This window comes from Somniosus microcephalus, chromosome 7 (genome assembly GCF_052327205.1).
Source record: "Somniosus microcephalus isolate GS21.2 chromosome 7, FLI_Smic_1.0, whole genome shotgun sequence".
Lineage (NCBI taxonomy): Eukaryota > Metazoa > Chordata > Chondrichthyes > Squaliformes > Somniosidae > Somniosus > Somniosus microcephalus.
The window spans coordinates 164,756,870-164,828,958 of NC_140993.1; the positions used below are offsets into that span (position 1 = coordinate 164,756,870).

Here is a 72,089-nt window from a genome sequence, read left to right on the forward strand (position 1 = left end):
TCAAGGACCCTACAGGGCCCTGAGATCCGACACTCGTCGGTCGAGAAGGAGGCCCAGGCGATTGTGGAGGCGGTACGACGCTGGAGGCACTACCTGGCAGGCAAACGATTTACCCTCCTTACCGACCAACGTTCGGTCGCTTTTATGTTTAATAACAAGCTGAGGGGCAAAATCAAGAATGACAAGATCTTGAGGTGGAGAATCGAGCTCTCCACCTACGATTATGATATCTTGTACCGGCCAGGTAAGCTGAACGAACCCCCCGATGCTCTGTCATGAATTACATGCGCCAGCGCGCAAAGTGATAGACTTCAGACCCTCCACAACGACCTCTGCCACCCCGGGGTCACCAGACTTTACCACTTCATTAAGGCCCGCAACCTGCCCTACTCCATCGAGGAGGTCAGGACCATAACCAGGAACTGCCAGACCTGTGCCGAGTGCAAACCGCACTTCTTTAGGCCGGACAGAGCAAGCCTGATCAAGGCCACCCGCCCCTTCGAGCGCCTGAGCATCGACTTTAAGGGGCCCCTCCCGTCCTCTGACCGTAACGTGTACTTCCTCAACATTGTTGATGAGTACTCCCGTTTCCCCTTTGCCTTCCCCTGCCCAGACATGACCAGTACCACGGTCATTAAATGCCTGAACGACCTCTTCGCCTTGTTCGGGTTCCCAAACTATATACATAGTGACCGGGGCTCCTCTTTCATGAGCGAGGAACTCCGTCAGTTCCTACTAGCGAGAGGTATTGCAGCAAGTAGGACCACCAGCTACAACCCCCGAGGGAACGGCCAGGTGGAAAGAGAGAACGCGACGGTATGGAAGGCCGTCCTCTTAGCCTTAAAGTCTAAGGGCCTCCCAACCTCCCGCTGGCAGGAAGTCCTCCCGACAGCGCTGCACTCCATCCGGTCACTACTTTGCACTGCCGTTAACGCCACCCCCCATGAACGAATGTTTGTTTTCCCCAGGAAGTCGACTACGGGAACCACTCTACCAACCTGGCTGACCTCTCCGGGGCCCGTCTTGCTGCGAAAGCACGTGAGGGCCCATAAAACAGACCCCCTGGTCGAGAGGGTGAACCTCCTGCACGCCAACCCCCAGTACGCCTACGTGGCTTACCCAGACGGGCGGGAGGACACTGTCTCCTTACGAGACCTCGCACCCTCGGGCACTCCGGAGACACCACCTTTACCCCCCCCACCACCCCCCCAATTCCAGCCCAGGTAGACGGCATGCCGGAACCCCACGAGCCTTCGCCGACCACGCAGACACCAGCACTAACACCGGATAATGCAGCACCGCTGCTGCGACGATCGGAGAGGCTTACGAGGCCTCCGGACAGACTGACATACCAGAACTGGTAGTACACTTCACCCCGCCGGACTCAAATCTAAACAAGGGGTGAATGTGGTAAACCACTTTTATCGTTACACTATAGTTATCACTGTTGTATTGTTATCACCGTTATCACTGTTGTATCACGATACGAGGTCGCCTCTTGTCGCGCTGTTATACCTGGCCTGACCACCTCCGACTCCGCCCATGGCTCCACCTACCTGCCCAGGTATAAAGGTAGTCGACTGGCTGGTATTCCTCCTTGTTGGACCCGATCACCCACGAGGGTGGGCTCTGTTATTTAGTCAATAAAAACCTTTAGTTACGTTCCTAACTCGTCGCTTTTTATTGGACGAATTGATAGGTATATCACTGCTCATTTACATGATTGCAGCACTGATCTCACTGCTAAACGCGCTGCTGATTGGCTTAGTGCTCAACGGGGTGGGGGGCGCAATATCGGGTGCAGTCTACTGGCCAATAAATCTCTCCACTACTTAAAGGGGAAATGCTTTGTTGCAGAAGCACCCCGCTGTCAGGTGAAAGAAAGCCATGGTCCAACAACTGAGAGAAAGGGCGAAACCATTTTCTGATGCGGCACTGGAGGCCTTGGTCCTGGGGGTTCAACGGTGCCGGGACGTCCTTTACCCGCAGGGAGGCAAGAGGCCTTCATAGTTTGACCACAAGGAGGATCTGGGAGGAGATTGCTCAATCCGACACTGCGACGAATGTTGTCCCCAGGACCTGGATCCAGTGCCGCAAAAAGTTTAATGACCTCACACGGCTGGTCAAGGTAAGTGAATGTGCCAGCAAATGCCATATCCCACCATCTGCACCGTAAGCCTCACACACTGCACCACACCCCCATCACTCACCTACCAACAATTTCTAGTTATCCTCACAATCATAGCTTCACTTCACCCTCACACACTTACCACTGCTGCAACACTCACACCTTGCACACACTGCCAGCTATTCAACCATCACCCAAACACATTGCACCACACTCACTGATACACTTCCCTTTCTCTTGCAGGCCAAGGTGGCACACAACCAGAGAGAGCAGCAGCAGACGGGAGGCAGCCAAGCAAGACTTGACAACCTGATGGGCCTGGAGGAAGCAGTGCTGAACATTATTGGACGGACTGCGACAGAGTCCGTGGCGAACGGAGAAGTGGAAAGCATTGCTAATGATGATGGTACGGTCATACCTAATCCTTCTTCTCACATCCCACTTCCCCCAATCTCTTCTTACTTACAATCTGCTGATAGTGTATGCATGGATATCTTGCTTTACCCCCTCCCCTCACCACAACCCAACACCCTTGTGCCTTTCTGCTTTCAGATACACAACTGCAACCTAGCCATCCTGTCCCTGAAGTTGTGGAGGAGAGTGATGGAGGAGAAGACACATCGGTACTGCTTCTGACACTCGCAGACACCAGCTCAGAAAATGGCACTACGTGTACTTTAGAGGGTATTATAGAAGTGGAAATTGCAGATGGTGAGTCATCAAGCATGAGTGGGCTGCAGCCAGGGTAGTTCGAGTGCCAGCTCCACAGAGGGCATGTTGGCGCACATGTTTTGCTCCACACAACTCAGATGATGACCTCAATGGGACGGTCTTCAGAAGAAGGGTGATGGGCATGCACACAGAAACACTAGGTGCAATGGCAAGCCTGCCAGAGAGCCTCTTGTCAGTGTCAAGGAGCATGGAGGAGAACAGCTCCAACATTGCATGGGGTTTTGCACAGAGCTTGGAGCCCATGATTTCCAGGGTAGAAATGATGGGCAACTCCATGAGATATTGTGGACCCAAAGATGATGCTGGGTGTAATGGGCGATCTCGCAGCTTCCATTGCAGCACAGGCGAAAGCGACCCAACGTCTCAGTGCTGCAGTGGAAGCTCAGACTGCTCTCCTGTAGTCTAGCTTGCTGCCACTCAAGCTCAGACTGCTGCCATCATCGCTGGGTTTCCGAGTGTCGAAAGGGGCTTGCAGGTTGTCACAGCATTTCAGCAATCTGTCCTCCAAAAGATGGCTAGGGATGCTGAGACGCCGACCCAGGGGAGTGGCAGTGGCTCCGTGGAGCAAAAACCTGCTGTACTCTCTCAGGATGACAGCATTCCTCCTCCCACCACTGCCCTTGTTGCTGCCTGTCATCCAGCCAGTCCAGACTGCTGCCGCCTATGCCAAGGTGGTACAGTCTACAACCAGGCCTTCTAGGTACAGAGCTGCTCCAGGTCATCTTGCAAGGCCATCTGTAGTCTCCCACATGTAAAGTCAGCAGCCTTCCACCAGACATGTTGCAGCCACTGGGGGAAGCACTCTGTATCAGCACTAGGGTAGAAAAAAGCACACGAAAGACAGACACTAAGGGAATGCACAGCGGTGATTAGTTGACTTTGTTCTTTTGATTTGAATTTGATAAATTTATAAATTATGTTTGGAATGTGTCTATTGTGGTTCAGTTTTATCCCCAGGAGGACATTGTGATATTCCACGACAGAGGGATAGTAAGATGGGGAAGTGCTGAGCAACAGGGATCTGAGGTTTCATTCACTGGAACCGGAGTCTGATGAGGCTCTCACAGACAGCCCATCTGGAACAGGGATGTGCTGCCTCCTCCCTTCCTCTTCTGGTGGTCCCGGAACCTGTGGTGGCAAGGGCTGTGCGTTCATGATGGCCAGGCTGCAGCAGACCACCACGGAATGGGACACCCACTCTGGCGAGTACTGGTGGACTCCTCCCAAGCGGTCAAGGCAGCGGAACCGTTGCTTGAGCACCCCGATGGTCTGCTTGATGACATTCCATGGCTCTCATTGTATGATTGCTGGCCATGAGTGGTGGGATTGCGGAGGGGAGTCATCAGCCAAGTGCAGAACGGATAGCCCTCGTCTCCGAGCAGCCACTCTTAGGTTTGACATGGTGGCTGGAAGATTGCTGGCACACCAGACTGGCACAGGATGAAGGCATCATGACTGCTGCCAGGATAGTGAGCACTGACCATCAGGATGCGCTGGTGAAAAAATTGAGGGCAACAGTGACCTTGAGGACCACTGGGAGAGCCATGGTTTCCCTGCTCTGGGGCTGCAGGTCTGGTTGCAGGAGGTCGCAGAGTTCTGTGACCACCTTGTGAAGCGGAGCCTCCAAATACACTTAAGTGGATATAAGAGAAGTGCTCTCGGAAGACCCTAGGTGGGAAAAGCCTCCTGCCGAGAGCCCACCTGCCCCTCCTCCAACTCCCTCTGCGAGCATCTTGTCATCTTCTTTGCTGCCTCTGCTCCCTCTCCCTGTCATACTCGAGTGCGAGGGGGACTGCAAGTAGAGCCCGCATGACTGTGAGCAAGTGGCATGAACAGAACCCTTTAAATGAAATCAAGGCATTCTCCACTTGCACCATCACTCTCCTTCACCTCTGCAACTTTAAACTCTAGAAAGCTCTAAAAGGTTGCACAAACTTAGACAGAGCCAGTAGAATTGAAAAAGCAAGTCAGCCGCAAGTTATTAATGATCCATTTAAATAGCGCTGTTGGGGGTGTCCTTCCTGCTGTTGAGCACATGGTCAGCTGGTTGTGATTAGGAGAGGGCATTAAATGGAGCAGCGATGTCCAAAATGGCAGGTCAACAACAACTTATATTTATATAGTTTCTTTAAAGTAGTAAAATGTCCCAAGGCGCATCACAGGAGTATTAAAAGACAAATAATTTGACACCGAGCCACATAAGGAGAAATTAGGGCAGGTGACCAAAAGCTTGGAGTGAGGTAGGTTTTAAGGAGCGTCTTAAAGGAGGAAAGAGAGGTAGCGAAGCAGACAGGTTTAGGCAGGGAATTCCAAAGCTTAGGGCCTAGGCAACAGAAGGCACGGCCACCAAAGGTTGAGCGATTATAATCAGGGATGCTCAAGATGGCAGAATTAGAGGAGCGCAGAGATCTCGGGGGGGGGGGGGTTTGTGGGGTTGAAGGAGATTACAGAGATAGGGAGGGGCGAGGCCATGGAGGGATTTGAAAACAAGGATGAAAATTTTGAAATCGAGGCGTTGCTTTGTGAAGGAATAAGCCAGATAACCTGTTCAGAAAAATACACCATTCTATGAAAGAATTCTGGCCTTATTAAAACATGATGACAAACTGGGTCTGGAAATCTAGAAACCGAACTGTGAAAAAACTGTGAAAGTATTCTGGCTATAGAGATAAAATCGTTGTTGACACTGAATCAATAACCTTATTGAAACAGAAGGTTAAAGGCTCCGGTAGGCTGACCTTTCGGAACAAGACAATAGTTCACCCTGTACAAGGTGTTCTAATTTACACTTCGTAAAGAAGCACAAACATCTGCCTTTGTAAAAATTACATCAAGTAAAACACACCTGCTGTTACACCATTTTTATGATAAACTTAGAACACCTAGAGGAGAGACATGATTCTGTAATGCTACCAGCTGAGGTGTCTGTAAGAATTGCAGGGGTCAGCAGAAAAATGACTAGAGATAATTAGCTTACATCAGCAGAAAACCTTAAAGGAAATACCACTGGAAAAGGGTATAAATATTGAACTCTCAAATGGGATAGTAGACTCGCTTTGAAGGGGCAAAGTGATTCTCAGCTTCAGAGGCATCTCTAAGTCTCCAACTCTTTGTACCTCAAGGATCAAAGGTATTTGATTTTGGTGGATATCCTGTAGAAAACTAAGAGCTGTAAAACTGTCGCGAAGTTAAGTTTGAGAGTAGGTTCTCTGATAATAGAATTGTAAGCTCTCTCTTTTTGGAACTGTTAATGTTGCGATTGACTCACCAACTGTAAACTGCATGTCGGTTCTTTAATAAATCTATATATTTTTAGAATTGTCTCACAAGACTTCTGTATCAAACTCGCGAACTGAATCTCTGTACACGCTTTGGTGAGGAGTTGCAGAATTCTGGGGGAGTTTTCCAGACCCTCATAATATCCGGAACGTTACAGTCTAGCTAAACTTATTAAAAGTGCTATCTGGAGGACGGTAACATTTTCAGGTTGTTCCTTTCCTTTAGGAATAGTCCAGACCTTTAGACCCAATTAAGCATCTTAAGGATTTGGCTACCTCAAACTTTAGTTGAAAGTGAACGTCTGAGGAATACGCCTGATCCAGGGTAGCCCTAAAAGGGGCTAGGACTAGTAATTATCCCTTCAGCTTAACTGGGAGCCAATGTAGGTTAGCGAGCACATGGGTGATGGGTGAACGGGACTTGGTGCGAGTTAGGACATGGGCAACCGAGTTTTGGATGACCTCAAGTTTACGTAGTGTAGAATGTGGGAGGCCAGCCAGGAGTGTGTTGGAATAGTCAAGTCTAGAGGTAACAAAGGCATGGATGAGGGTTTCAGCAGTGGATGAGCTGAAGCAAGGGCAGAGACAGGCGATGTTACAGAAGTGGAAATAGGCGTTCTTAGTTATGCTGTGGAGAAGTGGTCAGTAGCTCATTTGAAGGTCAAATATGACACCAAGATTGCGAACAGTGAGATTCAGCCTCAGACAGATGTTAGAAAAAGGTATGGAGTCAGTGGCTAGGGAACGGAGTTTGTGGCGGGGACCTAAAACAATGGCTTCGGTCTTCCCAATATTTAATTGGAGAAAATTTCTGCTCATCCTGAACTGGATGTCAGAGAAGCAGTCTGACAATTTAGAGACTGTGGAGGGGTTGAGAGAAGTGGTAGTGAGGTAGAGCTGGGTGTCGTCAGTGTACATGTGGAAACTGATGCTGTGTTTTCGGATGATGTCGCCAAGGGGCAACATGTAGATGAGAAATAGGAGGAGGCCAAGGATAGATCCTTGGGGGATCCCAAAGGTAACGATGTGGGAGCGGGAAGAGAAGCCGTTGCAGGTGATTCTCCAGCTACGATTAGATCAATAAGAATGGAACCAGGCGAGGGCAGTCCCACCCAGCTGGATGACAGTAGAGAGGCGCTGGAGAAGGATGGAGTGGTCAACCGTGTCACAGGCTGCAGACAAGTCAAGAAGGACGAGGAGGGATAGTTTACCTTTGTCACAGTCACAAAGGATGTCATTTGTGACTTTGATGAGAGCCATTTCAGTACTGTGGCAAGGGGACAAACCTGATTGGAGGGATTCAAACATGGAATTGCAGGAAAGATGGGCACGGATTTGGGAGGCAACAACACGCTCAAGGACTTGAGAGGAAAGGGAGGTTGGAGATGAGGCGGTAGTTTGCAAGGACAGAGGGGTCGAGGGTTGGTTTTTTATGGGGTGATGACAGCAGATTTGAGGGAGAGGGCACCAGTACCCGAGGAGAGAGAATCAATAACAATGTCAGCTAACATGGGAGCCAGAAAAGGAAGTTGGGTGGTCAGCAGTTTGGTGGGAATAGGATCGAGGGAGCAGGAAATGGGTCTCATGGCCAAGATGAGCACGGAGAGGTCACGAGGGGAGACCGGAAAGAAACTGGAGACAGATGGGAGGTCAGGGCTAGGGCAGGGGGGAACCTTAGAGGGAGTTTAGCCCAGTGGGCTAGGGGAAGGAAGGGAAGTGGCAGAGGCAGCTGAACGGATAGTCTCAATCTTAGAGACGAAGAAGTCCATGAGCCAAATCAGGGTTGTACACTCATTGACGTCACAATCTGCCTCATCTAAATACGCGGAGCGAGCACTGGCAACAGCAGTGTTACTGAACTCCCCAAAATGGCAGCCGCCGCGGGATCCACTGGCAGTGGGTGGAAGCAAAACTGTCCTTAATGGCCGGCGCTAAACTCCCGAATTTCGCGGCCTATATGTGTTGATGGTGCTGAGCAAGTAACCTTTTATCGGCAGGTCCTAGAACTCAGAATCATAGAGTGACCTAGAGCATGTGCTGCAACCTTCTTCAGCTGCAAGTTGCACTTGTGCTGTGTACTTCACTTAGTGCTCCCCACTCGAACTCGAATTCATCCCCTGGAGTGGATGTTCCTCAGCTGATGCTTGCAGCAGGTGGAGTGGTTAATGTACTGTGGTGGGAAGTGGATAACATGGCCTCTGGCCCTCAAACAGCCCGACAAAGACACAATAGGAAAAGTTTCTATTGGAATATAGAAGACTTTCCTTGCAATGCATTTTCAGTAACATCTGAAAAGAGGTAGTGGTGTCAGGTAAGTTTGCAATTGGCAGAACGTATATTTGAGAACCATTCTTTGATGAAATCGAATCTCAAGGCCACCAGCTGCTTGCCTCGCCAATTGCCTCAACCAAGAAGCTCGTCACTATGTCAAGGATCAGCTCCTCTATAGATGAGTATCTGCAGTTTCTTGCTCTTGACAAAATGACAGGATAGCTATGAATGACTGGTAGCTGCCTGAATTGTATCAGAGATGTGCAACTTGCTCCTGTGCTTCCAACAGCATACAAAAAGACAGCGAGGTGGTTTTTATAATCAGCCTGCCCACTAATAGTGAGCTTCATGCAAGGGGTGTGCAAGGATGATAGCATTCCATGCTCGCTGGACCACAACTTGGAAAGGAAATATTGGCCTTAGAAAGAGTGCAGTGCAGATTCACCAGAGCCCCAAGGGTTAGATCAGGAGAGATTACATAAATCAGGCTTGTATTCCCTGGAATATAGGTTAAGGGGTGATTTGATTGATGTTTTATGATTTTGAAAGGAATTGATAGGGTAGATAGAAACTTTTTCTGCTGCTAGAGGAGTCATGGGCAAGGGGGCATAATCTTAAAATCAGAGCCAGGCCATTCAGGAGAAGAAGAAACACTTTTTCACACAAAGGGTGGGAGAAGTGTGGAAAACTCTCCCACAAAAAGCAGTAGATGCTAGCTCAGTTAATTATTTTGAATCAGAGATCAATAGATTTTTGCTAGTCAATGGTATAAAAGAATATAGAGCCAAGGCAGGTGGATGGATTTAAGATACAGATCAACCACAACTTCATTGAATGTTAGAACAGGCCTAAAGGGCTAAATAGCCTACTCCTGTTGCTAGGAGTATGTAACTGATTAAAGTGAACACAAATACGCAGAGAACTCCATTAACAGAGAAAACTTCCCGAGACTGCTGTATTTCTTTCTCATCGGAGGAGCTGTTTTAATCCACAGCAGAGACTGCATTCACTTGCTCCGCCACCCCTTCCCACGTAGCCCTCACATTTTGTTGAAGAGGGTTCCCCTCTTACACAAAGGTTATAGGCTTTCTTGCCAGCATCGCCCTCAACATGACTTTCAAGGCTGTCACTAAAAGCAGCAATCTTATCTGCATCCTGGAAATTGTCTGACTTTGTAACACTTTTTTTTGCAATGACCTTCTCCAACAGAAAGCACAAATACAGCATTAAGTTGCTGTCTCTAAACAAGAAATCCCTCCCGCACTACCACCATCCACCGCTATGCTCTGTTGCTCCAAAGTGTGCTGCGCAAAGTGCCCTACCATTTGAAGAGAATGTGCAACATAATCGAGAACGCTGCATTTCTTCCATTTCAAAGGCACTGATACGTTTATTAGAGTCAGTGTTATACAGCACAGAAAGAGGCCCTTCGGCCCATCGTGTCCACACCGGCCATCAAGCCCGGTCTATTCTAATCCCATTTTCCAGGACTTGGTCCGTAGCCTTGTATGCTATAGCGTTTCAAGTGCTCATCTAAATGCTTCTTGAATGCTGTGATGATTCCTGCCTCTACTGCCCTTTCAGGCAGTGAGATACTGATTCTAACCACCCTCTGGGTGAAAGTTTTTCCTCAAATCCCCTCTAAACCTCCTGCCCCTTACCTTGAAACTACACCCCCTGGTTGACCCCTCTACTAAGGGGAAAATTCCTTTCCATCTACGCCCCTCATAATTTTGTACACCTCAATCAGGTCCCCCATCAGCCTTCGCTGCTTTAGGGAAAACAACCCCAGCCTGTCCAGTCTCTCTTCATAGGTGAAGTGCTCCAGCCCAGGTAACATCCTGGTGAATCTCCTCTTCACCCTCTCCAATGCAATCACATCCTTCCTATAGTGTGGCGACCAGAACTGCACCCAGTATTCCAGCTGCGGCCTAACTAGCGTTTTGTACAGCTCCATCATAACCTCCCTGCTCTTATATTCTATGCCTCGGCTAATGAAGGCAAATATCCCATATGCCTTTTTAACTACCTTATCTACCTGTCCTGCTGCCTTCAGGGATCTATGTACATGCACACCAAGGTCCCGCTGTCCTTCCTAGGGTCCTACCATTTACTGTGTATTCCCTTGTTAGTCCTCCCAAAATGCATCACCTCACACTTTTCAGGGTTAAATTCCATTTGCCATTGTTCTGCCCATCTGACCAACCCGTCTATATTGTCCCGTAGCCTGAGGCTTCCCTCCTCGCTATTTACCACTCCACCAATTTTCGTGTCATCTGCGAACTTACTGATCATACCGCCTACATTCATATCTAAATCATTAACGTACACTACAAACAGCAAAGGACCCAGCACCGATCCCTGCGGTACACTGGACACAGGCTTCCAGTCACAAAAACAACCTCTGCCTCCTGCCACTAAACTAATTTTGGATCCAATGTGACAAATTGCCCTGGATCCCATGGGCTCTTACCTTCTTGACCAGTCTCCCATGCGGGACTTTGTCAAAAGCCTTACTGAAGTCCATGTATACTACATCAACTGCACTACCCTCATCCACGCACCTAGTCACCCCCTCAAAAAATTCAATCAAATTGGTTAGACATGATCTCCCCGACAAAGCTATGCTGACTATCCTTGATTAATCCTTGTCTCTCAAGTGGAGACTAATTCTGTCCCTCAGAATGCGTTCCAATAATTTCCCTACCACTGAGGTTAGGCTCACTGGCCTGTAATTTCCCTGGCTTATCCCTACTACCCTTCTTGAATAATGGTACTACGTTAGCTGTCCTCCAGTCCTCTGGCACCTCCCCTGTGGCCAGAGAGGTTCTGAAAATTTGTGTCAGAGCCCCTGCAATTTCCTCCCTTGCCTCACACAGCAGCCTGGGATACATCTCATCTGGGCCCGGGGATTTATCCACTTAAGCCCACTAAAACCGCTAGTACTTCCTCCCTCTCAATACTAATTTGTTCAAGTATATCACAATCCCCCTGCCTGATTTCTATGCCTACAGATGCAAAATATTCATTTAAAACCTCACCTACATCTTCCGGTTCTACACACAGATTGCCACTTTGGTCCCTAATGGGCCCTTACTCTTTCCCTGGTTGTCCTCTTGCCCTTAATATACTTATAAAACACCATGAGATTTTCCTTTATTTTGCCCACCAGTGTTTTTTCATGCCCCCTCTTCGCTCTCCTAATTTCTTTAAGTACCCCCCCCCCCCCTGCACTTTCTATACTCCTCTAGGCCTTCCACTGTTTTTAGTCCTTTGTATCTGCCAAAAGCCAAAAGCCTCCCTTTTTTCCCTAATCCATTCTTGTATATCCCTTGACATCCAGGATTCCCTGGGCTTGTTGGTCCCACCCTTGACCTTTACAGGAACATGTTGGCGTTGTACTATCTATTTTCTTTCTGAAAGACTCCCACTGCTCTGATGTGGATTTTCCTACAAGTAGCTGATCCCAGTCCACTTTGGCCAGATCCTGCCTTACCATATTAAAATCAGCCTTCCCCCAATTTAGAACCTTTATTTCTGATCCATCTTTGCCCTTTTCCATGACCACCTTAAATCTCACCAAATTATGGTCACTGTCACCAAAATGCTCTCCTACTGACACTTCTTGGCTTGCTATTTAAAAAAAATCTATTACTAGGCATCTGCAACTATAAAAAATCACTAGTGTCATTGGATGGGACCCATCCGAAATGGCCTCTATCTGCACTGTGGGGTTTCTGTGATTCTGTGATCTTACAAAGTCTTTAAATGGATCAAGCCATTCCATTCAATTACAAGCATCCTGTGGGGCTATTTGTTGAAAAGCTGATTGTGCACACAAATGTGGTTTTGAATCCTGTGAACTTTCAGTCACTTAAATGGAGTTAGGAAATGCCCACTTTAATGCCCTTTGTTCTGGAATACCGCTAAAGAAATTTAGAGTTATATCTTGGCTGCGTTGTAATCAGACAACAGTCAGCCTGAGGCCGCAAGCAGCACAAAGCTAATAACGCAGCTCTGTGATACAGATAGCCACGCAAGTAACAACCATGTTTCAAGGGTGAATATTATGTTGAGGGTTAGGGCAGAAAAATCTTTACTATTTTGACACTGAGTAGAATAATAGTTTGTAAATATACTGTTCCTACTGACTACTGTTCATTTACCTGTTTAATGTTGAATAAATGTCTATTGGCTTATAGCCTGAGCATCCAACTACTGAAGTCAAGGAAATCATATGGGAGCATTAGATAAATCCTTGTAAGCCTGAGTACTGAGACACAGCTATTTGATTCCTTGCTCATGCCACATTTGCCTAGATACTGGGCAGGTAAAGGCACTCTAGCTTGTAATGGACACTTCCAGGAGTGGTATGGGACAGTGAACCAAAGGGGAGTATATAGCTTAAAAACACAAAAATGCAACACACATAAAACTTCCTTAATACAGGAGCTAGAATGCATCCATCTCAATATTCCAAGGCCTGACGGATATATTCTATACAAGAGGTGAGGGAGATTAGCACAGTGATTCAGATAATGATTTTCCAACCCTCTCCCTCAAGATGCACCTAGCTTCTGCTCAGTTTGCTCTCAACATAACTGGCATGATTTCTAACTCACCATCTGGGAAATCATTTAAAAGTCAATTAGGATAATTAAAACTCCATATTAAAAGAGATGAGTCAATAAAAAAGGAGCGTGTAGCCATGACCCATTCTAATTGAGAACTGGTTAAGAAGCACAAATTGGAAATTTCACTGAGGCTACAAATGTGAATTAAGTTTAAGCAGTGTAAAAATTAAAATTGGAACAGATGTCACTCTTTTCAAGTTGGGGCAGGAGAATGCTGTTCAGGCAGCGTAGAATGAGCATCTGGCAGTACACCTGACCAGGATTTGCGTGACATCAACACTGGATACCCAAAATGGGAAAGTGTGCTGTTCCCCGGCACGGTGTCCCTCTCATTGACCAAAAAATACTAAGCAGCTTTTTTAAATGGATTATTTGGAATTTTTCTACTGGGAAAGCATCAGTTAGCTCAGCAGCAATCAATGGGAGGGGAAGAGAAGATATGGGGAATGATCTGCTTTGTCCCTTTTAAGCATTATGGATAAAGGGAAAGATCATACAGTTCATGACTTCTGGGAGCAGAACACTTTATTGAAGCACTTCCTGTATGATATTGCTTCCTGGTGAATGGTGGAACTATCCTAAAGATGTATGGATGATAAACAAATAAAGGAAAGTTGGCAAATACTTCCCAAAGGAGTTTCCTACTCTTATATGAATTATTTATGGCAAGGGCTTCACTGAATGTTTCAAATGAAAACAGAAAATGCTGGAAACACTCAGCAGGTCAGGCAGCATCTGTAGAGAGAGAAACAGAGTTAACGTTTCAGGTCGATCACCCTTCGTTCTTTGATCTTTTGCCCATCATGATGTTTTTATACATCCAAGAAATAAATATTGAAAGCTGTTACCAGGTGAAGGTAAATGTTAAACTTTACCATTCTAAACTTCCAAAACAGTATCTATATTTTAAAAAAAAGTGTATTACACAGTTGTTCTTTTTATTCCTTTATTTAAGCACAAGACTATTTGACATAGAAATTGTATTCCCAAGGTAACACAAACAGCCTGTAAAGATCAACACAGTGCTCACCACCTCTAACTAGATTGTGCAGCGTAGACAAACTTACATATTCATGGTATAGTAAGAGGCTAGACACAAAAGAATGACGCGTGACTAGTAGTTCGGTACGTAAAGGTTAGAGAATAGATTTTTGATTAACCTTTGAACCCAAGGGATTCACATCTAGACTGAAGATTATTCAGGTGCATTATAGATTTGTTAACGTGCAGTAACCCAGAAACATTAGAACGCGACAGCATAGTCTACTACCTAGAATGGGTTGGAATATAAAAGTGAACAGATGAGTTTTTTAATTTTTCTAATAAATGGGTTGCATTGTGCACACATTTCTTTAAAATTTCCACATTATGCAAACTTGCTGTCTTTGAAAATAAACTGAAGAGACAGTAAGTTTCTTTATTAATAGAACAAGTTACTGCAACTGTCTTTATTCAGCTATATTTTAGCTTGATAACTGCAATGAGATTGTAGAAACCACAGCTCTTAATCAAATTCTTGGAGAATTACATATTAAGCTCATGGTGAAAAAAATCTATGACAGTCTCTTTTTAAGGAACAAGAAAGCGAAATACCCTATTCCTCCCAGCAGGCTCACTATAAAACTAGCTCCCAAAAATGAGGGAGCGCGTTTTTTAGCAACCCGAAAAGCAGTAGGCAGTACTGCCGATAGTAAAATGTTGTTCACATTCCCCAAGACCTTTCGGAAAGTCCTTTGCTGTAACACACGATCATAATACGATTCTAAATTTGGTCGTTTTCCATTTCCCCAGTATTTTCTGGCAAGTCCAAGAAACTTCAGCCGATGCAATGTTACACTGAGAGATACATCTGCAAGGCTAAAGAACTCACCACAGAGCCATGGCTGATGTCCTTCTTCTGTTCAAGAAAAAGAAGCTCATCAATATTTCCATTAATTACCATATATTGCAAGCTGTATTACTTTAATATTTACTACAAATTATTACAAGACAAAACAAGTTGCTTTATGATTCAACCATTGCAAATCTTCCTGCCAATAAAGGTACTGATCAATAAAACAAAGATTCCAGCTGATTTTCAGAATTCATTTTTTTAATATAGCTTGTAACACCAGAAATACAGGGTTTTTTGGTTTTTTTTTTTAAAAGCCCATTTTAGATTTTATTTAATTGTCCACTTTTTCCTAATTTCTGGCCAAATGTGCTACAGGAAACTTTTTTTTTTTTTTTTTTTAATCCAGCACCGACGGGACTGACATGGTGCCAGTTCATCAAAAATTCCAGATAACCGAGAGCTATAGTAAAAGATACGGAGAGCTGAGAGCTCCGTATAAAGCAACAAACCCTGTTGCTTAGCAACAGGTGCCGAACAATGGCCACAAGTTCCAAGTGTCTCTAGCTTAGCAGCAGCTGCAGCCACACCCAATTGCACAGCAACAGATCGAGGAAGGTAAGTAATATGAAGTAAAACTTACCTGAACCTACTCCTGAATTTTGCCGGTTAACCAAGATTTCCGGTTATTTAGGTGCCGGTAAATTGAAAGTTTCCTGTACCTTCCGAGACCAGACTACCTACTTCAGCTGGGAAGGGTCATGTGGATCATATACTTCACAATCAACATTACCATTCAGTTAATCAGCCAACAGATGGTTTGACATAAGTATTGATGCTAATTTTTCCTCCCCGTCCTCAAAATGGAGCATATACTAATGTTACAGAGCACACACTAGTGAAATTTCACAAGGTAAGAGATGGCAAGTTCCAGGAGTAGTTTGATGAGCCTGCAGGCCCGTGCCCTAGAAGTTCCCAAACACCTAAGAATTAGGGCCAAACAAAAAAAAATACCAAATACTCAGCATGGTTGCTATTGAATTCTGACAATTAAATTAACCCAAATATAAAGATATACGGCAAATGAACAAAAGTGGTTTCCTTCCAGGAGGTCTCAATAACCCCAGCACTAGCCCAAACATTTACAAATACAAGTTGAGGCTGAAATTTGAACTGTCACTCCAATGTTTAGAATCCAATGCTGAACTACTACCACCACTAGCTTAGGATTTAATCAGACATTGTAGAAATTGAACACATGACTTTTAAGATAGCAAAAAAATTATTTAAATGCTATGGGACTCCCAAAAACATTCATCTTACTGATTTGAAGTACAAGCTTCCACCAGGGTATAACTGTAGCATTTAACTCCGATTTGTAGATAATAGAGTTCCGCGATAACTTAGTATGTTTACCATATGAGTCGCTGTGAGATTCAGACCAGGAGGCTCTCAACTTCAACATGTGCGTTAAATTAGCAAATCCCAATTGGGATGCAGTACAGGCACTATAATTGGCCTCAGTAACCCACATCAGTGAAGAGAAAATTCAGCCAGGGTTCCTACTCCTAATCACGACAGGAAACTCTTTTTTTATCCGGGACCGGCGTGGTGCCAGTTGATCAAAAAGTCCGGATTACAGAGAGGTATACTTACTAAGGTACGAGAGCCCCGTACACGGCCACAGATTCAAGTGTCCCTGTTGCATGGCAACAGGTGCAGGAACCCCGGTTACACAGCCACAGATCCAGGCGTCCTCCTTGTTGCATGGCAACAGGTGCAGGAACCCCGGTTACACGGCCACTAATATGAAGTAAAACTTACCTGAACCTACTCCTGAATTTTGCCAGTTAAGAGAGATTTCTGGTTATTTAGGTGCCGGTAAAAAGAGAGTTTCCTGTACCTAGCAACCTCTACTGAAAGTATGCAAATATGGATGCTGGGCAAGGATGAGACTTAGCTGTGATGTCCCTCATGGTCAAATGACCTGCAGACATTCACTCACATGAGAGAGGGACAATGTAACCGGCTTCTGCAGAACCGTACCCCAGTGAACAGTTGAGCAGACAAAATTGGAATTTTTTTTATATAAAAGTGCTTGCATCTTCCAATACAAAATGACTTAATTGAGTTGCTGCAGCATTATGGAACTGCAAGTTTTTCCTGCAACCACCCAACAAAAAATGCATAAGAGGCACTGGAGGAAACAGCTTTAGCTTTTTCAGTCTAATCTCACCAAGCAGAAAAACTTTTAAACTAGGGTCAAATCATAAAATTCATGAACACAACAAAAACTTAAATTTATATAGCACCATATGTATTAAAAAAATCCCAAAGCACTTCATAAGAGATTGGAGGACACCAAGCAGGAACTGTGAGCAAAGTTATGGACAATGACTGAAGGCGAGGAGAGAGGTGGCAAGACAGAAGGATTTAGAAAAAAAGAGTTCCACAGCACAGGAACATGGAGGCTGAAATCTCTAAACATAAAAACATAAGAAATAGGAGGAGGAGTAGGCCATTTGACCCCTCAAGCCTGCTCCACCATTCGATAAGATCATGGGTGATCTGGTCTTAGCCTCAACTCCACTTTCCTGCCCGCTGCCCATAACCCTCGACTCCCTTATCGTTCAAAAATCTGTCCATCTTCACCTTAAATATATTCAATGACCCAGCCTTCACAGCTCTCTGGCATAGAGAATTCCAAAGATTCACAACTCAGAAGAAATTCCTCATCTCCATTTTAAATGGGCGAACCCTTATTCTGAAACTACACACCCTAGTTCTAGATTCCCCCACAAGGGGAAACATCCTCCCTGCATCTACCCTGTCAAGCCCCCTCGGAATCTTATGTTTCATTAAGATCACCTCTCATTCTTCTAAACTCCAATGAATATAGGCCCAACATGTTCAACCTTTCTTCAGAAGACAACCCCTTCATCTCAGGAATTAAATAGGGAACCTTCTCTGAACTGCCTCCAATGCAAGTATATCCCTCCTTAAATAAGGAGACCAAAACTGTACGCCGTACTCTAGGTGTGGTCTCACCAATGCCCTGTACAGTTGTAGCAAAACTTCCCTACTTTTATACTCCAGCCCTCTTGCAATAAAGGCCAACATTCTATTTGCCTTCCTAATTACTTGCTGTACCTGCATGCTAACTTTGTGTTTCATGTACAAGGACCCCCAGATCCCTCTACTGCAGCATTTTGTAGTCTCCCTCCATTTAAATAATAATTTGCTTTTTTATTTTTCCTACCAAAGTGGATAACCTCACATTTTCCCACATTATGCTCCATCTGCCAAATTTTCACCCACTCACTTAACCTATCTATATCCCTTTGCAGATTTATTGTGTCCTCTTCACAACTTGTTTTCCTACCTATCTTTGGATCATCAGCAAATTTGGCTACATTACACTCGGTCCCTTCATCCAAGTCATTAATATAGATTGTAAACAGCTGAGGCCCCAGCACTGATCCCTGCGGCACTCCACTAGTTACAGTTTGCCAACCTGGAAGTGACCCATTTATCCCAGCTCTCTGTTTCCTGTTAGTTAGCCAGTCCTCTATCCATGCTAATATATTACCCCCAACCCCGTGAGCTCCCATCTTGTGCAGTAACCTTTTATGTGGCACCTTATCGAATGCCTTCTGGAAATCCAAATACACGACATCTACTGGTTCCCCTTTATCCATCCTGCTCGTTACATCCTCAAAGAACACTAGCAAATTTGTCAAACATAATTTCCTTTTCATAAAACCATGCTGACTCTCCTTACTGTATTATGATTTTCTAAATGTCCTGCTACTACTTCCTTAATAATGGGCTCCAGCATTTTCCCAATGACAGATGTTAGGCTAACTGGCCTATAGTTTCCTGCTTTCTGGCTCCCTCCTTTCTTGAATAGGGGTGTTACATTTGCAGTTTTCCAATACGCTGGGACCCCTCCAGAATCCAGGGAATTTTGGTAGATTACAACCAATGCATCCACTATCTCTGCAGCCACTTCTTTTAAGATCCTAGGATGCAGGCCATCAAATCCTGGGGACTAGACAAACTTATGGGACTAAAGGTGGACTAGTATTTTTTCTCTAGTGATGGTAATTGTTTTAAGTTTCCCCCCTCCCTATAGCCCCTTGATTATCTATTATTACTGGGATACTTTTAGTGTCTTCTACTGTGAAGACCGATACAAAATATTTGTTCAATGTCTCTGCCAGTTCCCCATTATTAATTCCCCAGTCTCATCTTCTTAAGGGACCAACATTTACTTTAGTTACTCTCTTCCTTTTTATATACCTGCAGAAGATCTTACTGTCTGTTTTTATATTTCTTGCTAGTTTACTCTCAATCTATCTTCTCTATTATTTTTTTTATAGTCGTCCTTTGCTGGTTTCTAAAAATTTCCCAATCCTTTGACCTACCACTAATCTTCGCATCATCGTATGCCTTTGTTTTCAATTTGATACCATCCTTAACTTCCTTAGTTAGCCACGGATGGTTCATTCTTCTCGAGTCTTTCTTTCTCACTGGAATATATCTTTGCTGAGAGTTATGAAATATCTCCTTAAATGTCTGCCACTACTTATCTACCATCTTACCCTTTAATCTATTTTCCCAGTCCACTTTAGCCAACTCTGTCTTCATACCTTTGTAATTGCCTTTATTTAAGTTCAGGTCACTAGTTTGAGACCCAAGTTTCTCACCCTCTGCTGACATATTACAGTATTTCAAATGCATATACTGAACAAGCAGTAGTGTAGTGCACTCATCCTCCAATTCGGAGACGGGCACTTGCACATAACCTACCACGTGATAGATTTCTGATCTCAGCCAGGCCATTATGGAGAGGTGCTTCCCAACAGGAGGTGAAGAAAATCAGAAGACAAGACACCTCAGGCTGAGTATACGCTTGAGGATATCCTGGAGCGCCGCAAAGAAAACCCCGAGACAGCAGGTTGCCTGCTCCTGCCATGGTGAGGTATGATTGCCATAAGACAAGCTAAAAAGGAATAATGGAATGAGGGACAAACTGAAAGCAAAAGCAAAACAGTGTCCACATGTAAAGGTAATTTACTTGATACAGACCTGGAGTTTCCTCAATCCTTCTCTGTAGCTCAGTCTCCACCTGATCCAGAACATTTTCCAGCTCACGAAATATTTTTTTCAGGTAGCTTACATTATCATGGTCCCGTATCTTGGACTGAAGATAGAAAAATCTATTAAAAAGGGAATTTGGTTTATATACAGGAGAACATAGGTTGAATAATAATCTGTAAATGTCTAAAAAGGAGAGTAAGAGTGGTGGATGGGGCAAAGGGATTAAATTAAGTAAAACCAGTGGATCTCCCTGGTATTGTTCACAGTGAGGCAGGGAATAAGGTGGTGTTTTCAGCAAATGGGATATTTGTGCCATATCAGCATGCTTCCTGCACTCTGGACCTTTCCCACACCCTGGAGACAAATTTTGGTCTGTGGATGTACACCAACTGCAAGAGTTATAATTTATAGACAGATCTTATATTCAAAAGATTTTTGGGATGGAATAGGGATGGATACCATTTGTAATTGAACTTTACATTTTTGGGGATTTTCAAGTGGATCGTGTTCCCTGTGACAATACAGCATTAATATGGAAACAGATTTTGGTTCCAAAATACATACTTGTTCAAGAATAAGATTGCTGGAAATGCTACAAACTAGGTTTTTGAAAGGCTGATTTACAAGCTAAACAGTAGTAACAGACAAAAAAAAGGATCATTTGTGGTCTCATTTTGGAAAGCAGTGGTTGTGGAAAGCAAAGTGCTCAAAATTGGGCGATTAACAAATGGTTTTATTCAAGACAGGGATATCTTATATTTAGATTTTTTTTCCTTGGTACATTTGCAGGTTTGCATTTTTTGAAGTGCAAATCAGTTTGGTTGTGTTACTGTTTTTTGTTAGCAAACTTACTTCATTAAAATGGATTTTTAAATTGTAACACCTGTAATGCAAACACTAGAAACAAATCAAGAAAAAACATTTAAGTTAATTATAAAAAGCACTTACCTTGATTTGTTTCTGCTTTGTTAAATATGCTTCACGCAATTCTGGGTGCTCCTGAGCAAGCTTCTTTAATTCAGATTCGGTGTTTCCAATTTGGCCTGATAGTAAATGAAAGTGCACATTAGATTTGAAGAGGTGGGGGGAAGGGACATGGGATTCAAATTCAATAGTTGGGATTTGGAATTTCAAAATCATATCACTAATTTTCTATAATGCAGCTTTTTACATTTCAGCACATTGAATCAAAAAAATCTGAAACTGCACTGACCACAACAATAAAACAGGACAAGTTCAGAACCATCCCAATAAATATCCCACCTGTACAGTGGAAACTTCTACAAGGTGGTTTACTTAGATTTCCAAAAATAATTTGATAAAGTTCCACACAATAGACTAATATTTACACTTAAAAGTAGTGGGCATGGATAACAACAACAACTTGCATTTATATAGCATCTTTAACATAGTAAAATGTGTCAAGGCGCTTAGTAGGAGCGTTATGCAAAAAAAATCAACACCGAGCCACAAAAATATATTAGGACAGGTGAGGTAAGGAAGAAAGAGAGACAGAGGGGTTTAGGGAGGGAATTCCAGAACTTATGGCTTAGGCAGTTGAAGGCACAGCCACCAATGGTGGGGTGGTGGGAAACGGGGCTGCACAAGAGGCCATAATTGGAGCAGCACAGCGATCTTGGAGGGTTGCAGGGCTGGAGGAGGTTACAGAGATAGGGCGGGGCGAGACCATGGAAGAATTTGAACACAAGGATGAGAATTTTAAATTGGAGGCGTTGCTTAACCAGGAGCCAATGTAGTCAGCAAGCACAGGGGTGATGGATGAACAGACTTGGTGAGAGTTAGGATACGGGCAGCAGAGTTTTGGATTAGCTGAAGTTTACGTAGGGTGGAAGGTGGGAGGCCAGCCAGGAGTGCGTTGGAATAGTTAAGTCTGGAGGTAACAAAGGCATGGATGAGGGTTTCAGCAGCTGATGGGCTGAGACAGGGATGGAGATGGGCGACACTACGGAGGTAAGTAGACGATCTTGGTGATGGAAAGGATATATCAGGTCAGAAGCTCTGCTCAGGATCAAATAGCTGAAGCAGCAAATAGTTCTTACGATAGTTAGCAGAACCAAATGGTGTCCCCTAGAGATTGGCACGGTGACTCCAGTTTCTAACGTGCATTAGCAACTTGGATTCAGAGCTTAAGGCAAACTGGTCAAATTCACAAATGATACCAAAATATGAGGGGCAATGAATTTGAGGAGACAGCCAAAATTTACAAAATAAGTTTGCATAAGGCTGCTTCCAGTCCCAGACTGGCCCTTAGTGCTAGGCAGTGAGTAAATAAGAAAGTGCAGGAGGGATGTAAGGAATGGAGCTGGGAACTACAGAGCAAGAGCCAGGGAGAGACAGACACGGGTGTGTGTGACAAAGCTTGAGCTGACACGAGAGACCTATTTAAAGTCCGCAAAGGGGGGAGGGGTTGAGTATACAGAAGCGGCAAGAGGCCGTATTGGAGTGGGACACAGCCAGAGTGTGGTAATGATGATTAAGCATGAAGGAGAGAGTAAAAGAGAGAATATGAACTAGAGATAGTGGGTGCAAAAGTAAAAACCGTTTAACAGTTGGATATTGTGAATTTGGAACTGTAGGTTATTGCTAGATGGATGAGCCTAGGTGGACTGAATGGTCCACCTCATTTATCAACCTTGTGATCTGCAATAGGCCACATTCTGATCAATTCAAATTTCAAAATAACTGCAGATCTAATAGAGGAAAAACAGATATACTTCCCTGAAATCAGAGCTATATTAATAATTGCCCTTCATATTTCAACTGTACCCAAATCTAAAACTACCCTGGAATAATTAGCTATTGTGTCTACCTTAAATAGTTTTCACACACTTAGCGGGTTTACAGTATGTAATTGCATTCTGCAATTATTTGATTTATCAGCCTTTTTGTTCTAATAACTTGCATTTATATAGCCTCTTTAGCATAGAAAATGCCCCAGGGCACTTCACTGAAGAAATTGGATGCCAAGGCGAGTGGTTTAGTGACAGAGTTCCAAAGCAAAGCTAAGACAGCTGAAGGCTCCGTCACCAATGGAAGTCCAGAGGAAGGGGATGGGGAGGCTGCTCAGGATGCCAGAGTTGGAGGATCAAAGGGCATGCCTGGAACAAGTTGTAGAGTTAGAATGAAATAGGTTGTGGAGAGATTTGTAAATGAGGATGATTTTGAATTCATGATAGAAGCAATAAATATATTGATGTTTCTTTGGAAATGTCTTATGATTCTTTGATCTGTTAAACCTCTCCAAAAAAAAATCTCTACACAGCAGTGAAAATTTAAACAGTACCACCCACTGAATAGGTCACACAACAGCATCTTATGTTTCCCTTTGGTAATAGTACTGGGGGTATGTCAATGTTACAGCAAATACACTCTCTACCACAATATTTAGAATGTAGTAATTTAATAAAGGAGATAATCTCAATTTATCAAGAAGCCCATTTCTACCGGGCAATGAAAATTAAGCAAACTTTTTCTGGAAATATTTATTACTGTAAATTTGAGAAATGCAAGGCTTTTACAGCACAAACTACCAAAATCTGAAGAGCTGCAGTCAAGTAATTCTGGTCTTAAGAACAAACTAAGAAACTAATTCATATATATCTATATCATAAAACTGTCCAAAATAATTTCAGTAATTGTTAAATTGTATATTAAAACGTAAATGTAGGTGTGATTAAAAAGAAATAGGCGGTCAGCGTCAAAGGAACAGTGCTCACTGTATAGCTGCCCAGAGTACCTAAACCATGAAGTATAAATTAGAATATTTAATTCAATGTAAAATCATGTACAGAAAGCAAAATAGAGAGGGAAAGAAAGATGGGATTAACGAAATAAGAAACAGAAAGAAAGTTAAAAAAAATTTATAATCTCCAATAATTAAATTTTGAAAAAATGAGATTCCGCACTTGTAAAATTACATTTTCAGTGCCAGAGAAGTTGACAGTAATTAAGACTCATCACGCAGTTAAAAATTTATTTGCGCTTGAATGCACCAGCCCTAACTTTTTCTGGCGTGTTTAATGGGTAACTTGTGGCCAAGAGCAGCAACTTCACGTTATTGCATGTATTTTTTAATGCCGAATCTCTCGGCGAGGTACTGGTGTAGCGAAGCTTGTGGAGGAGCAGGGCAAATCAGACAGCAATTCTGGATTTCCACGTTTAACTGTGCATGTGCCAACACCAGAAGTTGCTGTCCGATTTACTCCATAATAACGGTCAGCGCCGATAGGCTCACTGTTATTTCTAACACAAAATCCGATTCATAGATTAAAATTAACAGAACCCTTCTTTATAATTGAATAAACTGAAAAGTTACTCGTCATTTCTCAATGTAACACATTTTTCAGGTAGCAATTCACAACAATTTAGTAATTCCAGACTGCAATAATTAGTCAAGCTTTTAGATTTTTTTAAAATTAGACATGTTGAACCATTTAAAAACTGGGCATCAGCTTTAATACTGCTGCATTAAATAGTTCTGTCCATAATGGCTGCAATTATATTTAGCATTAAAATTCCACTGAATAATTACAACTGAGGCCAAGGCAGGGAACAGCTTTATGATGCACAGAAATATTAAATAAGCCATTTCTTCCCAGACCTTGCAGCAGTCACCAATTCAAACATGCATGGAAGCAGCATGAATCTTTGGAAACCCTAACATCTTTCTGTACATTTTTAAAATGTATATCCCTTCTCCAATTTTCTTCCCTCTTCTCTTGAAGCCTTTAGATCATGCTGGGGTATGATTTCACAGGTGTCAGTATATCAGCCACATGGCCTAGATAGCAAGTACCAGCAAACTATTTGAGTGGGAGGTGAATTGCAGCAAGACCTGACCCTGTTCTAACCAATCAGAAAAGTAAAAGCCCATGGGATCCAAGGGAAAGTGGCAAGTTGGATCCAAAATTGGCTCAGTGGCAATGGTCGACAGATGTTTTTGTGACTGGAAAGCGGTTTCCAGTGGAGTTTTGCAGGGCTCACTACTAGGTCCCTTGCTTTATGTGATATACATCAATGATTTTGACTTCATTATAGGGGGCATGATTAAGTAGTTTGTAGGTGATACAAAAATTGGCCGTGTGGTTGATAGTGAGGAAGAAAGCTGTAGACTGCAGGAAAATATCAATGGACTGGTCAGGTGGGCAGAAAAGTGGCAAATGGAATTCAATCCAGAGAAGTGTGAGGTAATGCATTTGGGAGGGCTAACAAGCAAGGGAATATACAATAAATGGTAAGATACTGAGAAGTGTAGAGGAACAGAGGGACCTAGGAATGCATGTCCACAGATTCCTGGAGGTAGCAGGACAAGTTGATAAGGTGGTTAAGAAGGTATACTAGCTGAGCCATAGAATACAAGAGCAGGGAGGTTATGCTTGAACTGTATAAAACACTAGTTAGGCCACAGCTAGAGTACGGTGTACAGTTCTGGCCACCACATTACAGGAAAGGTGTGATTGCACTAGAGAGGGTGCAGAGGAGATTTGAGAGGATGTTGCCAGGATGGGAGAATTTTAGCTATGAGGAAAAATTGGATAGGCTGGGGTTATTTTCTTTGGAACAGAAGAGGCTAAGGGGATACTTGATTGAGGTGTATAAAATTATGAGGGGCCTAGATAGAGTGGATAGGAAGGACTATTTTCCCTTAGCAGAGGTCAATAACCAGGAGGCATAGATTTAAAGTAATTGGTAGAAGGATTAGAGGGGAGTTGAGGAGAACATTTTTAACCCAAAGGGTGGTGGGGGTCTGGAACTCACTGCCTGAAAGGGTGGTAGAGGCAGAAACCCTCATCACATTTAAAAAGTACTTGGATATGCACTTGAAGTGCCATAACCTACAAGGCTATAGACCAAGAGCTGGAAAGTGGGATTAGGCTGAATAATTCTTTCGGCTGGCAGACACGATGGGTCGAGTGGCCTCTTTCTGTGCCGTAAGTTTCTATGATTCTATGAATATTCACAACTTGTACACACACACCTGACAACAGATATCAGTGGATTACAAGCAGTATTGGAAACTCCTGGCTGATTTTTTCCTCCTCTAGCCCAGAGAAACTGGAGCCAATTGTAGCACCCTACCACCATCATGCTTTTTTTGTTTTTTTCAAAAATATACTCAGGTACAAATCTGGCTCTGTATCTCTTATAACCTACTCCCAAAAGAGACAATACATGCCACAGGGGCAATGTGACACTAAATTCTAATAACCACAGTGGTGCCTCTGGGTCTACATTAGCATTAGCTTGTCCTATCCATGAAGCAACGCAAACATCAGGTGTCTCTCATGTAGGAGACCAAGATGCATCATTTACACACCTCACAATTTCGTGTGAGATGTAAAACATGTGGCCCCATGTTAAACCAAAAATGGGTCCACATCAATGTTCCCATTAAGCTGCATGGTCGAAATCACGCAGCCGGCTTTTCAATACAAAAACTGCACATACACGGTATTTTGAATGGCTACGCGCAGCCCCGACGCCAAAAATAATTACAGGGAACATTGGTCGACATGTTTTAAAATATGCAGCTTTCCTAAGTCACCTTTCTTATGCTATGTGAGGATAATGTAACATCACTCTTGGTTTAGTGAAAATGTGCAAAATAGGTCTCTTTTGTCATCTGCAGATTAATTTAAGACATTTGTAAACACTAAATTTTAACATAGCTCCATTTGGGTTTAAGGCACAACAAAATAAACCATTGCAAGAAAAGTAGTAGTTCCCATCAAGATTCAAACTACAGAAATATTTAAACTGTTAAGTTTGCTGAAAAGTAGTGACACAGGTTAACAAGGCCATAAAAAATGCAAACCAAGCTCTAGGGTTTATTTCTAGAGGGATTGAATTGAAAAGTAGGGAAGTTATGTTAAACTTGTATTGAACCTTGGTTAGACCACATTTGTAGAGTACTGCGTACAATTCTGGTCGCCATATTATAAAAAGGATAGAGAAGCACTGGAGAGGATGCAAAAAAGATTTACAAGGTGGACACCAGAAATGAAAGGAAAGGATGAACAGGGTGGGTCCCTTTTCTCTTGAAAAGAGAAGGCTGAGGTGTAACCCAATAGAGGTCTGTAAAATTATGAAATGTTTTGATAGAGCAGATACAGAGAGTGTTTCCACTTGTGGGGAAGAGCAAAACTAGAGGCCATCAATATAAGATAGTCACCAAGAAATCAAATAGGGAATTCAGAAGGAACTTCTTTATACAGATTGGTGAGAATGTGTAACTCGCTACCACAGGAAGTAGTTGAGGCGAATAGTATAGATGCATTTAAGGGGGGGGGGGGGGGGGGGGAAACTAGATAAGCATATGAGGGAGAAGGGAATAGAGGGTTGCGCTGATAGTTAGATGAGGAAAGACAGGAGGAGGCTCGAGTGGAGCATAAATGTCAGCATGGGCTGGTTGGGTCGAATGGCCTGTTTCTGTGCTGTATATTCTATGTAATCCTATGAATTGTCAGCCAATTAGGATTGCAACAAAAGGGGAAAAACAAATATCTACCCTAACACAACTGGGATGGTAGATTCTACTTACTACGAATTCTAGTGGTTGCATATGCAGGAATCATGGAGTCCAAAGTTAACTCTGGGTGAAGAATACAGCCATGGGTATAGGCATCCACAGGGAGATAGTCTAGTAGTTCTCGATAATGTTGTACTCGTGGATAATACAGGCTTCCTTCTTCTGGCATCAATTTGGGGATGTTTGCTAAAAGTACAAATACACAAAGGGCACCTCTTATTAAAGCAGGAAAATTGATGAGAAAAGTAAATGGGGCAATTTTACAGGCAAATTTTTTTTTTTTTTTTTTTTTTTTTAAAAACTTGACATTTCTCTTCCAAAGGGAATGTCAGTAAGATTTATGCTACAAGTAAACACAGCGTAACAAGGATACAACCTTTTATGGTTCTTGGATTTTTCTAAATTCCAATACCAAAGAATTGGACATACACACTGTGCTAATGAATTTCATGTTGGTTAATTTTTGTCTACTACTTAACAGAGGCAGTAATCCATTTATTTTAATATCTCAGTATGATTTCAACCCTAAATTGCTTTGAACAAAGAATGCATACTATACCAAATATCTCTAATCTCCATGAAGTAATTGGTTAGACATTGAAACAGAACATTACAAACATATCTCAGAACATGTTACCTCAGAAACTGAAACATTCCAGCTGTGGAGTCTGCTAGCTCTATATATTGTACATTAGTTCAAAATCACTATGATTTGATGTAACAAAAGGAATAACTGTAAAGAAAGAGACAAAAGAAATATGTAAATTTATTCAGGAAATCAAAATCTAATTTATAAACCCTTAACTTAATATGAAAATGTGAAAATAAATGTTCAAATGTGAAATTAAAAGAAATATGTAAAATTCTAATAAGTACATATACTCTGACATATTTTCAATTTATATTCAACTTGAAATAACAAAATCACAAATATATGCAAGTCTTTCTTGTCAAGAAACATGAAAGAGCTAGCAATGGTGCTAAAGCAGCTCAACTGAGACATCTGAGATTTATCTGAAAAATATAGTCTAATTTAAACCCTTCACAAGGATATAATTTCTTCTTGGTTCAAAGTAAGAGATTAGATGGGTTCTCTTAATAGTTCAGTGGTTAAATGCACTGTGTAGTATGGTAGGGAGCCGAGTTTAAATGCACTGAGGAGTACGATAGTAGACCCAGAGGTTAAGTGTATTGTGCAGTAGGGGAGGGATCCCAGAAACAATGCCTAGTCCATGCCGAGTTAGTTGATAGCAGTTAGTGCAGCAGTGGGTGCATTGCAATTGACTAACATCCACAGGCTGTAGAGTGAAAAAAGAGCTAGAGTTCCCACTCCTGGCCTGCTGAATTCTGCACCAAAAGATTATTTTTGTATATACAGTACCAAGGACACCAGAAATTAAAATGCTTTCTTCAGTTCTATGAATCATGCTAGTTCTACATTATGTTACTTCCCTTAGAAAATTTGCACATTTAAAAAAAAAAATGAATACATCGATACTGCTTCATAGGTCCCAAAATACCTCCCACGCCTTCAATATCACATCAGATTATCAAAAATATTGTAATTGGTGATGGATTCCTGAATGCAATGAATAGTTTTAATTTTGCCAAATAAAATGATGCCTGATAAAAATGTAGTTCTAAATTCCCTGATCATTCACTTGCTTAATATTTAGGATTCGAATGTCCCTCCCAATGGGAATGCACGCATTGCACAAAACTGCCTTCAACTCAGCATTGTTGTCAATCTCACCTGGAGAAACCATAGGGGAGACTGCTGTGGGAAATAGAAACACTCACATTGTTACAGCAGGGGGTGTTGTACTCTACATTTATATCAGAAGTGGGATTGTTGATACTCATACCATCAGACTTTAGAAGCTGAGCCAAACCAAGTCAAGCCATCAACAGACAGCCCATCCACATAAGCCTCCATACACCTTACTGTTTTTGCAGTAGCTCCAGGCTCTATTACTTACTTAAATGGAATAGATTCTGTAATTTATATTTGTAACTGCAATTACAAGTTAAATTTGTTTTCCATTAAAGTCTTGATTGAAAATTTCACACTTTGATCAGTGCTTGAAAACCCCAATTTATAGAATTCCTGCAATGCCTCAGCTGGTCAAGTACTTGAACCAATCAGTACTCTGTGTAGTGATTGGCTCAAGTACTGAATGTCTTTAATAGTTCCCTTCTAGGACCTGCCAAGATTGTGGCAGGCTACAAGTGGCCTCATGCCACGTGGTTAGGAAGGGGAAGCCTCTGCCAGAAGTGTGCATGTGTGGACCACAGGATAGGGCTTGGCTCTGACGCTATCACAATTAAACAACCTGCCGATACTCGCTGTCCACCTGCGGAAGATCATTTGTACCCTCAGTGAGGAGCTAGGGGAAGAAAGCAAATCAGCTAATAAGGGTGGTGGGGGGAGCACACACACTATTTCCTTAATGTTACCATCATCAAAGATGTTCTCCAGGTAGTCAATGATGAGAGTGGATTCGCAGATAATGTTGTCTCCATGAATTAATACCGGCACCTCTCCTGCTGGGTTCAAACGCATAAACCAAGGTTCATTGTGCTCACTTAATGGTAGGTTAACGTCATATTCCTCACATTTTAGACCCTTTTCTGCAATAACCAAACGAACCTGAAATGCAGCAACAAAGAGCTATCGTCAATACCACCTCACATTTTTAACCCTGTCGCATTACGGTATTCATCAGAAACACTTCCGTTATTTGTTACTGTATAGATATGCTCAATTTCTGCTTTTATTAATTAACTAGCATTCACACTAAAATAAATGCAATATGTATACTAAGTTACATCTAAAAGCATACATGCAAGAAACAGAGTACAGGAAACTTTGGTTTATCCGGAGGTTGTATGTTCGGAAACCTCGATCTAACGGCAGAAATCAGCAGCCGTTTTGGTTAGGTTTTTTTTCTTCTCCTAGCATTTTTTTTTATAAAAACAGTCAGGCTCTGGAAAGCGTCTCTGTAGCTTAGCAACAGCTTCAGAGACGCTTCCAAGGTACGGGCCGAGTGTTTACAAGCTGTTGCTAAGCAACAGTGTTCGTTGTCAGATAAGGAGATGAAAACCTCCGTATCCTTCAACATTAGCGCTGGTCTATCCGGAAGTTTTGATAGATCGGCAGCAGCTCGGTCCCGTCGGTGCCGGATATCGCGAAGTTTCCTGTAATTTCAAACGCAAGCAAGCAAACCATTTAAGAATGACGTTGGTAAAACCAAAGTCAGCCTACTCCTGCATCTCTGTGTCCTAGGGACCAACAAGCTCCCCACCTGCCACCTCAGGCTAAGTTCAGAGATACAGAACCATAATTGAGTTGAGCGGCGATTCCATCCTCAAAAGGAATTCTTTCCTCATTCTATTCCATTCCCAAGACCATACTCTTAGACCTCCATAAACAGCCCATCTACCCCGTTGCCCAAAATTTGATCCACATCTTATCAGCTGAAGGCTTGCCTTCTCTAATATTCTTCTGGTCAGCATCCACATTTCTAGCCGCCAAGTTACAATTCATTCAGAACTCCACGGCTTGTGTCTTCACATGCAAAGTCCCAAATTGCAAGTATCGCATCCTAACCAAGTTCCACGGCCACCCAGTGCCCAAACAAATTGATTTAAAGGTTCTCAATCTCATTTCAAATCCCTCCATGGCATTGCCCCACCCCATACATTCACAGGATGTGGGAGTCGTTGGCAAGGCCAGCATTTATTGGCTATTCCTACTTGCCCATGGGAAGGTAGTGATGATCCGCCTTCTATATCCGCTACAGTCCGCTTGGTGAAGATACTCCTAACAGTGCTGTTAGGTAGGGAGCACCAGGATTTTGACCCAGCAACGATGAAGGAATGGCGATATGTCGAAGTCAGGATGGTGCGTGATATGGAGAGCAACTTGGGAGGTGGTGGTGCTCCCATGCGCCTGCTGCCCTTCTAGGGAGTAGAGGTCACAGGTTTAGGAGGTCCTGTTGAAGAAGCCTTGGCGAGCTGCTGTCGTGCATCTTGTACATGGTACACTGCAGCCTCAGAGCGCCGGAGGTGGAGGGACTGAATGTTTAAGGTGGTGGATGGGGTGCGTTCAAGCGGACTGCTTTGTCCTGGATAGTGTTCAGCTTCTTGCTTGTTGTTGGAGCTGCACTCATCCAGACAAGTGAAGTGTATTCCATCACACCTCCTAACTTGTGCCTTGCAGGTGGGAAAGGCCTTGGGGAGTCAGGTGAGACACTCACCACAGAATACCTAGCCTCTGATCTGCTCTTATAGCCACAGTATTTATGTGGCTGGTCCAATTAGTTTCTAGTCAATGGTGACCCCCAGGATGTTGATAGTGGTGGATTAGAACATAAGAAATAGGAGCAGGAGTCGGCCAATCGGCCCCTCGAGCCTGCTCCGCCATTCAATAAGATCATGGCTGATCTGATCCTAACTGCCAATCCACTATCACAGAACCATCTCCTGCATCTAACAGAATTAGACACACGAAATAGGAGCAGGATCAGGCTACACGGCCCCTGGGCCCGCTCCGCTCCCACAGGGCCATGACCGATCCGAACCTAGACTCATGTCCAAATTCCTGCCCACTCCCCGTAACCCTTAATTCCCTTTACTTCTAGGCAACTGTCTATTTCTGTTTTAAATTTATGTAATGATGTAGCTTCTACAGCTTTTTGGGGCAGCATATTCCATGGACCTACCACCCTCTGAGTGAAGTAGTTCCTCCTCATCTCAGTTTTGAAAGAGCAACCCCTTATTCTAAGACTATGCCCCCTAGTTCTAGTTTCACCCATCATCGGGAACATCTTCCCTGCATCCACCCGATCCAACCCCTTCACAATCTTATGTTTCAATAAGATCGCCTCTCATTCTTCTGAACTCCAATGAGTAGAGTCCCAATCTACTCAACTTCTCCTCATGTGTCCATCCCCTCATCCCCGGGATTAACCGAGTGAACCTTCTTTGTACTGACTCGAGAGCAAGTATGTCCTTTCTTAAGTATGGACACCAAAACTGTACGCAGTATTCCAGGTGCGGTCTCACCAATACCTTGTACAACTGAAGCAATACCTCCCTATTTTTATATTCTATCCCCCTAGCAATGAAAGCCAACGTTCCATTGGCCTTCTTAATCACTTGCTGCACACTAACCTTTTGAGTTTCGTGCACCAGGACCCCCAGATCCCTTTGTACTTCAGTACTTTCCAGTTTCTTGCCATTAAGATAATAACTTGCTCTACGATTTTTCCTGCCAAAGTTCCTAACCTCACACTTTCCAGTATTGTATTCCATCTGCCAAATCTCTGCCCACTTACTTAGCCTGTCTATGTCCCCTTGAAGGTTTTTTATGTTCTCCTCACTCACTACTTTCCCCATCTTAGTATCATCTGCAAACTTTGATATGTTACACTCGGTCCCCTCCTCCAAATCCTTAATATAGATTGTAAAGAGTTGGGGACCCAGCACTGACCCCTGCGGAACACCACTAGTCACTGATTGCCAGTCTGAGAATGAACCATTTATCCCAGCTCTGCCTTCTGTTAGATAGCCAATCCTCTATCCATGCCAGAATATTACCCCCAATCCCGTGATTTTTTATCTTAAGCAATAATCTTGTGTGGCACCTTGTCAAATGCCTTTTGGAAGTCTAAATACACTACGTCCACTGGTTCCCCTTTATCCACCCGATATGTTACTTCCTCAAAGAACTCCAGCAAATTTGTCAAACATGACTTCCCCTTCATAAAACCATGCTGACTTTGTCCTATTAAATTATGATTATCCAAATGTCCTGTTACTGTCTCCTTAATAATGGACTCCAAAATTTTACCTACCACAGATGTTAGGCTAACCGGTCTATAGTTTCCAGCCTTCTGTCTACTGCCCTTTTTAAATAAGGGTGTTACATTAGCAGTTTTCCAGTCTGCCGGGACCATTGCCGAGTCCAGGGAGTTTTGGAAAATTATTACCAATGCATCCACAATCCCTACCGCCACTTCCCTCAAGACCCTAGGATGTAAGCCATCAGGTCCAGGTGATTTATCCGCCTCGAGTCCCATTATTTTACCGAGTACCACTTCCTTAGTGATTTTGATCGTGTTTAGCTCCTCCCCCCCTTTAGCCCCCTTTTTGTCCAGTGTTGGGATATTCTTAGTGTCTTCTACTGTAAAGACTGATATAAAATATTCATTCAGTGTTTTTGCCATCTCTATATTTCCCACCATTAATTTCCCGGTCTCATCCTCTAAGGGACCAACATTTACTTTAGCCACCCTTTTTCTTTTTATATAACTATAAAAACTCTTACTATCTGTTTTTATATTTTTTGCTAATTTACTTTCATAATCTATCTTCCCTTTTTTAATCAATCTTTTTGTTATTTTTTGCTGTCTTTTAAAGTTTTCCCAATCCTCTATCCTCCCACTAGATTTGGCTACCTTATATGCCCTTGTTTTTAGTCGAATACTATCCTTAATTTCTTTACTTAGCCACGGATGGCTGTCTTTTCTTTTACACCCTTTTCTTCTCAGTGGAATATATACTTTTTGGAAGTTGTAAAATAACTCCTTAAATGTACACCACTGATCATGTATCATCTTACCCTTTAATCTATTTTCCCAGTCCACTCTACTCAATTCCGCTCTCATACCTTCATAGTCTCCTTTATTCAAGCTTAGCACGCTTGTTTGAGATCCAACCTTCTCACCCTCTAATTGAATATGGAATTCAACCATGTTATGGTCACTCATTCCAAGGGGATCCTTTACTAGGACATTTTTAATTAATCCTGTCTCGCTACACAGGACCAGATCTAAGGTTGCCTGCCCCCTGGTCGGTTCAGTTACATACTGCTCAAGAAACCCATCCCTAATACACTCAATGAACTCATCCTCAAGGCAGCCCTGCCCAATTTGATTTGTCCAATTAATAGGATAGTTAAAATCCCCCATAATTATAGATGTTCCCTTATTACAAGCCTCAACTATTTCCTGATTGATACTCCGTCCAACAGAGTTGCCACAGTTCGGAGGCCTATAGACTACGCCCACTAGTGTTTTTTTCCCCTTATTATTCCTTACCTCCACCCAAACTGTTTCATTGTCCTGATCTTTTGACCCAATATCATTTCTCTGTATTACAGTGATTCCTTCCTTTATTAACATAGCCACCCCACCTCCCCGCCTGTCCTTCCTGATCATTAAATAACCTGGTATGTTTAATTCCCAGGCATTGTCACCCTGCAGCCATGTTTCTGTAATGGCCACAAGATCACACCCATATGTAGTTATTTGCACCCCAGAGAAATGAAGAAAATTGTTGCACAGAAATATAACATTCTCCAACGGCCTGAAAAACAAAAGAGAATCACCATGGACTATCAGCAGAATTTCAGCAGCGAAAGGAACAGAATGTTTCAATGTTATATCAGGCTGTTGAGCTAGCTGAGGCAGATCAGAACAGCAATCCTACCTGGGGTATCTGACCTCATCTTGCTGGAAAAGGAAAATGAATTCACAAGAATTTGGAACCGACCCCATTTCTGATTCATCGATCAATCACTTGAAAAACTGCCACGTAATCAAGTGCAGGTCCACATAAGTGGAGGTTAGCGGCATTCCCGCAGAAAATGTCAGCAACAGCACACGTGACCAAATTCCTGAAGTTTTGTCTTGTTATAAGCGCGACGACATCTTTAATGCTGATGAAATGGGACCTTTTCCCCCCCAAAAAACAAACTGTGCCCAAACATTAAAAAATGCTCAGGTGGGGAGAAAGGTTAACCTATGAATTACCACCATGCTTTATGCTGGCATGAATAGGAAAAAAGCAGCTTGCAATGGGGAATTCTGAAAACTTCTAATGGTGGTGTTATTCTGCTGGTAACCCACAAAACAATGCATGGATGACTGATGTTCTTTGAGGAGTAGCTGCATCTCTCTGACTGAAGCAAGACATCTAGAAAAGCCACCCAATAGTTGACAACTGTGCGGCCAACATGAAGTGTCTGCATCCAAGTGTGATGGAGCTAATATAATGTCAGTGATCCAGCCAATGGATATTGGCATGATTTGTTATGAAACAGCACTACAAGAAATGGTTGGTGCAAAAAGTGATTGTCACAGGATACTGGCATGTCATTTTCAATGGATGTTCTACAGGCAATCTACATGATTCATTAATCATGGGAGGAGTTGAAAGCAAAGACCATTGCCAACTGCTTTCTGCACTGCAAATTCAACACAAGCAGAGGAAGCAGCTACATGTGGCATTGTCAAAGATCGAAGGCCAACTAAGTATTTTGCAACTGTTAGCAGAGTTTAATCCAGTCAATGTTGTTAAGGAAGTTATGACATGCAAAATCACTAACCAACACAAAGATTGTTGAAAATCTCCAGAAGTATGCTGCTGCTTTGGGTGCAGCAGTGAGGAAGAGGCGCAAGCAAGTGGATCCAGCAGATAGAAATAGAGGAACCAATCCCTACCATGGCCATGGTGTTCAATTAGGTGCAATTGCTGTGGAAGTAGCCAACAACTGACCCAGATATCCCAATGCAAGTTTTCTCCATGGACAGATATGCTGTCAGTAGGAAGCAAACTCCAGTATTTCACACTTTGCGTTGCACAGCTTGTCTAGCAGTCAAATTTCTATCACGTGCATTTCAATAGTTACTTTGATGGGTGGGTAGCACTCTCACTTCTGAGGTCAGAAGGTTGTGGGTTCAAGTCCCACTCCAGGGACTTGAGCACTGTTGAAGGTGCCATCTTTTGGATGAGACGTTAAACCAAGACCCTGTCTGCGCTCTTGGGTGGACGGAAAAGATCCCATGGCACTATTTCGAAGAGCAGGGGAGTTATCCCCGGTGTCCTGGCCAATGTTTATCCCTCAACCAACATGATAAAAACAGATTATCTGGTCATTATCACATTGCTGTTTGTGGGACCTTGCTGAGCGCAAATTGGCTGCCATATTTCCCACATTACAATAGTAACTACATTTCAAAAGTACTTTATTGGCTGTAAAGCGCTGAGCCGTCCAGTGGTCATGAAAGGCGCTATATAAATGCAATTTTTTTTCTTTTTGATGTTTTACAGTATTGTTTAGTGTTCCTATAGATCCTTTTCAAGTATATATACACACACAATTCCCCTTTGAAAGTTATTATTGAATATACTTCCAACACTCTTTCATGCAGTGACCAAAACTCACTGCATAAAAAATTCTCATCATCTCCCCTCAGGTTCTTTTGCCAATTACCTTAAATCTATATGTAGTGTATGTACCCGTCTACCTTTAAGAGAACTATTGTATGTAACTGTTCACCTTTAAGAGAACTATTTTAGGTGTGGCACTACTTTGTTTGGCTTCTGTATACTGTAATACCGACGGTGACCACACCAGTATATAAGTGTTGTGTCAGGATTTATTGGGCAGATTCGCCCTGACCTTCGAATAGTAAAGTCCTGTTTTAAGTTACTCTGGTAGTCTGTGTATTAATTAACTAAACAACCCACAGACTTTACAGTGGCGACGAGTCCGATCGTACCCTGCGGCAACAATACTTCCGAAGCAGTTAACGAGCGTCGAGAAGAGGCAACTGCCCTTGTCGTTCTGCTGGGAGAAAACTCGAGGCTGCAGAACTAGAAAGGAGGAAGAATTTAGAGACAAAGACTTCCATCAGCAACAGGCACTGACTGTCCCTTCTGCCACGGTGAGGAGTGAGCCGATCAGCACGGGAAGCAAGGCGGCCACGGTGACTGTGAGTAAGGGAAAGTAAAAAGAATAACCGGAGGATAAGGGCGGTGCACTCGACCACGGTCGAGGGGGAAAGGAGCCGGACAGAAGTCGGGTCCAGAGGCGCTGAGACTGGGGCAGCGTGGAGCAAGGAAGCCGCGGTACAGACAGGCTGGGGGACGCAACGGCGTCGTGAGACAGCTAGACCGCGACCGGCGAAGAAGGCCGGGCAGCGACCGAAGCCACGAAGCGCTGCGACCGGGAACGTAGGCGCGGGAAGAGATAAACTCAGCCGCAGCCGGGGAGGGAAGCACCGGACTGCGAGAGGGCTGGGAGGCGCGATTGGGGGCCGAGCGAGCAGGAGAGGCAGAGCCGACGCCGACCAAGGGAGACGGAGCGAGAGCCAGTCCAGCGGCTGAAACTGTTCTCCGTCAACGGGGTGTACCCAGCGCCGGTAGAGCCGAGCGAGCGGGAGAGAGACAGAGCCCGAGCAAGGGGAACTGAGCGAGAGCCAGCCCAGCGGCTGAAACTGTTCGCCGTCAACGGGGTGTACCCAGCGCCGGTTGCCCTGCCGAGAAAAGGGAAAGCCTGAAGCCGACGCGCAGGCTGTGAACCTGAAAGCCAGCGGCCGTCGCCCGTGGGGAAAGTGTACCCCTCCCGCCAGGGAAGAAACGCGGGAAGCCGCCATTAGGCGGGGAAGAAGACAGAAGCGGGAAACCGCCATTGAAGTGGGCGGGGAGAGAAGATAAGCGCGGGAAACCGCCATTTTCGCGGGAACCGCCATCTTGAAAAAAAAAAAAAATTTTTAAAGAAATAATTCGTGGTGTTTATCAGGAAGAGAGGAAGATGCCTAAGCGTGGTAACATCAACGATTTTAATTCCGAGGTAGAAGACTGGGCCACGTATGTGGAACGCATTGAGATCTATTGTGAGGCCAATAAAATAGAAGATGACAAAGCTATAACCTTGTTAAACTCGATGGGCGCGAAGACATACGGGCTCTTGAAGCATCTACTATCACCAGCTAAACCGGCGGATCAGACTTTCGATGATATTGTGGCTGTTCTGAAGGATCACTTGAACCCCACACCGTTGATGTTGGCGGAACGATTCAAATTCTATGCGAGAACGCAACGGAAAGACGAAAGCAACGCAGAATACTTGGTCGAACTGCGTAGACTAGCGAAATACTGCCAGTTTGGAGGGAATCTGACAGAGGCATTGCGAGACAAGTTCGTGTGCGGATTGGCAAAGGAAGGAACACAAAAGCGACTACTCGAAGAGAACGACCTTACACTTGACAGGGCTGTCCTTATTGCAGCATCGCACGAAGCCGCAGCGAAGGGAACTGCGGAAATGCAGCTAAAGACAGCGGCACTCAGTGTGGATCAAATTACCTCGACAACAACAAAATGTTATTGTTGTGGGAAGACAACACACGACCAGAACCAATGCTGGTTTAAGAACCAGGAATGTAGGAAATGTGGCAAACTGGGTCACATAGCTAAGGTATGCCGGTCAGGGAAGAAGACCAACAACCAAAGGACCAACAACCAAAGGAAGCCATCACAGGAAAAGTACAACAAGGTACACAAGGTGGCGAAGAGTTCAGACGAACAGAATTTGGACTCAGACCCAAACGGCCAGGAGCTGGGTAGTCTGAGAATTCACAATGTGAGTAAGGAAGCTGACCTACAAACTATCTGGGTCATGCTAAAAATAGCTGGAGTCCAAGTGAAAATGGAGTTGGACACTGGATCAGCTCTATCAGTCATAAATCGAAGGGATTACCACCAGCTATTCTCACGTATACCCTTAAGAGATACCAAGTTCGTATTGCAGACATACACGGGGCATAAAGTATACCCCATGGGAAAGATAAGAGTCAAGGTGAGAGATAGGGGTAAAGAACACCCAAGAATGAACTCATACGTACTAGCTGAGGGAGGACCACCACTTCTAGGACGGGAGTGGATCAAGAAAATAGACATGGAATGGCACTATCTAAAAGCCATAACGAGTGAGGACTCGGTGCAGACAATCAGCTCAGATTCTGAATCGGATGACGATAAGACCAACCCAAATGTGAAAGACAAGGCTAAAATGGACTTGCCGACTAAGGTTGGAAAAACGAAGGCATGCAGAAAGGCTTATGCTCCAGAGAAGAACAAAGTTTCAGAACAGATCTCCACCGAACAACGACAACATAGTTTGACAGAGAATTCTGAGTCTGTTCAGTTTAAGGACATATCCATGACGGAAGAACACCGAGCTCGGACTCAACTTTATTTCAAATTACGACAACAATTAGAACAATTGAGTTACCGTCTCGTACAAGAGATGAAAACAATGAAAAAGTTCTATGACACCGAATGGGAGAATCTGGAAAGACAACAGAAGCAGCTAGCTCAAGCAGAGAGCGACCATAGAGCCATCGTGACCAATCACCGATCACATCTCCCTTATGATGTTCAGGAGTTAGAATATTTGCAGAAAGAAGCAAATGAAGAGGAATCTTCAGGAAGCCAGGATTTTATTCCAGTTCTTCTCTACGACTCCTTACAAGCAGAGTTTGAGAAGTTGAAGGAACAGTATGAACAGGCCCAGGCTACAATCCTGGGAGGGGGTTAACTCGGCAACCTCCGAAAAGCTAGTTTCAGTGGAAGCTTATGAGCAACTAAAGGTTGAACATGAGCAAGAAGTCCAAAGGCTGCAGGAAATTCTTGATGAGCTCAAGGCCAAGACAGACTCATCGGTAGAAGTTCCATCCATAGATGAGAAATTAGAGGTGAAAGACATGGCAGAACATGAAAGACAAGATGTCCAAGAACTCATAAAAATATTGAAGGAAACCCAAGACAAATATGAGGCGGCAATGACCGAGGTTCAACAACTTGAAGAACAGATTCAACTGGGAATTCTTTCAGTGAAAGAAAAGGCAACTGTAAGAAACACAGAGACTGTAAGAATGGCCCCTGAACATGAGCTAGAGAGCATCAAGGCGCAACTTCTCCGAGCGCTTAAAGCCAAAGTACAAGAGGAAAAAAAGGTGAAAGCATTGGAGGAAAAGGTGGATGACATGGAGAAGACTCTGATCCACAGGGTCCCCGTGGAAGAGTTAACGGTCAGCCAACTCCTTCATATGCTGAGAGACAAGACTCTGCAATGGGAACCATTTGAACACGAGCTTCAATCTTCAAAGGGAAGGGGTTCGGAGCTCTCAAAAGTTTGGGGAATAGTTGAGGTTGCAACACAGATTTTACGGGGCTGCCGAAAGTACGCTGAATCACGTCAATGTGAACTACAGAATGTTGAAACAGCTGCTCCAGTAGAAGGATTGAATAGCCCGATCAATCAATCCCCGATGGAAGGGGAAGTATTGGAATCACAAACGAGGTCATTAGTGAAGGATTGGCAGGAAACCAAGGAAGAGCGGGATGAATATGAACGCATGAAGAAGTCTCTTCAGGAAAGATGTCTAGGGAGGGAACAACAGTCGGCTAACGTCCAGTTGGGTAAGGAAGAAGTAGCAGGCCCTCTCGCTAGACTAGCTCAGGACGACACCGAATATTACCATGACCTGTTGAGTGACACGGAATATTACGATGACTTGGTCTGCCCAGCTTGTGATGAAAACTCCCAAAGTGCAGAAATCAGGATGAAGCACTTAAAGTCTAAGGAACATAGGGAGATGGTGGCGCTACAGCTGGCAGCGGATAAGGGAGCCCCGAGAGTCTCCAAGAAGCAGAAAAGAAAAAGACGAAGCAGAAGACGATAACCATCTAAATCATTATCACTTCTATCAGATCATGCACGTGGGCCCTACGAAGAGGGCCAAATCAGTTGGAAAGTAGGAAAAATTACCAAGGCAGTCCAGCTGTTTGTAAAAGTCAGCACTGCTGGTTCAGCAGGACGGAAGTTCAAGCTGTTAAGCCAAGGGAAAGACTATTGGATGAGTCACGCTAGAAATGTGAACCGGCTACACCACAGAGATGTTGTTCGGACCGAGTCAAGACCAGAGACTGAATCTGTGAACTGTTCCCGCAGAGACTGAATCTGTGAACTGTTTCCCGCAGAGACTATATCTGTGAATTGTTTTACATGAAGTTGATTATATGTTATGTTTAATGGGGAATAACTATGTTGTAAGCTAAAAAGGGAGGATTGTAGTGTATGTACCCGTCTACCTTTAAGAGAACTATTGTATGTAACCATTCACCTTTAAGAGAACTATTTTAGGTGTGGCACTACTTTGTTTGGCTTCTGTATACTGTAATACCGACAGTGACCACACCAGTATATAAGTGTTGTGTCAGGATTTATTGGGCAGATTTGCCCTGACCTTCGAATAGTAAAGTCCTGTTTTAAGTTACTCTGGTAGTCTGTGTATTAATTAACTAAACAACCCACAGACTTTACACTATATCCTTTGGTTATCGACCCTCCTGGCAGTGGAAACAGTTTCGCTACTTTATCAAAACCCTCCATAAATTATGAACACCTCTTAAATCTCTCCTTAATCTTCTCTGCTCAAAAGGAGAAAAACCCCAGCTTCTGTAGTCTCCCCACATAACTGAAGTCCCTTATCCCTGGTACTATTCCAGTAAATCTCCTCTGCACCCTCTCTAAGGCCTTGACATCCTTTCCAACATTGAGAAATTGTTAAAACACAAAACTGAACAGTGACAACAAAATCCATGTAATCAACACTTGGAGTGGTCTTTTGAGTGGAGTGGTCTTTTGAGTAGAGCAGTTGAGAAAACGTTCTACACTAATTCAAGACGTAATCAGACGGCCTGTCTCATCTGTACTTTCTGAACTCAATTTCTCAAGTTACAGCGTATGAGAGAGTGTAATACTCAGAAGACCAAAATGGTCTGATTCTACACGCTACCAATGAGGGTGGTGCTCATGTTCATTCCTATGCTACATATATCGGCTGTCACCCCAAGCATGAATTTGTGCATAAAATAATCAGTCCCCTTGTGACATTAAGCTCGACCCAGGTTTGAAGTCCTTGGGGTGTATGTTCGGATATCTCGGTCGGTCACCTCATTGCATTGTACCGCATGGGGGGAAAACATAACTAAGCACCATTTGCCGTGTCCCCAAAATCGTAGAGAGTGGGATGTAAGTGGCATGACTAACCCCAATCCCCAACATCAACCGGCGAGTCCTCCCACCACTCTCTACGTTATTCGCACGAACTCACCTTCTGTGAACAGAAAGACTGGGACCAATGATACAGAACCAGTTTGACACGAGTATTCTCTAGTTTTTGGACGACCTGCAGTGACCCGTCGCCTTGCTCCGGCCTCTGCACTTCCATATCTCGACACCTTCCATCACTGTCCTGTTTCCCCGCAGCAGCCGCCATTGTGCTTCCCTGTCCTGCCTGCGCCACCCGGGCCACTCTGGGTGATGTAGTCCAATGGAACGCAAACGTCATCCTCATCCCATTAGCACGGCCTTAAAAACTACAATCCCCACAATTCAACGCGAGGGCCAGGTGGTGTGCAAACATTGAGTAGGCTGGTGGGAGCAATGACATTGCCTTGTGGAAAGATTGGAAACTGGTAGCTCATTCAAAAACAGACTGCACTTGATCTTACGTTATCCTGGGTAATAGAAAAAAAAATATTGGGAGTCATTTTAAACTGCTCCAAGTGGCAGTAACCTGGCAGAACGGATTGCCCACACATTATACAAGCCACCAGGTTGGGTGGGTTCTACAACAGGCAGGCAATCCAATCCGATCCGATCCGATCTGTTCTGCCAGGTTACCACCCAGTTGGCAAACAACAACTTTTATTTATATAGCGCCTTTAACGTAGTAAAACATGCCAAGCCAGTTCACAGGAGTATTATAAGACAAAACATTTGACACTGAGCCACATAAGAAGAAATTAGGGCAGGTGACCAAAAGCGTGGTCAAAGAGGTAGGTTTTAAGAAGGATCTAAAGGAGGAAAGAGAGGTTGAGAGGTTTAGCGACGGAATTCCAGAGCTTAGGGCCCAGGCAACAAAAGGCATGGCCACCAATGGTTGAGCGATTATAATCAGGGATGCTCAAGAGGGCAGAATTAGAGGAGCGTAGATATCTCAGGAGGGTTTTTGGGGCTGGAGGAGATTACAGAGATAGGGAGGGGTGAGGCCATGGAGGGAATTGAAAACAAGGATGAGAATTTTGAAATTGAGATGTGGCGGAGACCGAAAACAATGGCTTCAATCTTCCCCATAATTAATTGCAGAAAATTTCTGCTCATCCAGTACTGGATGTTGGACAAGCAGTCTGACAATTTAGAGACTGTGCAGGGGTCAAGAGAAGTGGAAGTATGGTTGTGCTTGTAAATTACTCCCATTAGCACTGATAAAGGATCTACACCTGTTAGGTTCGAAAATTTCTGCACAACCCCAGAACAGAAGGAAAGCCATTTTTAAAAGGATTTTGGAATATCACAGAAGAAATCTGTAAAAAGGATAAAATGTATGGTTGGGCCTAACAGAAGAATTTCAAAGAGTTAAATTACATTTTTCCTAAGTGTAAGAAGAAAAGATTTTGGACTGTTTTAAGGAGTTGTTGGGCCAAAGGGATTTAAATTAAAAATCCCAGGAAGATTTGGCTGGTTTGAAAGGACATGTTCAGGCTTGCAAAAGGCTGGGACAAAGAGGAGGTGGGGTGGGACCCCGAGTTTGGTTATTGGACTGTCGAGGAATGTCCTGGGCCACCCCAGTTTTACATAAGGATAATGAAACCTGTTTCCCGCCGAGAATTCGCAGAGCCAGGTACCTGAATAAACAGGACATGTCCCCAGCAATACAAAGGAAGGAACATTAGCCCTACAGGATACAACAAACAAACCACAGTCCAAAACCAATTAAAGAGATTGACAAATGTTTTGCATTTTTAAACTGGTTTCAAGGCAATCCCTAAACCAGTTAAAGGCCGATTAAGTTTTGATGGGCCATCCCTTAAACTCGTTAAGTTTGGATGGGCCATCCTCGAAGCTTGTTAATGTTTTAAAACACATTAAAAATAACGAGCCCGCCAAATTTAACAAAGAAACCTGAGATTTGGCAGTCAGATAAGCCAGGCCCCAAATTAGTATAATTGAGGCCTGCCTTTTCAGTAAGTTAGTTCGAGTTCGGTTCGAGTCAGTTCAAGATCGGAGCAGTTCAAGTTCAGCCAACCAACTCAAGAGAGAGATCATCATCGGAGACTTGAAGGAAGAAAGAAGAAACAGAGATCGCGGCAACCAAAGGCCTACAGAAACCAACAACCGCCAATATTACCACCAACCAGGTAATACTGTGCCACCGTGACCAACAAGAAACCAACTCGGAAGAAACCGAAGATCTGCAAGTTTTTCCCACTCTACAAACTATTCCTGCATTTGGTGAGCTTTTCCTGGTCCTCTGAAATTCAACCTAGCTGGTGTCGTGGGATTGGGAGGGGTGAAGTATTTTGTCCATTGTCATTCTCCCTCGCATATTCCGAAGTGTTCCCCCTTTTAGAGCGATAAGATTTATTGTATTGTATATTTTCCTGTCTCAAAATAAAGATCTGAATTCTTTTGACTAACCCAGGTGTCTGTTGCAAGTTTATTACAACCCCCAAATAAGTCCAAAGTCTAGAACAAAAGGGAGTGGGAGCAATTCAAACCGCTCAAAGGAGTCAGAGGTGAAGCTGACAAACAACCCACACACCACCCCTTACAGCATGGCGACTGTTGTGTATGTACCTTTAAGAGAGAACTGTTTTACAGCTCCTGTATACTGTAGTACCGGAAGTGACCACACCTGTATATAAAGCCGGAGCAGGCTTCTGTACTTCAGTCTTGAGACTACTCTACTCCAGTAAATACCTGTTGATTGTTAAGTTACAGCATCCGTGTAGTTCTTGGGGAAACATCCTATTTAAAGAATCACGGATCTAACAGTGGCGACGAGTGTCGATTCGAATCTACCTGCAACTCTGCATTTCCCTTCGAGGATTCGCTCCGGGAGGGCGGTGGAAGAAAGTCGAGGCCAGAAACACGGGCGTCGACCACGAGCAACCGCCCAGTCGTCCGGCAGAGAGTGAACATCGCAGGGGAGGCTGTGGAGAGCCGGGCTTGGTTCCCCAGCCACGACGATCAGCAACAGACTGATGACAGGTACAGTGCAGACCCTTCCTGGACAGCGGCGGCTGGAGCCGACCGACGGCAGAGAAAAAGCCGAGCAGCGTCAACGGGGTAAGATAGAGGGTGAAGCGCACAGGGCGCAGCCGGGGGTTGAAAACTGAGCGGCGTCGAGGAAAAACAAAACGGAGAGAGAGAGGGCAAAGCAGCAGCCGGGTTCAGGACCGAGCGGCGGAAACGGGAAAGGCGCACAGAAAAAAAAAAATGCGCAGAGCACAGCCAGGGCTCAAGGACTGAACAGTGTCCGCGGGGAGAAGAAGGGAGAGCGCGGGAGACGCCATTGAGCCGCGAAGAAGAAGAGCGCGGGAGATGCCATTTTTAGAAGCCGCAGCGGAGAAGAAGGGTGAGCGCGGGAAGAAAGGAAAGCGTGGGAGACGCCATTTTGTGCCAGCGGAGAAGAAGGGAAAGCGCGGGAGACGCCATTTCTGACAGTTAAATCACACCCAGGGATGCCGAAGAGTGGCAGTATCTCTACGTTCGACAATGAAGTCGAAGATTGGGCGACATATGTGGAACGTATTGAGGTGTACTGCAGGGCGATTGAAGTGCCAGATGCTAGGAAAGCACTGGTTTTGTTAAATTCCATGGGTGCAAAAACTTATGGGTTACTGCGAAACCTAATAACCCCAGAGAAGCCTGTGAATAAGAATTTCGAAAGCATAGTAGAAATCCTACAGGACGACTTAAACTCCACACCGCTGCTGATAGCAGAACGATTTAAGTTCCATAAAAGGAACCAACACAAAGACGAAAGCAATGCTGAGTACTTAACGGAACTGCACAAGCTATCGAAACACTGCCAGTTTGGAGTGGGACTAGCAGATACGTTAAGGGACAAGTTTGTGTGTGGGCTTCAAAGTGAAGGAACCCAGAAACGGCTTCTATCAGAAAAGGATCTTACGCTGGACAAGGCTTTCGGTATGGCAGTATCACATGAAGCAGCTGCAAGGGGCGCTGCAGAGATACAACGGAGACCGCAAGAATATGGCACCAATGAAATATCCTATGGAACAGGGAAGTGTTATCGCTGCGGCAGAACAACACACGACCAGAAGGATTGTTGGTTCAAGGACCAAGTGTGCAGACAGTGTGGAAAAGCAGGACACATAGCAAGAGTCTGCAGGTCTGGGAAGAAAACCAACAGCAAAAAATCTCCACAGGAGAAGTACAAAAAGGTACGCAAGGTGATGGACAGTAGTTCAGACGAACAGAAAAGTGACACAGACTCCGGAAGCAAGGAGCTGGGTTGTCTGAAACTACATAAGGTAACCAAAATGGAGGATCACCAGACTATCTGGGTTACACTCAAGATAAACGGAGTCCAAGTGAAAATGGAATTGGACACAGGATCAGCCCTAACAGTCATAAACCAAAGGGACTACAAGCGGCTATTTTCACATATACCCTTGAAAGCTACAGAGATTGTCTTGAAGATGTACACGGGGCAAAAAGTCTACCCCAAAGGAAAAATAAGGGTGAAAGTGATATACAAAGGCCAGCAAATACCTAAAATGGACTTATATGTATTGTCAGATGGAGGACCACCACTGCTAGGATGTGAATGGATCCGGAAGATACAGTTAGATTGGATTCCATACAGGCACTGAAGGTTGAGGCCAAAAAGAATGACGACGTCACACCTGGACGACTGTCAAAAATGCTAACTGACGCAAAAGAAGTGTTCCAGGAGGGACTCAGAACACTAAAAGGCATAACAGCAATGATTAAAATAGAGGAAAATGTCAGCCCAAAGTTTCTTAAGGCCAGACCAGTGCCTTATGCGATCAGACCAGCCGTCGAAGCAGAGCTGGAAGGGGTGGAACGTTCAGGAGTACTGTCCAAAGTAGACTGGAGCGAGTGGTCTACACCCATCGTTCCTGTAATGAAGAGGTCGTTGAGTAATACGCCTGGGGAACCAAAGAAGGTCCGCATCTGTGGGGATTTTAAGGTGACAGTGAACCCAGTCCTTCACACGGTACAATATCCACTTCCACGAATTGAGGATATTTTCGCCTCGCTATCTGGAGGTAAACGCTTCACCAAAATTGATCTAGCCCAGGCGTACTTGCAAATGGAGGTAGAAGAAGCCTCGAAACAACACCTCACGATCAACACTCATAAAGGTCTCTATCAATACAACCGGCTGGTGTTCGGGGTAGCATCGGCTCCGGCTATTTGGCAAAGGGCGATGGATAAAGTCCTGCAAGGGATTTCAGGGACCCAGTGTTATTTGGACGACATCCTGGTCACGGGCAAAAATGACAGTGATCACCTCGCCAACTTGGAGAAGGTGCTCACCAGATTAAAGGAATATGGGCTACGAGCTAATCGCCACAAGTGCGAGTTTTTCCAGAAGCAGATCTCGTATTGTGGCCACGTCATCGATGAAGAGGGGTTACATAAGTCCCCTGAAAAGATTGAGGCAGTAGTCAAGGCTCCAGCACCGGGAAATGTGTCACAAATGAGGTCGTTCCTCAGGCTGGTAAACTACTACCATAAGTTCGTACCAAATTTGTCCACGGTATTACACCCACTGAACAACCTACTGCAAACAGGGGTGCCATGGAAGTGGAATGACTAACGTAGACGAGCTTTCCAGAAGTGTAAAGAATTGATCACATCAAAAGAGGTGTTGGCCCATTTCAACCCAGCACTACCAATTCGTTTGGCATGTGATGCATCACCCTATGGTATTGGAGCGGTGCTGTCGCACAAATTCCCACACGGGTTGGAGAGGCCAGTAGCCTTTGCATCTCAGTCACTAACCTCAGCCGAGCGCAACTACACCCAGATTGACAGGGAGGCCCTCAGCCTAGTATGGGGAGTAAAAAAATTCAACCACTATCTGCATGGGCAGAAGTTCACCTTGCTGACTGACCACCAACCACTTGTCTCCATCGTTAATCCTAAGAAGGGCGTTCCAGTGATGACTGCACAACAGTTACAAAGATGGTCCCTGTTTCTAGGGGTGAATCAATATGAAATAGAATATAAAGGCACGAAACAGCATGGAAACGCTGATGGGCTATCACGCCTGCCACTGCCTACTGTGGAGGAAGCACCAGCAGTGGACCCTATCAAGATATTTTATTCATCAATAATTGAACGATTGCCAGTAACGAACGCGGATATAGAGAAGGAGACCCGCAATGATCCGACACTGTCTCGGGTATATGATTTGACGGTGAGGGGATGGCCAACACATGGCGACTCACTGTTGCCAGCATTCTCATCCAGAAGAGAACAGCTGTCAGTATGCCAGGGGACAGTGATGTGTGGATCCCGAGTGGTGATTCCACCCAAGTTAAGGGAGAGAGTGCTAACTGAGCTTCATGAAGGTCATCTGGGAGGGGTGAAAATGAAAAGCCTTGCTAGGGCTTATGTGTGGTGGCCGGGGATTGATCAACAAATCGAGGACCTAACCAAGAGCTGCTCAGAATGCCAGAAGGTCCAAAATGCACCACCGCATGCCCCTCTACACCCATGGGAGTGGACCTCCTCTCCATGGCAACGGGTGCATATTGAATTTGCTGGTCCATTCATGGACTCAATGTTCTTAATAGCAGTGGATGCTCACTCGAAATGGCCTGAGGTGATAAAAATGTCCTCAACCACTACAGAGAAAACGATTGCAGTCCTACGGACCATATTTGCCAGGAACGGCTTGCCAGAGCAGATTTGCTCTGATAATGGGCCACAGTTTGTGTCCGAAGAGTTTCGAAAATTTATGAGAAGGAATGGGGTAAGGCATTATACATCCGCCCCGTATCATCCAGCCACAAATGGATTGGCTGAAAGGTTCGTACAAACCTTTAAAAAGGCGATAAAGGCCATGTGCGATGATGAAATTCCACTACAGCATAAGGTGGACAATTTCCTATTAGCCTACAGAAATGCAACACATGCAGTTACCAACCAGACCCCGGCCATGATGTTCTTTAACCGAAGGTTGAGATCTCGTCTGGATTTGCTCAGACCCAATGTGCGAAGAAATGTTGAGGATAAACAATTCCAGCACATCAATGAGAAGCCGACAAGGAGCTTCAATGTAGGACAGCCAGTCTTGGCCCGTGACTACCGAACAGAGAAATGGCAACCCGGAACGATATGCACAAGGCAGGGGCCATTAATGTACACAGTGGATGTCGGGGAGAACATTGTGAGACGCCACGTCGATCAGATCTTAGCGTCACAGGAACGAGTCAACCCCATGTCTCGAGTACCTGGGGATGAACCCGACATACCGGTAGCATTTACCTCCGAACCAGTAGCAGTGGAAACCGATGAACTAACCGACGAAAAGGGGCCAGAATCGCCTCCGCACCAAGAACAAGAACCTCAGGAAAGGCGCTATCCCGAAAGGATCAGGAAGCCGCCCCAAAGACTGAATCTATAAATGGACTATTTTCAGTTAAATATGTTAAAAATGTTAATTGTTAAATGAATGTTATGGTACTGTTAATCTAAAAGGGGAGGAATTGTTGTGTATGTACCTTTAAGAGAGAACTGTTTTACAGCTCCTGTATACTGTAGTACCGGCAGTGACCACACCTGTATATAAAGCCGGAGCAGGCTTCTGTACTTCAGTCTTGAGACTACTCTACTCTAGTAAACACCTGTTGATTGTTAAGTTACAGCATCCGTGTAGTTCTTGGGGAAACATCCTATTTAAAGAATCACGGATCTAACAGCGACCACGGCAGGACTTTGGCAAAAGGGAAGTAATGCAATCGACCCTGTGTTTGATGAAAGGACAAAGATGGACGAGAGGATTTCTGTGGTGTATGTGCCTTTAAAAGCAATTGTGGTGTATGTGCCTTTAAGAGCCCCAGGCGTGCGCAATGCCGGTAATTGCCACTTGGGCTATATAAGCCTGTGTATTGTGTATATCCTTTAGAACCCCCCCCAGACTTGCTTAGTAAATACCTATGAACCAACTCCTGTCTTCAGTGTCTTTATCTACACACGGACACTACAGTGGCGATGAAGTGGAAACGGACTTACCTGCAATTCGGCAGCACCTCGAGGACATCGATTCCTCCAGCGTCCAGAAGACTCAAGGAAGTAACAGAAACTGTGGTTTCACCAGCTGGCCAAGCTGGTGGCAGGTACTGCGCTAATCCTTCCTGGGCGTCAGGCTGGGGCTCCAGCGGCGGGCTCTACAGCTGAGACAGGCAGCAAAATCGGAGGCAAGCAATAACGGACTGGGAGGGTGCACTCGGGAGACGGCCGGCGCGGCAAGCAGGTCAGCGTTTAGACCTCCGTCGGGAACGAGTCTCCAACAGTGAATAAACGGAAACCACAGTAAAACAGCATTGTTATCGGTAGCAGCGGCGGGAAAGCGCAGGAAGCGCCATATCGTTGCTACAGAGAGAGAAAAAAAAGCGCGGGAAGCGCCATATCTTTTTTGAAATGCCTAAGTCTGGCAATATTGATGCTTTTGATAACGAAACAGAGCCTAACTTTGGCAATATTGATGTTTTTGATAACAAGATAGAGGATTGGACCACATATGTAGAAAGAGTGGAGGTGTTTTGCACCGCAAATGGAATAGAAGATGAAAAAAAAGCTTCAGTGCTTCTGGATCTAATGGGCGCAGAAACATACAAGCTGTTACGCAACTTAATCACTCCAGCCGAACCGATGGACAAGAATTTTGAGGAGATTGTTGATACCCTACACTGCCAATTCGAGGCAGGACTGGCAGATTCTCTGCAAGACAAATTCATCTGCGATCCCCTAAGTGTAGAAACACAAAAAAAGGTATCTTCTGGAAAAGATTTAACACTGGACAAGGCTTTCAGTGCAATAGGAGCGGCAAAGATACAGCAAAGGCCACAGGACTTCGGCACCCATGAAATGACATGGGGTTTCGAAAGATGTTATCGCTGCGGCAGATCCAACCATGACCAGAGGGATTGCTGGTTCAAAGAAAAAGCATGCAGGCGATGCGGAAAGATGGGACACATTCCACGTGTATGCCGATCTGAAAATAAAAAATCCACTAATGTGAAAAGAATCAATAAGGAAAAGCACAGAAAGGTACAAATGATGACGGACAGTAGCTCCAAAGACCAGAAGAGCGATAGCGACTCCGGGAACAAGAGACTAAGCTCTCTCAAATTACATAATGTAATTGCCAATGAAGATTACCAGACCATTTGGGTTACCCTCATAATAGCAGGGTCCCCAGTTAAAATGGAGCTAGATACAGGATCAGCTCTAACCGTAATAAATCGACGAGATTACGAGAGGCTATTTTCGCATATACCTCTAAAAGACACATCCATTATCTTAAAAACATATACGGGGCAGAAAGTATACCCCAAAGGAAAAATAAAGGTGCCTGTGGTATACAACGGCAAAGAAATACAAAAGTTGTATTTATACATTCTACAAGATGGTGGTCCACCGTTGTTGGGACGTGAATGGATAAGGAAGATACGTTTAGACTGGCACTCCATTCAGGCACTGACGGTGACCAGTAAGGAAAAAAACAATGATGACATCATACCTGAACGATTAAAAGACATCTTGGCCAACACCAAAGAAGTGTTTCAAGAGAAACTAGGAACCTTGAAAGGCATCACCGCCTCAATAAAAGTGGAAGATGCAGCAATTCCAAAATTTTTTAAGGCAAGACCGGTGCCATACGCAATACGTCCGGCAGTCGAGGCAGAGCTGGAGAATTTGGAAAAGGCAGGCGTATTATCCAAAATAGATTGGAGCGAATGGGCAACACCCATCGTTCCAGTCATGAAAAAAGCATTGAAAAATAACTCTGAGGAACAGAGAAAAATTCGCATCTGTGGGGACTTTAAGGTGACTGTAAACCCGGTCCTTCACACGGTACAGTATCCTCTTCCGAGGATAGAAGATATTTTCGCCTCACTATCCGGAGGAAAACGTTTCACAAAAATTCACTTGGCACAGGCATATCTACAGATGGAGGTTGAGGAGACCTCTAAAAAGCATCTCACAATAAACACACACAAAGGCCTGTACCAGTACAATCGACGGATTTTTGGAGTAGCATCAGCTCCAGCTATCTGGCAAAGAGCTATGGAGCAAGTCCTGCAAGGGATTCCGGGGACTCAGTGTTACCTAGACGACATCCTTATAACAGGAGAAAACGACAACGAGCACCTTGCCAATTTGGAGCAGGTGCTCACTAGGCTGAAAGAACGGGGCCTACGAGCAAATCGCCCCAAGTGCGAATTTTTCCAAAATCAGATATCATATTGTGGCCACATAATTAATAAGGAAGGGTTGCATAAGTCACCTGAAAATTGAAGCAGTTATAAAAGCCCCAGCACCTGAAAATGTTTCACAATTGAGGTCATTCCTGGGATTAATAAATTACTATCATAAATTTTTACCGAACTTATCAACTATTCTACACCCTCTTAATGATCTTCTACACACAGGAGTGATTTGGAAATGGAACGAAGACTGTAAACGTGCCTTCCATAAATGTAAAGACTTAATCACATCCGAGAAAGTTTTGGCTCATTACAACCCATCACTACCAATCAGACTGGCGTGCGATGCATCCCCTTACGGCATAGGAGCGGTATTGTCCCATAGATTCCCTGATGGCTCGGAACGGCCGATAGCTTTTGCGTCATGCTCATTGAACTCAGCTGAGCGTAACTATTCCCAGATAGACAGGGAAGCACTCAGCCTGGTATGGGGAGTGAAGAAATTCAACCATTACCTACACGGACAAAAATTTACCTTGCTGACTGACCATCAACCCCTCATCTCCATATTCAACCCTAAGAAAGGTGTCCCCATTATGACGGCACAAAGACTACAGAGGTGGTCCCTTTTTCTAGGGGCACACCAATACAACATTGAATACAAAGGGTCAAAACAGCATGGGAATGCTGACGGTTTATCACGCCTGCCGTTGCCAATGATAGAAGAGGCACCTACAGTAGACCCAGTAGAGATATTCCACTCTACCATAGTGGAATGTCTACCGGTGACAAATTCTGCCATTGAAAGGGAGACCAGAAATGACCCTACTCTCTCACGGGTCTACGATTTAACAATGAAGGGATGGCCAGCACATGGCGAACCACTGTTGCCAGCATTCTCGCAAAGAAGAGAACAGCTGTCAGTGTGCCGAGGAACCTTGATGTGTGGATCCAGAGTAGTGATTCCACCCAAACTCCAGGATAAAGTGCTAAAGGAGCTTCACGAGGGGCATCTGGGTGGAGTGAAAATGAAGAACCTAGCTAGGGCATTTGTATGGTGGCCAGGTATCGATGGAGACATCGAAGACATGACCAAGAGCTGCCTAGGATGCCAGAAGGTCCAAAATGCTCCGCCACAGGCCCCTCTACATCCATGGGAGTGGCCCTCATCTCCCTGGCAAAGGGTGCACATCGACTTTGCTGGTCCATTTATGGACTCAATGTTCTTAATCGCAGTTGATGCACACTCCAAGTGGCCGGAGGTAATAAAGATGTCCTCCACCACCACGGAAAAAACCATCACAGTATTAAGGACCATATTTGCCAGGAATGGGCTGCCGGAACAGATATGTTCTGATAATGGACTGCAATTTGTGTCCGAAGAATTCAGAAAGTTCTTAAAGAACAATGGGGTAAAGCACTACATGTCCGCCCCATACCATCCCGCCACCAATGGATTGGCTGAAAGGTTTGTCCAGACCTTTAAGAAGGCCATAAAGGCCATGGGTAATGAAAACATAAAACTTCAGCACAAGGTGGATAACTTCTTATTTGCATATAGGAATGCAACACATATGGTTACAAACCAAACTCCCGCCATGATGTTCTACAATAGAAACCTAAGATGCCGGCTGGATTTGGTCAAGCCCAACATCCGAAGGGACGTGGAGAACCGGCAGTTTCAGGGCATGAATGAAAGGCCAACTAGGGCCTTCCAGATAGGCCAACCGGTTTTGGCCCGGGACTACCGTGCCGAGAAATGGCAGCCTGGAACTATCTGCACACGACTAGGACCACTGATGTATACCGTGGACATCGGAGAAAGCATAATAAGGCGCCATGCTGACCAAATCATCAAGTCATCCGAAAAGGGACAACCTACACCACCACGCTATACATCTAACGATGAAGTAGAGATACCCATATCTACCTCCGATCCAGTGATACTGGAACCCGATGAACCCGACACTGGCCTTCAAGCCGAATCAGCCTTGCCAGAAGAACCTACTACACCACCAGAAACTACTACGCCCCCGAGGCGTTATCCGGACCGAGTCAGGAAGCCTCCTGAGAGACTAACCTATAATTAATTAATACAGCAATGTATATTATTTTGCATATAACATGTAATTAATAATTACGTAAAATATGATGTACTAGTTAGCTAGAAGGGGAGGAATTGTGGTGTAATGTGCCTTTAAAAGCAATTGTGGTGTATGTGCCTTTAAGAGCCCCAGGTGTGCGCAATGCCGGTAATTGCCACTTGGGCTATATAAGCCTGTGTATTGTGTATACCCTTTAGAACCCCCCCCCCCACCCCCCCCCCCCACCCCCCCACCCACCCCCCCACCCCCCCACCCCCCCCCCCCCACCCCCCACCCCCCCCCACCCCCCCCACCCCCCCCACCCCCCACCCCCCCCACCCCCCCCACCCCCCCCCCCTGGAAGTAGAAGTAGAAGTAGAAGTAGAAACTGTGCAGACATCACCTGTGGCGCCGGGGAGCAACTCGGTTGGGCAGCAGGAGGGACAAGCAATCTGTAGGGAAGACAGGGAGGAGTGCACACCACCGCCACCTGTGGCGCCAGGTTTTGACTCGGTTTGGCAGCAGGGAGAAGTGGGCAAACAATTGCAGGAGAGGTCGGAGCCGGGGCCGATGTGCCCGACTCGACAGCAAAAGTTTGGCCCACCCGGGGGTTGTGGGGGCCTGGGGCCCCTTGAAAGCCAATTTGTGATTCCCCATGGGACCCAACAGCTTAGGGCTATGGTAAGCCACTTGAGTAAGCTCACACACAAGGGAGATCCCTCAGTCCACTTTATGGAAGTGGAACAAGCAGCAGGCATTACTGAGTGCGGCGACTCAGAAATGGCCAAGATGCTCCTGTTCACCTTGGATGGCAAGCTGTACCAGTCCCTCTCTGCTGAGTGCAAGAAGGGACAGGGAGGGTACGCTACCCTCCGGGATCACGTTCTGGAGGCGATGGGGATGAATGATGGTAGTCCGTTCTCCCGGGTGGAGAAGACTACCCAGTTAGCAGGGGAGACCCCACAGGCTTTCGCAGACAGGCTGTGGCCTGTGTACAGGAGTGCCTGTAATGGGGATCTCGACCGGGCTAACTTGAACCAGGATGAGCTGGCTCACTGGCTCCGAAGTCTGGTGGCAAACAGCTTGCCATGGATCAGAGCCAAGGCCGGGCTGTGGTTCAACCCAAAGGGCCCCCAAGTCACCGAGGAGACAGTGGTCAGACAACTGACCCTGGCTTACCGTAATGGTAGGGGGGTAGACGAACCACAGACTAAAGGGAAAGTGCATGAGTTTAAACCCAGCCAGGGTAAGAAGGAATGGCACCAGGAAGGCGGTATCCATTCCGATGTGAGGCGTAACTGCTTCGGGTGCAGGAAGAGTGGGCATTGGAGAAGGGACTGTAAAAATCCTTGGAAGGATAGTGCAGGAAAGAGTGCCCCAGCTCCCGCCCCAAAGGCAGAAACACCGACCTCTTCCCCCACAATTCGATAGTAGCTGCACTTCGAGTCTTGTTGGCTGGCCCAGGGAAGGTAGCCACAGCCACGGGTGCTTTAACTCTATCTGCCCCCCCAGTTAACACAGACTTATGACTAGAGCCAGCGCAGCCTGTCTATCTGTGTCCCCTTGAGTACAATGTATGGAAAAGACCGCTTGTTAGGATGGAGGTGGAAAAGGTAAAAGGGACCTATCTGTTGGACACGGGAGCTTCAAGCACCATAGTCTACTCAGATAACCCCGCTACCTCACCTCTGTCTAACGGGGTCCCATACAGTTTAGTGGGGTTCACAGGTAACAAGCAGGTTGGCTCGTTCTCTGTCCCACTGTCCATTCATTTAGGAGCACTCCACACCAAGTAGACTTGTGTTCTAATGAAGTGGGAACAGGAAGGGAAAGGGATCCTGGGAGCTGATTTTATTATAGGCCACCGGATCCTAGTGGATCTCAGGAACCACTGTCTGTGGGGAGCATGCACCGGCAAAGAGAGTGAAGTGGCAGTTATCCCAGGGAAACAGGGCAAGGGGACCTTGTGTACCCTAAAACCCAAGGAGGGTTACGACCTCGAGCAAATGGTCAGTAACACTCCAGTGGAGTACCAGGCATTTGTGCGAGCACACCTCGGCGCATTTGCCACTCACAAGCATGAATGTGGGAGGGTGAACGGGGTCGAAGTGAGTGTAGATGGGGACCCCATGACCCGACCACAAAAGCAGTATAATTTCCCAAAAGAGGCGGAGAAGGACATGGAAATGGCCATGATCTCTCTGGTCAAACAGGGGGTATTGAGACCAATAGCCACCCATGTAAACTCTCCGTTGTGGCTGGTTAGGAAACCGGACAACTCCGGGAGAGCCACGGTGGACTATCGGGTGCTCAATAGGAACATCCCCGCCTGTGCACCCTGATGCGCTATCAATAACTCAAAAGACTGAGATTAAGCGAGTAACTAACAGGCTTTTATTAACAAGAGAATGAAGGTGTGCCTCGAGTGGTCGACCGGTCCAGAATACAGAGGGACTGTGGAGCAGTCACCTTTATACCTGGACTCGTGGGAGGAGTCAGCCCAGGCATGTACACAGTGGAATACAAACAGTGGTTTACCACATTCACCCCTTGTTTAAAATTGAGTCCGGCTGGGTGAAGTGTATTAAAAGTTACTGTATTGGAGTCTCTCCAGAGGTCTTGTCTGCCGCTGTGATCGACGTGGCGACAGCAGGGGTAGTGAAGCTTCCGGCGTCGAGTCCCGCGTAGGCTGGGGCACTGGTGTGTAGTCCTCGTAGGTGTCGAGCGGGTCGCGGGGCCCAGGCCTGCCGTCTGCTGGGGCTGGATATCGGATCGTGGGGGGGGGGTGGTAGTGGGTAGTGGGTTACTGCAGCCCCCGAGGGTGCGAGGTCTCGTATGGAGACTGTGTCCTCCCACCCGTCCGGGTACGCAATGTAAGCATACTGGGGGTTGGCATGGAGGAGGTCGACCCTCTCGACCAGGGGGTCCGTTTTATGGGTCCTCGCGTGTCTTCTCAGTAGGACCGGCCCTGGGGACGTCAGCCATGGTGGTAGCGATGTCCCCGATGTGGACTTCCTTGGGAAGACAAACATTTTCTCATGAGGGGTGGCGTTAGTGGCAGTGCAGAGCAGTGACCGAATAGAGTGGAGCGCATCGGGGAGCACATCCTGCCAGCGGGAGGTCGGAAGGCCCCTAGACTTTAAGGCTAGCAGGGCGGCCTTCCAAACTGTCGCATTCTCTCTTTCCACCTGTCCGTTCCCCCGGGGGTTGTAACTGGTGGTCCTGCTTGTGGCAATACCCCTAGTGAGCAGGTACTGACGGAGTTCGTCGCTCATAAACGATGAGCCCCGGTCGCTATGGATATAGATGGGGAAACCGAACAGGGTGAAGAGGTCGTTCAGACATTTAATGACCGTGGCACTGGTCATGTCCGGGCAGGGGATGGCGAACGGGAAACGGGAGTACTCATCAATAATGTTGAGGAAGTACACATTGCGGTCGGAGGAGGGGAGAGGCCCTTTAAAATCAACGCTCAGGCACTCAAAGGGGCGAGTGGCTTTTATCAGGTGAGCCCTGTCTGGTCTATAAAAGTGCGGTTTGCACTCAGCGCAGACTTGGCAGTTCCTGGTCATGGTCCTGACCTCCTCAATGGAGTAAGGCAGGTTGCGGGCCTTGATGAAGTGGAAGAACCTGGTGACCCCCGGGTGGCAGAGGTTATTGTGGAGGGCCCGCAGTCTATCGATCTGCGCGCTGGCGCAGGTGCCACGCGATAGAGCATCCGGGGGTTCATTGAGCTTCCCGGGCCGGTACAAGATCTCGTAATTGTAGGTGGAAAGTTCAATTCTCCACCTCAAGATCTTGTCGTTTTTGATTTTGCCCCTCTGCTTGTTGTTAAACATGAAAGCAACTGAACGCTGGTCAGTGAGCAGGGTAAATCGTTTTCCGGCCAGGTAGTGCCTCCAATGATGCACAGCCTCCACAATAGCCTGGGCCTCCTTCTCAACAGCAGAGTGTCTGGTCTCCAGGCCCTGGAGGGTTCGTGAAAAGAAGGCCACGGGTCTCCCCGCCTGATTGAGGGTAGCGGCCAGGGCAAAGTCGGACGCGTCGCTTTCCACCTGGAAGGGGATGGATTCGTCCACTGCGTGCATGGTGGCTTTGGCAATGTCTTCCTTGATACGGTGGAAGGCTAAGCGGGCCTCTGCCGTCACGGGAAAAGAGGTGGACTTGATCAGCGGACGGGCCTTGTCCGCATAGTAGGGGACCCACTGGGCATAATAAGAGAAAAACCCTAGGCACCTCTTCAGGGCCTTGAGGCAGTGGGGCAGTGGGAGTTCCATAAGGGGACGCATCTGGTCGGGGTCGGGACCGATGACTCCGTGTTCCACAACACAGCCAAGGATGGCGAGGCGGGTTGTGCGGAATATGCACTTCTCCTTGTTATACGTCAGGTTGAGGAGTTTGGCGGTGCAGAGGAATTTTTCGAGGTTTGCGTCATGGTCCTGCAAGTCATGGCCGCAGATGGTCACATTGTCCAGATATGGGAAAGTGGCCTGCAACGCATTTTGATCGACCATCCGGTCCATCTCCCTTTGGAAGACGGAGACCCTGTTGGTGACGCCAAAGGGAACCCTAAGGAAGTGATAGAGGCGGCCGTTTGCCTCAAAGGCAGTATACTGGTGGTCCTCAGGGCGGATAGGGAGCTGGTGGTACGCTGATTTCAGGTCAATGGTCGAGAAGACGCGGTACTGTGCGATCTGGTTGACCATATCAGCTATGCGGGGGAGTGGGTAAGCGTCCAGCAGGGTGTAGCGATTTATTGTCTGGCTGTAGTCGATGACCAGGCGCTGCTTCTCGCTGGTCTTAACGACCACAACCTGGGCTCGCCAGGGGCTGGTGCTGCCCTCAATAATCCCTTCCTTCAGGAGCCGCTCCACTTTGGTTTTAATGAAAACCCTGTCCCCGGCACTGTATCACCTGCTCTTTGTGGTGATGGGCTTACAGTCGGGGGTGAGGTTAGCAAACAGTGGGGGGGGGGTGACTCTGAGTGTGGAGAGGTTGCACCTGGTGCGCGGCGGGCAATTTGGAAGCTGCTGGCTGCGGACTGTGAGTGGGGGGAGGGGTCCACCGTACGCCATCGTAACACTTTTAAGGTGGCACTGAAAATCTAACCCCAGTAGAATGGCAGCACAGAGGTGGGGCAGGACCAGAAGTTTAAAATTATCGTACACAGTCCCGTCTACTACGAGTGTCACCACGCAGCAGCCGCCAATGTCCGCCGACTGGGACTCGGAGGCCATAGAAATCCGCTGGTGCGCAGGCAGGACTGGGAGAGAGCAACGCCGCACCGTGTCGGGGTGGATGAAGCTCTCCGTGCTCCCAGAGTCAAAAAGGCAGATTGTTTCGTGACCATTTACCTTAATGTCCATTGTGGACCGGGCCAGCTGGTGCGGTCTCGCTTGGTCCAGCATAACGGAGGCCAGCGTAGGGGTCGGTGTGTCGCTGCGGGTATCAGATGAGGCGGTGTTGGGGGCCTGCTGCGTCCCGGCTGTCGTCCAAGATGGCAGCGTCCATGATCCCCATGTGGCTGGAGGCGTCCAGAATGGCTGCTGTTCCGGTGGTTCGCACATGGCTAGGGAGGCCCAAGATGGCGGCCCGCACGGCCCACATGCGGAGCTGCTGGGGTTCGGGGTGGCTTTGGCCCTGCAGACGCTGGCGTAGTGTCCCTTCTTCCCGTAGCCCGAGCAGATCGCATTTTTCGCCGCGCAGCGCGCTCTGGGGTGTTTGGCCTGGCCACAGAAGTAGCATTTCTGGCCTTGGGGCACTGCTGTCTGGCCTTGGGACACTGCTGCGGTAGTTGGGCCGTTGCTGGGATGTGGCTGGGGTGGCACGGCGCTATGAGATGGTCCTACCGTGTCCCAGGCTGTCGTTCCCCACGGCGTCCACGGTGCAGAGGAGTAGGCATCCATGCCCCGGTAGGCTGCGTCCAATGATAGTGCGAGTTCAGAGGCCTTGTTGAGGTCGAGGTCACTCTGCTCCAACAATCGCTGTCGGGTGTAATTGGACCTGTGGCCCGCTACAAAAGCGTCCCGGATAAGTTCCTCTGTGTACACGGCGGCCTTTACATCCTTACAACCACAGGCCCGGCCAAGCACAGGCAGTGCCTGAAGGTATTCCTCGGTCGATTCCCCAGGTTGTTGTTTACGACTCCCCAGAAGGTGCCTGGCGTACACTTCGTTCACTGGGCGCGTGTACTGGTCCTTGAGGAGCTTGATAGCATCCGCGTACGAGGTCGCATCCTGGATGACCAAGTACACTCGGTGGTTCACTTTGGAGGTCAGGACATCCAGTTTGTCCTCGTCCGATTTGACCGTTGCAGCGGAGGCGATCAGGAATTTTTCAAAGCACCTCAGCCAGTGAGTAAACTTGGTGGATGCGTCCGACTCCCGATGGTCTAAGTCTAGGCATGCTGGTGTGAGGATCTTCTCCATTATAAAAATCTTGTTAATAAAATTGATGCGCTATCAATAACTCAAAAGACTGAGATTAAGCGAGTAACTAACAGGCTTTTATTAACAAGAGAATGAAGGTGTGCCTCGAGTGGTCGACCGGTCCAGAATACAGAGGGACTGTGGAGCAGTCACCTTTATACCTGGACTCGTGGGAGGAGTCAGCCGAGACATGTACAGGCATGTACACAGTGGAATACAAACAGTGGTTTACCACACACCCACGGTAGCCGCCGTCGCCGACCTCATAGGAAGTATTCCAGCCTCCGCGACCACCTTCACGGTGCTGGATATTTCCAATGGGTTTTGGTCCATCCCTCTGTGGAGCGAGGACCAGTACAAGTTCGCCTTTACGTTTAAGGGCCAACTGTACACCTGGAACTGCCTACCACAGGGGTTCCACAATAGCCCCAGCATCTTCCATCAGTGTATGGCAGATTGCTTAAAAGGCTTCAGCCAACCCCGACAGTTAGTCTAGTATGTGGATGACCTGCTCCTATTCACTGATGAGGGAGAGGAACACGGTCCACTACTGGCTGAACTGTTGGAGTTGCTGAAGCAGGAAGGTTTTAAGGTAAACCCCAAGAAGGTACAGATCGGCCAAAAGGAAGTAAAGTTCCTAGGGCTGGCTGTACGAGCAGGGGAGAGAGCCATAGATAAAGCCAGAAGGGAAGCAGTACAGGAGTTACCAGCCCCCAGTACAGTGACAGGAATGAGATCCTTTCTAGGGCTAACCGGGTACTGCAGAGACTTCATTGAGGACTATGCCGCCACAGCAGCCCCTCTGCTCTGACTCCTACACAAGGGAGTGGAGTGGGTTTGGGATGAGGGTTGCGAGGCAGCATTTGTAAGCCTCAAGAAAAATCTGCAGACCGCACCAGCTCTAGGGGCGATAGATGGTGAGAAAGAGTTTTTCTTGGAGGTGGCAGCTAACGGGGACAGTCTGAGTGCAGTGCTGCTCCAGGAGTGGCACAGTCAGCTGAGACCAGTGGTTTACTCCTCGAGGATACTCACAGAGGTAGAAAAGGGCTATTCCAACTGTGAGAGGCACCTCCTCGCCATTCACTGGGCTGTGAAAAGATCATTGATCTTCACAGGCACCTCGCCCATCACCCTCCTCACCCATCACACACCCACCCAGATGCTCCTAGATGGGAGAATTTAAGATGGGACAGTGAGCAGCGCCCGCATTGCTCACTGGACCCTGCTTCTCTCCCAGATGGATCTAAGGGTAAAAGGTCTCTGCGAGCCAAAGCTCGCAGCCAACATGATCTATCCAGGGACGGCCCATTGAAGGGGTATGGGAAGTAGACATAGGTTTTCGGGCCGGGATACACCCCACAGGCCGCGAAATCTATGTGGATGGTTCCAGCACAGTATCTGCTGGGAAACGACTCACAGGGTGTGGAGTTTATGACCCAGGGGCAGACATTGCTCTGACAATTAAACTCCCCAGCACCATGAGCGCCCAGCAGGCTGAACTGTCCGTGATAGTGTACGGGGTTACACACCCAGAGAAATTCCCTACCCCATACACGATTTGCTTGGACAGCATGTTCACGTGCAATTCGTGTACGGGATACCTGGCCATCTGGTCCTGTCGGGGATACACCTCCGCCAACGGGAGACCTCTGGCCATCAAGCCTCTGCTGAAGAAAATCATGACAGCAGTAGGGAGAGAAGGGAAGGTCTTTATCCACAAGGTTAAGGCCCATTCGAAAACAGAGCCCTTGAGAGAGGGGAATCAAAGGGCAGATGAACTAGCCAAGCAGGGAGCTAGGGAAGGAGAGTTTTGAGACCCCTACCAGACAGGGTCGGTAGCCGCAATCCGGGACAAGGGAGGTACACAAGGGGTAGCCTTGGTCCCGGACCTAAAGCAGGCCCAGGTACGGGATCCCATCCTCAGAGCCATCCTGGACGCGCTCACAAAAGGGGAGAAGGTAGAGGGCCCGTACGGTACAGCAGCCATCACCGTCAAGGAAGGCATGCTGTTCAGGGGGGAGCAATGGGTAGTGCCGCAGCAGCACAGAAGAGAATTCCTCCAACTGGCCCATGAGGGTCCAGGAGTGGGGCATCCCGGGCCTGAGGCCACCTGGCAGAGGGTGGAAGAGGCAGGATGGTGGCCAGGACTGAGGGAACAGGTCCGCGAGTTCTGTGCCGGCTGTCTGGTGTGTGCTGCCAATAACCCTGACCCCCAGAAAAGGAAGGTATCTTTGGGACACACCAGGAGGGTAGAGGGACCATGGCAGTTGATCCAGATCGATTACATCGGGCCCCTACCCACCGCCCAGGGAGGCTACAAGTACTGCCTAGTCCTGGTGGATGTGTTTTCAAAGTGGGTCGAAGCTTTTCCCTGCCGTACAGCTACCGCATTGAGTACAGCCAAGATCCTGGTCAGGGACGTGTTCTCACGATGGGGACTCCCACAGTATGTGGAGTCTGACCAAGGGAGTCACTTCACCGGACAGGTCATGCAGGAGACCCTCATGGTACTCAGCATTGAAGGGAAATGGCACGTCGCCTACAACCCACAGTCATCGGGTCCTGTAGAGCGTTTAAACCGCACTATAAAGGAAAAGCTGCGAAAGGAGACGGGAGACTCACCCAAGAAGTGGGTGGAAGTCTTACCATTGGTCTTGATGGGGATCAGAGCCAGCCAGTCAAAAAGCACGGGGTATTCCCCACACGAGCTGATGACTGGCAGGGTTATGCGGACCCCCACCCATGTGCTAGCACCGGTACTGACAGAAGGTCAGCTCAGAGAGGTGAACCAGGACAGCTTTGTCAGGAATCTGTTTGAGCACCTCAAACAGATTCACTGGCAGGCTACTAGCAACATGGGAAAGCTGCATCGGAGTAATCGATTGCTGCTAGAACCCAACAGGCACCACGAGTGGGAGATAGGGGATCAGGCTATGGTAAGAAACTTCGCCCGGATGGGAGGTTTTGAACCATTGTATATGGGACCATACAACATTGTGGACAAGGCAAGTCCCATGGTGTATGCCATCAAGATGCCCCGCCGCACAAAGTGGTTCCACATTAATCAGTGTAAGCTGTTTAAGGCAGAGGGCGGAGAACGGTCAGCAAGGGTTAACTGCAATAAGGCTAGAGAGCAGCCGCCTGCAGCTGTAGCAGACTCACAGACCGCAAAGGTGGGGACAGTGATTTGTGTGACTGGAGAGGCCCTCCCACCAATTAAGTGGGACTCAGGTACACTCCCAGTAGTCGGTGTTGTGTCGGTACCTTTCTACCTAGACACAATTTAGGACTCAGAACCCAGAGATTCAAACATGAAGTGCTTTATTGGAAGGGAAGGAAGTTCTGGATAGTTCCAAACAAAGAGAGCTAAACTTAACCAAGAGAACACCCAACCATTTATCTGCTGTGACAGCGCCACCACAGGGGGGAGGAGAACACACAATACATAACATATTCCTCCCCTCTTAAATGAAAGGTCCACATTATTCCTCAACAGGTAAGTTACTTTCAATGCACTCACTAACCAAGGGTAGAGGTAGACTGCCTCAAACCCTGACTTTACCCTGGGGTTTATTCTGCCCCAGTCTTGTGGGTAAGTCACTAAGCCTACAGATCCAAGCGTCTTGGAGGCCGCCGCTCCCTGACAGGATACCGGCGGTCATCGCTGGCTTCCACAGCAGTAGGCATTGACACAGGCCTGGATGAAGAAGGTGCCTGTGTCAGTCGAAAGTCAGGAGTTTGCATAGGTGGAACAGTCTCTATGACTTCCTGTGTTGGAGAAGAGCACTGTGGCAAAGGATGCTGGTTTGCGGTATCATCCGTAAACAGTTCAGGCCAACCAGCCATTGGAGCCTCTGTGGCTGTCTCTGTTCCTAGCAACAGTTGATCTGTGTGTCTTCTCCAGACGACGTCCTCGGCAGTCTCAACCGTGTAAGACACAGGGCCTGTCTGCGCGATCACCGTAGCAGGAACCCATTTCGGTCCAGTGTTGTAGTTTCGAGCTAGGACGTGCTCTCCAGGGTGAAACCGTCTCTCCTTGGCTCTTTTCTCTCTCTTTTCAACTTGAGCTTGTTGTTGACAATGGTCAACCTGTTCTGCCCTTGGAGGTTTGAGTAAGTCAAAACTTGTCCGCAATTGCCTCTTCATCATGAGCGAAGCGGGGGAAGTTTTGGTTGTGGCATACGGCTCGTTCCTGTAGGACAACAGGAAGCTGTTCAGACGTTGGTGGATTGAGCCCTGACCTTGCGATGCCTTCAAGGCATGCTTCAAAGTTTGCACGAACCTTTCTGCCTGGCCGTTAGTAGAGGGATGATAGGGCGCAGACCTGATGTGTTGGACACCATTCACATGCAGGAAGGTTGCAAACTCCTGTGATACAAATTGTGGACCGTTGTCACTTACGAGTTGTTCCGGTGAGCCATAACAGCTGAACATCTCAGCAAGTTTCTCAATTGTTTTCTCTGCCATGGTAGACCTCATCACAGCGACCTCCGGCCACTTGCTACGAGCGTCCACAACCACCATAAACATCTTCTCTTCGAAAGGACCGGCGAAGTCAACATGTACTCGCTGCCACACTTCTGCAGGCCAATCCCAGGGGTGTAGGGTTGCCAGCTGTGGAACATTCCGGACCCTTTGACATGGGGAACATGTTTTGGCTTTCTCCTCAATATTTCCATCGAGACCTGGCCACCAGAAGTAGCTTCTTGCCATTTCCTCCATCCGAACCATCCCACTGTGGCCTGTATGAAGTTGTTGCAGTATAGGTTCCCTCAGAGGTGGCGGAATGATGACACGGCGTCCCCAAAGAAGACAACCTGCCTGGACGGAGAGCTCATTTCTTTTTGAAACGTAAGGTTTCAAACTAGGAGAATCTCCTATAGCTCTCCCTCGAATGACATTGTCCATTACCTCAGACAGGACTGGATCGTTGCGGGTGTACCTTCACACCTGAACTGCAGTGACAGGTGCTCCCTCCACTTGTCTAAAGTAGAAGATGTCTATCTGATGGGGCTCTGGGTGAGTAACAGGCAAGGGCAGCCTCAAGAGACCGTCTGCGTTGCCGTGCAAGTCTGATTTGCAATATTTGATGTCGTATGTGTGTCCTGACAACAGTAAAGCCCACCTTTGCATCCTGCTTGCAGCAAGAGACGGAATTCCGGTGTGGGGCCCGAAAATTGAAGTCAATGGACGGTGGTCCGTCAGGAGTGTGAACCTTCTCCCAAACAGGTACTGATGAAATTTTCGAATTCCAAAAACGATTCCCAAGGCCTCGCGCTCAATCTGTGCATAGTTACTCTCGGCCTTGTTCAAGGTGTGTGATGCGAAAGCGATAGGTTTCTCTTCACCAGAAGGCATGATGTGGGATATGACTGCTCCCACACCATATGGTGACGCATCACATGCTAGCTGCATGGGTAGCTTTGGGTCGAAGTGTGTCAGGACCTCCGATTTCAGCAATGCTTTCTTTGCTTGGGCGAAAGCTTCGTTGCACAGTTCAGTCCATTTCCATGTTTTGCCTTGACATAGCAACTGATGTAACGGCTTCAGCAATGTTGCTAAGTCTGGAATAAACTTCCCATAGTAGTTAAGTAGCCCCAGAAATGAACGTAACTGGCTCACATCCTGGGGTGCTGGGGCCTCCACGATTGCCTTGACCTTTGACGGCGCCTTATGCAGGCCAGTAGCATCAATCACATGCCCCAGGTACTCAACTGAAGACTGAAAGAATTCACAATTGTCCTTACGAACTCTGAGTCCGTACTCTTTCAGTCGTTGTAGTGTCGCATCCAAGTTCAGAAGATGATCCTCCTCATTTGTCCCAGTGACAAGGATGTCGTCCAGGTAGCACGGGACTCCTGGCAGTCCACTCAAAATCTGATCCCTTGCCCTTTGGAATAGAGCAGGGGCCGACATAATTCCAAATGGAAGGCGGCAGTACCTGTATAGCCCCTTGTGTGTCACAATTGTCAGCAGCTCCTTTGATTTGTCATCGACATGCATTTGTAGATAAGCCTGGCATAAGTCTATTTTGCTGAACTTTTGCCCTCCGGCCAGGCCCGTAAAGAGATCATCAATGAGGGGAAGAGGGTACTGTTCCACAGACAGCACCGGGTTAATAGTCACTTTAAAATCTCCGCAAATTTGAACAGATCCATCCTTTTTCAGGACAGGAACAATGGGTGTGGCCCATTTGCTCACGCTCACAGGCTCCAGGACTCCACTCTCGACTAAGGCATCCAAGTTAGCCTCTACTTTTGGCCTAATTGCATAGGGTACAGGTCGGGCTTTGTGAAACTTCGGCTTGCTGTCAGGTTTAATGTCCAGTCTCATGCTGATCTTTTTCATGCTCCCAAGTTCCCCATTGAAGAGTTCTGCATGTTTGTTTAACACTGCAGTCAGACCTGACTCCCCTTTTGACATCATGCGGACTGCAGGCCAGTCCAGCGTGATTTTCTCTAGCCACGCACGTCCCAGTAGCGATGGGTAATTTCCCTTTACCACATATAGTGGCAGTTTTGCAGTCTGTCCGTTCAATTTAACTGTCACCTCAATGGCGCCTCTCATGGCCACAGGTTCGCCGGTATACATCTTTAGCACAATGTTTGTTGGCTGAAAGGTAAGATGCTTTAGCATTTTGTTGTAGACAGTGTCTGAAACAAGGGACACAGCCGCGCCTGTGTCCACCTCCATCCGCACTGATTTTCCCTCCACCAGTGGTGATACCCAGTAGCCATTTGAACCACCTGCAACCGTCAGTATGTGCACCTCTTCCTCCTCAGAGGTGTCGCTCCCCTCTGTTTAGCTTGTTCCATCATACTGCACTGAATGAACACTCTTTTTCCTCTCTTGTCCAAATACAGACATTTTGCTTCCATGCTTCCCAGCTCTGTCTGTTCTTTTTTTACCTCTACAGGCGCGTTCAATGTGACCCTTTTTGCCACAATTTTGGCATTCCAGCTCCGTACGCCAGCAGTCATTAGCGTGATGGCCCGTTTTCCCACAACAGTAACATGTGCCGTTCCGTGCACCTTTAGGCTCAGACAACACCTTGTGAACTCTCCCTGTTGAACTCAACTGGTGAGCCTCCTTTTCCGCCACCTCCATGGAGACACTAACTTCAATGGCCTTTTCAAGAGTAAGGTTGTCCTCAGTAAGAAGGCGCTTCTGTGTGGCTGCATTTTGCAGACCACACACGAGTCTGTCTCTAATGGTGTCCTTCAGCACCTCCTTGAACTCAGCGTTCTGACAACCTTTTTAAAGCAGCAATAAACATCGTCACTGATTCCCCCTCCTCTTGATTCCGTTTGTGAAATCTACATCTCTCAGCAATAACCAGAGGTTTTGGTGAAAAATGTGCTCCAAGAATTTCCACTAGTTGCTTATATGTTTTAGTTCCTGGCTTATCTGGCTGCACGAGGCTGCGAAGTAAATTGAATGTCTTCGGCCCGATTACACTCAAAGGTAGGCACGACCTTTTCATTTGCCACCGCATTCGCCAATACAAAATAGTCAAAACATTCCGTATATGCGCTCCATTGCTCCACATTTTCATCAAAATCACCGATGTTTCCTAATATAGTAGCCATCTCACGTTTCAAATTAAAATTTCTGTTAACTCACTGCCGTAACATTAATGTGATGCTGCAATCTCTGTTCCAAGTGTTTTGTAGTCGAAAACAAGATAGTTCCCACAACGCAGATTCATCCGATCCTTGTCGCCACTTGTTGTGTCGGTACCTTTCTACCTAGACACAATTTAGGACTCAGAACCCAGAGATTCAAACATGAAGTGCTTTATTGGAAGGGAAGGAAGTTCTGGATAGTTCCAAACAAAGAGAGCTAAACTTAACCAAGAGCACACCCAACCATTTATCTGCTGTGACAGCGCCACCACAGGTGGGAGGAGAACACACAATACATAACAGCCGGAGCCTTAAGAAGGTCTCCTCGCACACCACAGCCTAGACTACCTTGGTCACCTGAGTATTATTTTAAATGGTCCAGCCCCAGGAGAACCCTTAGCAGAAAGGGAAAACCAAAGGTTAGGGACAAGTCTAGGGATACGGATCCCCAGCCTGCCGCCTACAAAGGTGAGGGACTCACAGGAGAGGTAGTGTTGGGCAAGGAGAGAGACAAGGGTCCCCAGCCTGCGGCATCAGGCTGCAGAGAACCCACAGGACAGGATAGGGACTCGGCAGCCACACCGAAGGGGGTAGTGTGTTGCAGCTCAGGAAGACACACTCCCCTGGTTAACTGGGAGGCAGAAAAACTCCCAGTTGTTTTAAGAAGGACTCTCCGAGTCTGGTGGCACAGGTCACCTAACGCCCAGGCATACAAGCTGCCCAGATTCCATAAAAGGTACAGGCCAATCAGGAATTAGCCTGGCCATCCGGAGACGGGCGGTGGATGTGTATAGCTTTCTGAAGTATTTTAAGTGTGTTTTTACAGTTTGGAAGTTTGGAATTTTAGTGGTTTAATTTTAGTTGTGATAAGTTTAAGTTTTGAATTTTGATAACTGTTGTAAGAGCCATGAAAGCTTAAGAAAATACTTTAAAATAGTGGCTAAATGGCATAATACAGTTAATTTACCTGACCGACTTATTGTACAACCCCCTATTTTCTTGCTCCAGTAGTATAGTCCGAGACACCCCCTTCATTCTTGCCACAATGGTACAGTCCCTAAGCCACACATGGTGTGCAGCCATTTTACAGTTTAAACTGCACGTGGCTGAAGGAGGCAGAAGTTGTGAGGTTTGGAGCAATACAGTTTTTGATCGTGTTCGTTTATACGTGTTTGCTTTGTAATTCCGTTTGTTAAGTGTTATAGTAAACAGTTTAAAAGACAAAGCTACGTTTGGGAGCGTTTTATTTCGACACGCGTCTACTCGTTGTTAAAAGCCCCACAGCTCAGTGGCAGCCTGTTTGGAAACTAAGAAGCGCCACTACATTAGTCAAAAACTAGCTCCCTAAGAAGGAAAGGACGGAATCGTCGGCGAACGTATACATGAATGGTCACGGAGCCAGACGACAATATAAGAAAGCGAAGGTACAGTGACTGTTACTTGCTTTGTTCATTCTATTGAGAAGCTAAATAAGAGCTGCGGGTAAAATGGCCGAGGCCTTACAGAGCCAGGAGCTTGCCCCAGCCAGAAGGATTGCTGGCCAAAAGAGGGAAATAAAGCTCCCCCCAAAGGCAATGGAAGAGAAGTTACATAGAAGCATAGGTGCAAGGAAGGCTAAATTAGCTCAGATAACTGGAAAAATGAAGATAATTGATCGTCTCATGGAAGATAATGCTAATATTAAGAAAGCTGAAGACATAATGTATTACGATTTCTCTAAGCTGCATGAAGAATTTAATGTACTCAATGAAGATGTATTAGCACTTCTGTCTGAAGAAGAGGGAAACGCTGATCAGCACAACTGGTTTGATCTTAAATCAACCAGCATTAAGGACTATATCAAGGCCACGGAACAGTGGATGTTAAAGATTCGTCAAGATGCTGATACAGCAGAGAAAGATAAAGTTGACGATGAAGTCGGACCAGACGATAGCATTTCAGGGACTTCCGCCAGACCGAGCAAAAATCGAAAAGAAGGTAGCTCTGTTTCTGGACGCAGGTCAGTCGCTTCTACCACAAGCTCGTCGCGACGCATGAGAGCGGAGGTTGAACGGGCGGCGTTGATGGCGCGCGCAGCATCTTTAGCGGAGAAGCAAGCTCTTGAACGGGAAGAGGCCCAACTGCAGGTCCAAGAGGCCCAACTGCAGGCCCAACAGGCCCAACTGCAGGCCCAAGTGCGGGCCCAACAGGCCCAGGTGCAGGCAAAGAAAGAACAGCTGGAGATAAAAACAGCTATCGCGGTCTCAGACGCCAGGTTGAGTGCGTACGAAGATTATGAAGGCTCACGGGACGGCGGGAGCGAATACTGCCAGTCAATGTTGTCACATAGAATTGGATCCAGGGCACCTTCAAGAGTTACAAAAGAGTCCGAAGGCAATCCCCTGGCATTACAGCGTGGAAAAGTGGCCTCTCCACTAACAGGAGCACGTGATGCTACCCCAGACGTCAGACGGTCTAGACTAGACCCTGCTGATGACCACCAGAGGCCTGAAGACACAGGGAGAAGCCTATACCGAGTGATGCAACGTCAGAACGAAATTACAGAGATGCTTGTAAAACAACAGAATCTGTTTCGACTCCCTCAAAGAGACATACCAGTGTTCCAAGGCGACCCACTCAAGTATAAGCCCTTCATCAGATCCTTTGAACAAGCCATTGACTCCAAAACAGAGAGCAGCAGTGATAAGTTGTACTACCTGGGACAGTACACCAGTGGTAAACCACAAGACCTGGTCAGAAGCTGTGAACACATGAGACCGGACCGGGGATACATAGAAGCCAGGAAGTTGCTGCAGGAGCACTATGATAGCGAGCTGAAGATAGCCACTGCATATATTGAAAAGGCTACCAAGTGGCCACAGATCAGATCGGAGGACGGAGAGGCATTGAACGCATATGTTCTTTTCCTCATAGGATGTCGCAACACCATGGAGGATGTTGAATTCATGGAAGAGATGGACAATCCTACGACTATGAGAATCATCATCTCTAAGCTTCCTTACAGGATGAGAGAACAATGGAGAAGAACAGCCTTTGAGATAATGGAGAGACGGAAAAGTAGAGCCAGGTTTGCAGACTTAGTGAATTTCATAGACAAACAGGCTAAAATTGCTAGGGACCCATTGTTTGGAAACATCCAGGATGTCAGCCCGACCACCGATGGAAGAGTGAAAGCCAAGCCTGTTGAATCAAAGACTCTCAGGAAAGGTGGTTCCAGGGGAAGCAGCTTTGCAACTATCGTCACTCAGGCCGAGGAAGAAAGGCCCCAGAACTCATCTCCCAAAAGGAG

General features: G+C 46.2%; 1 protein-coding gene across 2 annotated transcripts; it reads right to left on the minus strand.

Annotated features, from left to right (window-relative positions):
• Positions 1 to 13,972: 13,972 nt before the first annotated feature.
• Positions 13,973 to 42,709, minus strand: gdap1 (ganglioside induced differentiation associated protein 1). Of its 2 annotated transcripts, none has more exons than XM_085993184.1 (6): positions 42,496 to 42,709; positions 29,984 to 30,176; positions 27,539 to 27,712; positions 20,926 to 21,020; positions 19,966 to 20,080; positions 13,973 to 14,940 (listed from the first exon to the last, which is right to left on the minus strand). In XM_085993184.1, exons 1-6 carry the CDS (start codon positions 42,658 to 42,660, stop codon positions 14,597 to 14,599), a joined length of 1,086 nt encoding a protein of 361 aa, XP_085849310.1. In that variant the 5' UTR covers positions 42,661 to 42,709; the 3' UTR covers positions 13,973 to 14,596. The 2 variants fall into 2 exon arrangements, with proteins under 2 accessions (XP_085849310.1, XP_085849311.1); XM_085993185.1 differs by lacking the exon at positions 29,984 to 30,176 and adding an exon at positions 28,164 to 28,259 and having other exon boundaries at positions 42,496 to 42,704.
• Positions 42,710 to 72,089: the final 29,380 nt, after the last annotated feature.

Coding starts and splice junctions, on each gene's coding strand:
- gdap1 (XM_085993184.1), bottom strand. CDS start 42,660: ATGGCGGCTGCTGCGGGGAAACAGGACAGTGATGGAAGGTGTCGAGAT. Junction 30,177..42,495: donor AGTCTTTCTGTTCACAGAAG/GTGAGTTCGTGC, acceptor GCTGCATTTCAG/GTTCGTTTGGTTATTGCAGA. Junction 14,941..19,965: donor AAGGATTGAGGAAACTCCAG/GTCTGTATCAAG, acceptor TTTCTTGAACAG/AAGAAGGACATCAGCCATGG.